Source organism: Podarcis erhardii (assembly GCF_964252035.2).
Source record: "Podarcis erhardii genome assembly, chromosome: 13".
NCBI lineage: Eukaryota > Metazoa > Chordata > Lepidosauria > Squamata > Lacertidae > Podarcis > Podarcis erhardii.
The window spans coordinates 7,364,937-7,437,025 of NC_138502.1; the positions used below are offsets into that span (position 1 = coordinate 7,364,937).

The 72,089-nt window shown below is 40.5% G+C and overlaps 6 protein-coding genes across 6 annotated transcripts; all 6 read left to right on the forward strand.

The window, feature by feature from the left end:
* Positions 1 to 5,730: 5,730 nt before the first annotated feature.
* LOC309328527 (uncharacterized protein) lies at positions 5,731 to 22,068 on the forward strand (the record flags this gene model as incomplete). The annotated part of the gene is made up of 5 exons (XM_081838523.1): positions 5,731 to 6,642; positions 10,593 to 11,539; positions 15,074 to 15,247; positions 15,377 to 15,767; positions 21,088 to 22,068. 5 exons carry the CDS (start codon positions 5,731 to 5,733, stop codon positions 22,066 to 22,068), a joined length of 3,405 nt encoding a protein of 1,134 aa, XP_081694649.1.
* Positions 22,069 to 26,409: 4,341 nt separating this feature from the next.
* Positions 26,410 to 27,469, forward strand: LOC309326620 (olfactory receptor 6X1-like; the record flags this gene model as incomplete). The annotated part of the gene is made up of 1 exon (XM_081835489.1): positions 26,410 to 27,469. One exon carries the CDS (start codon positions 26,410 to 26,412, stop codon positions 27,349 to 27,351), a length of 942 nt encoding a protein of 313 aa, XP_081691615.1. The 3' UTR covers positions 27,352 to 27,469.
* A 9,701-nt stretch (positions 27,470 to 37,170) lies between these two features.
* On the forward strand, positions 37,171 to 38,121 carry LOC309328528 (olfactory receptor 6X1-like; the record flags this gene model as incomplete). Its single annotated transcript, XM_081838524.1, has 1 exon — positions 37,171 to 38,121. One exon carries the CDS (start codon positions 37,171 to 37,173, stop codon positions 38,119 to 38,121), a length of 951 nt encoding a protein of 316 aa, XP_081694650.1.
* A 4,669-nt stretch (positions 38,122 to 42,790) lies between these two features.
* Positions 42,791 to 43,708, forward strand: LOC309326632 (olfactory receptor 6X1-like; the record flags this gene model as incomplete). The annotated part of the gene is made up of 1 exon (XM_081835502.1): positions 42,791 to 43,708. The coding sequence occupies one exon, from the start codon at positions 42,791 to 42,793 to the stop codon at positions 43,706 to 43,708; it is 918 nt and encodes a 305-aa protein (XP_081691628.1).
* A 6,892-nt stretch (positions 43,709 to 50,600) lies between these two features.
* Positions 50,601 to 51,530, forward strand: LOC309328529 (olfactory receptor 6X1-like; the record flags this gene model as incomplete). The annotated part of the gene is made up of 1 exon (XM_081838525.1): positions 50,601 to 51,530. The coding sequence occupies one exon, from the start codon at positions 50,601 to 50,603 to the stop codon at positions 51,528 to 51,530; it is 930 nt and encodes a 309-aa protein (XP_081694651.1).
* Positions 51,531 to 59,754: 8,224 nt separating this feature from the next.
* On the forward strand, positions 59,755 to 60,684 carry LOC309328530 (olfactory receptor 6X1-like; the record flags this gene model as incomplete). Its single annotated transcript, XM_081838526.1, has 1 exon — positions 59,755 to 60,684. The coding sequence occupies one exon, from the start codon at positions 59,755 to 59,757 to the stop codon at positions 60,682 to 60,684; it is 930 nt and encodes a 309-aa protein (XP_081694652.1).
* Between the last annotated feature and the right edge of the window lie 11,405 nt (positions 60,685 to 72,089).

Genomic DNA, 72,089 nt, shown 5'->3' on the forward strand with positions numbered 1-72,089 from the left:
GCCAGAAGGTATTTGAGCAGGGGGGAAAGTACACTAGAGGAAGTATCATTTGCATGGGGATGCCTACAAGAAGATTCAGTTCACTGTTTCATATGCAGTTGTGTAGAGAATGGAAGACCAGTGAAAAATAAGAACCCAGCAGCAGATACGGATGAGCAAATCTATCATTTTAAGTTTCTTATTTGCCCGATCCAAAGTCCAATTCTCTACATTTCAACATCAGTTGGCAGGTTTGGTTGTTTTGGTGAAATTTCATCAGCATTTTAGTGCAAATTTCTCCTAAAATGCAATTTTGCCTAATCTTCATATCTTTGCAACACAGTTTTCTGTGCTATCATGCATTGGTAATGTTATTTTAACCAATGTGTGCATTTCTGTACATATTATGCATGTATGTGTAGTTTAAAAGCTTTTGTACCCTGCTCTTTAGGCAAAATGTTACCCAAAGCAGCTTCCATACAATCAATTACTAGAGGAGAACTGCATTGCAAAATTCAAAGGCTAGTTGTTTTAATTCAACTATTGTTTCAGAAAGTGTGAATTAGGTAGTTCTACACTGTGTGATGATTTCCACTGTAGGGAGCTCAAAGCACACCATGGACACAATTTCTATCTGGAAAGCATGAAAAACAGCTAAGAGCAAAAGAACACTGTTTGTTTGTTTGTTTGTTTGTTTGTTTGTTTGTTTGTTTTAATTTTCTGTATGTGGTTGCACAAGTAACTTAATGGAAAATAAGAGCTTTGTTTTTTGAACATCAAATGATTTTAAAATATGCTTACTAGGCATTCCACACATATAGATACCTAGCCAAATCAACAAAGTGGAAGCATAGACAAGACGTCCTTTGTGTTGCTTGGAGTCTGGGGACCTCTAATGACTATGGGAGGAAGTTGTAGAACTCATAACACAACAATGCATGGATGGGGAATCTGGGGTCTTCCAGATGACTTTAGACTCAAACTCCCATCAGCCACAACCAATAGGTCAGGAACGATGGGGGTTATAGACCAGCACATCTGGAGGGTCACAGATTCCCCACCCATGCAACAATGATTGGTTCTTAATCCGAATCTTGACTTTTCCGCACACTCTACAAACTAATCTACATTGATCAGTTAAAAGGTTATCAATTTGTTATAAAAGTGTGACACCAGAGGGTGGTGTAGAGCAGTCGATGGAAAATTGCACATAACTATTTTTGAGCATTTTTACAGCTCTGTGTAGATGATGATGGGGAAAAAATATTAATATCCCACCCTCCCTGGCTAGAACTGGGCTCAGGGCAGCTAACATCAAAATATATAATACATTAAGACATAAAATTCAGCAATTGACTGAAATACAGCTTAAAATCGAATTAATATCAAAATAAGATTAGATGGCTGCCCACAAATTATATAGGGGTTGCGAACCTAAGTACTCACCAGGCTCAGCTATTTGTATGAGCTAGTGAGAAAAGTTAGAGAGGCCACTTATATGCAGGGCCTTGTAAAAGATCCAGCCAAGATCCAATTGGAGGTCTAAAAGGAATCTCCCTGCATCACCTTCTAATCAGCAACACTCTGGATTAGTAGATTTTATTTTTGTGCCAAATATGAATTGTGTTAAATCTCCCATTAGGGTGCCTAGTAGGCATCTTCTACCATGCATGACCTTGTTGGTTGTAGAGCAGGGAGTATGTATGTGTATATGTGCATACAGTGAAGATGTGCTCCATCCTTATAGTACACATGTGCTGTAGACCTTGACTGTGTTTATGCTTTGTAATTCTTTGATTTCTGCACCAACAGTTTAGCAAGTTTTTTGCTTTGATTTGCTTTCTCTGCCACTGAGTTTCCCCCAGAGGGTTTTTGACTGCCTGTGCATGTAGTCTTGCCCTGTGTGCCCCTTGCACAGTAATATACAGCTGTGTCTTCAGCTTTCAAATTGTTCAGCTGCAGATATGAAGTGCTGATGGAGATGTCCACACTGATGGTGACTCGACCTTCGAGAGACTCAGGATAGAATGTTTTGAAGTTATTCATCTGTGTAGTACCAACCCACTCCAGTCCTTTTTCAGGGGCCTGTCTGACCCAAGAAATTGAGTACCTGGTAAATCTATATCCAGATGCCCTACAGGTGAGTTTCATTGATTCTCCAGGCTTTTAATTTCATTAGCAGGTTGAAAAAAATGGATTTGAGACTGGACATCTGTGGATAAAAAAGAGAGAGATAATAATTCATTCATATACTCTGCTGTCTATGAGAATAATGTACTGACTGTTTCTTCCCATTCTGCCAGACTTGTCTTTTTATTTAATTTATTGTCTGAATTTAATAGAAGCTAGTAAACTGGTGCTCCTTTTTCCTTCAGTCTCTTTTGAGACTGACCAAACATGTGCAGTATACATTTCATAAATAAATAAATAAATAAATAAATAAATAAATAAATAAATGCAATATTTTTGCTGTAGCATTATCCAACCAAACAATCATTGTTTCTCCAGTATAAATAATAGTGTGGTAGATAAATACTTCCATGTATTTATCTAGCTTGACAACTGCCATGACCAAAAAGACCAGCAACATTTTGGTGTATATTTTGACCTAGGGCTCAAGCAGTAGGGAATTGAGGTTCCTCGTGTCCCATATAATATCTGTCATGTCTCTCTTCATTGTCTTCTTCGTTATGTATCACAACATTTTCAGAATCTTTGACTGACAAACCAAAAATATAATTTAGGACAGATCTTTCACTGGCCATCTCCCTTACCTGCTAATGTTGCTGCCCAGAAAAGAAGACACAGTGTAAAACTCATGGTTTCTGTTTTCAGATCTACCCTATCGCATTTATGCAAGCAGTTTGAGGAAGAGGTGACTATCTGTTCTGGAACAAACGAATACAAAAATTTAAAAATATGGCTAACCCTTTATGCTTATAAAGGTTTATAAACCCTTTATGCTTATTGCACATAACCAGTGCAATAATTTAGAATGCCAGATCATTCCTTCCTTCAAGTTTCTTGAGCACTACCACCCACTACCCACTAGTGGTCATGGAATATGAGAACTCATGATATATCAGCAACTAGCTGAGCTTCTGGTGGGTGACAAAGTCTTTCTCATCCCAGTGGGTATATTAAGGTGATGTTTAGATTTATGCTCAGTGCCAGTTCCAGGAATCAAAGCAGTTGAATGGACACGTGTGAGGTATAATATTTCAGCCTATATGCTATTCCAGGCTGGTCAATACCAAATATTGTCTGCTGACGTAGGATATCAAATCTTCACTATCTAATTCACTATCAACATTTGGAGATGCATTTTTAGACACTCTCTCTCTCTCTCTCTCTCTCTCTCTCTCACACACACACACACACACACACACACACCTCTTTGAATTGTGAGTTTTCTTCTTCCAAATCAACAATTCTGTTTGCTAAACTACATTGGCAAGTGTATAAGTTTAGCAATCCCAGTTAGAGGAATAATAAAAAAGTGTACAAGAAAGAAATCCCTCCTAATGAGGTCTCTGGAGGATATTATTATTTGCTGCTGCTTCAAAACAAATTCATTGCTGGGGGGGGGGCACTGAAAACATAAGACACACATAAAATAACTCAGTTCCAAGATGACCTTCCTCATAATACTGATAACTGGTATTTATCATGTCCTCATAAAATCTGCACTGATTATCTTGCTGTCACTTACAATTTGAATATATCTTCTTTAGTGCCTTGAGTTTAAAGTTTTAGACTCAGTTAAAGAAATGTTGGTGTGTCTTGTTTTTTGTTTGTGATCTAAGGCAAACATCTTGCAGTTGAAGGTCTATAGGCTGTATGAATAGAATTATCCTGGTTGATCTTGGCCATTTCTTCATATCATTTATTTCATGTTCAGTAAGTTCATTTTACCTACTATGCCTATGCTGTAGTTTACTTGGAATGTTACCAGGATCTGACACTGCGGAGAGTTTGTCGTGCTGCAAATAAACCCTGACAGCAGGGAAGGCACAGAGAAATAATATATGCTTAATTTGAACATAATTTGACTTAGTTACAGGTTTAGTCACATCAGGGCAAAAGAACTTTTAGAAAACAGAGCAATTAGGGAGTGTGATTTTATATTTATCTTTTTTCATTTTAAAGCAGATTTCTTACACCACTGTTTCTGAAGATCAGTTTGGAAGTTTGTGGGTAGTGTCTGGAGATGGAAGGTTCTATCAATTACAGTTTCATTTTATTTCATTTCTCCCTCTCACTTTTTAGAATCTTAAATTCAGTTCTCCGCATTATGCAGCAATACAATTTTGAAAACTCAGGAAATTCATCAGCATTTTAGTGCAATTTTTCTTAATAAATACCTTTTTTATACACTAATGTATGCCTTTTTTGCAAGTAATTTCCCCTAATAAAAAGCATTTTGTATGTTCTTCCCCACTAACATCTTCACATTTTATACACTTCCCCAATAAAATGCATTTTATTAATATTGTTTGGTTGGATAACTGCATTGCAAAATTTAGATAAGTGTGAATTTGGATTGTTCTGATTGAAGATTGGAGATTTAAGCAAATTAAGTTCTGCTTTCTCCTAAAGTTATGTTTATTCATCTGGATGGGCGTGGAGACCATACCATTTTCCCTTGCTTGCTATTGCTCCACCAGGGCTAGAAAAATATTAAGCAAACTTATTATTCTGATATGAGCTATAATAATCAAGCAGACATTGATGTGTCTATCTTGGTGGAAACCAGGAAGGTTAACTTGTGGTTGTACATTTGCGAGTGAAGGACCTTGCACAAATTTTGACATTCATTTAATTTCCCCAGACTGAACAAAATCAAAATCTAAATGTCTCTTTCTCTTTATACATCATTCAAATCCTGCCTCAAAAATGAATTCACTGGGTTGTCACAGGGAACCTTCATCCTACTTGCAATACTCACTTTAAAGGGTTGTTGTATGGATTAGTGAGAATGTATGGAATGTAATTCCATGGATTTGTACTAGGAGCAGCTGGTATGGTGTCCTCTTCCCCCTCCTCCTTGTATAACATGCCTTTTGATTTAACATAGGGTACTTGAGCCTGTTCTGAAATTAAACTAGAAATCTAAGCAGGCTGATGATATAGCTAGTTTGTTAAGTATAATCGTATAATTGACACCAAAAGGAGGAATGCATTTGTGCATTACTGCAGGCTTTAACGATTTTCCAAGGGGCTATATTAAGCTCTCCAAACTTCTAGATCAGTTGATAACTAACTATTGTTATTCTCTGCTAGCTAGCATGTGAGTGTTTAACCTTAGATCAGGTAACAAAGATAACAGGTTGCAAATCTCCGTTTTGAAAGGGAGTTCCCAGCGAGTGTGGAAGTAACATTGATAATGAAGCTCACTCCAGAAGCACATAACCTCAGGTTGTAATGAAGGCTGCAATGGGGGAGAGATAGAGCTTTGACCTCAGTCCTGTTTAAAGTTATTTTTAAAATAATGAACCTGAACATCACAGAACTGTTTAGATGTATAATTTACTGTTGTTGTTTTTTGCTCTGTTTTGAAGAAAGTTATGCAGGTAAAGCTTTGAATCAAACTTTTGGGCCTGGGCAATCTTTAATTCCAGAAGGAGTCAGTTTTTATGCATTCAGTCCCTTCAAGCTGCACACTGCAAAGGTTTGCTGTCTTGTTGATCTTTCCCCCCATGCTCTTAGCAGGTATAGAAAGGAGTCAGGCAGATGAGTCTTCTTCAAGAAATGCCTCAAACAAATCAAACTGTCCTCACTGAGTTTATTCTCCAAGGATTTCCAGGTTCCGCAGAGCTGCAGAAGTATCTATTTGTTCCTGTTCTGCTTATGTACATCCTCACTGTCACAGGAAACATCCTGATTGTTTTCATCATCATCTATGATCACCATCTCCACAACCCCATGTACTTCTTCCTAGGGAACTTCTCTTTCCTGGAGATCTTTTATGTCACCACGCTGTCGCCCAAGATGCTGGCCAATTTCTTGGCAGAGCGGAGGGCCATCTGCTTCTACTGTTGCATCATCCAAGCCTTTTTCCATTTCCTTCTTGGAGCTACTGAATTCTGCCTGCTTGCCTCAATGTCCTTTGACCGCTACATAGCCATCTGCAACCCACTGCATTACAGCATCATCATGAACAGCAAGCTTTGCCTGCAGTTAGCCTTGGGGTCTTGGCTGGGAGGTTTCTTCACTGTCATAGTGCAGACCATCTTGATCTGCCAACTCCCATTTTGTGGCCCCAACCTGATCAACCATTTCTATTGTGATGTGACCCCATTGCTGAGCTTGGCTTGCTCTGATACCCACCTGCTCGAGCAGATAGTGTTAGTGGGGTCGGCCCTTCTCCTGTTCAGCTCCTTCTTACTCACTGCCATCTCCTACATCTTCATCATCTCCACCATATTGCGCATCCCTTCTTCGTCGGGGCGACAGAAGGCTTTCTCAACCTGTGCCGCCCACCTGACGGTGGTGTCCATACAATATGGAACAGTGATGTTCATGTATGTGAAGCCCAAAGCAAACTCCTCTCTGGAGGTAAACAAAGTGGTATCTGTGCTGAATACAGTTATAACCCCGCTCCTCAACCCTTTCATCTACACCCTGAGGAACAAAGATGTCAAAGAAGCTTTGAGGAAGGCAGTGAATATTAAAAAAAAAACTCCACTGAACTGATACGGAGTGACTTGATTTGATTGCCATTTATTGCCAAAGAGGATTAAAAATATATAAAGTTGGGAAACTGCTTGCCTCTATCTGTGTCAAAAAATAAAAATAAAAATTCACAATCGTAAGCAACACTTTCAGAAGGTCTAGGCATCTTTTGGTCTCAGAGGATGGTGGTCACCTTTGAAGGTGACTCGGAATTTACAACTAATCCAAAATGCAGCAGCTAGACTGGTGACTGGGAGTGGCCACTGAGACCACATAACACCAGGCCTGAAAGACCTATATTGGCTCCCAGTACATTTCCAAGAACAATTCAAAATGTTGGTGCTGACCTTTGAAGCCCTAAGCGCTGCTAATGTTCCTTTTGAAGAGCTGGGTCCTTGCAGAGTCCAGCTGGGTCCAGCAGGTGCTTGCAGAGGTGGAGGCAGCCAGGTACATTTGCCCCAGGTCTTGGAGGACTAAGCTGGCTAGGAGTGGGGGACAAGGGACTAGCTGCTTTTTTTGTTTGAGTTTATAATATTATTATAACAAGATTCCCGTGTCAGGTCTCAGACAAGCCAATGGTCATAGATAATGATAGAAATATATATATATATATATTTTAAAAAATGTCCAACTAAGTTTGTTTTTGGTATGAGCTTTTGTGTGTATGAACACTTCTTCAGATAGATAATGATGTCTGTAGTCTACCACATCTGGAGGGAACTGGAAGGCCAAGCCTTTCTTGGAAACAGGCACTGCAGGTAAACTCAACACAAACTAATTATTTAAATACAGTAGACAGGGTGTCCTATTTACTCTTCAGTCTCAAGGCCCACATTGCCTTTCTACTCTCATTCATCTCTACAGAAAGTTCCCTCTTCAAGTAATTCCTCCACACCCAGGAACTAACTGTATACACAGGTACAATGTGTTGACTACTCTTTGCCTAAAAGATGGCCATTTATTCACATTTCTATACTTCTACTCTGACAAGGCACCTGAAGGCACTAAACTATTAGAATCATAGAATTGTAGAATTGGAAGAGACCCTGAGGATCATCTGGCCCAAACCCCTGCAATGCAGGAATATGCAGCTGTCCCATACAGGGATTGAACCTGCAACCTTGGTGTTATCAACACCACACTCTAACCAACTGACTGGTTACAACCACTTGTATTTTGCTTTGTTTTTAAGGAAAGCATTGAAGACATTCATTCCTAAAGGATGATTCCAACAATGGTGATTTGCCATGAGACTTAAACAGATCTTCCGTGTTCATAGGCATTATCATTCTCTGGGCAACAAGAGAGGGGTTTTTTAATGCTGGTGGGGGCAAAGCACAAGGGAGAGCCGTTGTGTTCCTGCCTTGCACGTATGATCAAGGCAGGAAGCATCTGGTTAGCAGTTTTTGGAAGCGGGATGCCCCCCTTTTCTGCTGCTCTGATCTAGAGATGCCTTTTGTGGTCTTCCAGCTTTTACTCATCTCACATCTAGTCCAGTACTCTGTTCTCACAGATGCCTATGGGAAGCCTGCAAGCTAGACAGGAGTGCAGCAGTACTCTGCCCACCTGTGTTTCCCAAGAACTGATATTCACAGGCCTACTGCCTCTGGCAGTGGAGGCAAAACTCAGCCACCATGGCTAGTAGCTGCTGATAGCCTTTTCCTCCAATAATTTGTGTAAGCCCCTTATGAAGCCATCCACTGTTTCCTGTGCAAGCAAGTTCCATATTTTAATAATGTGTTATGCATTCTCTGCATCTCTTTGGGGGACGCAGGTGGCGCTGTGGGTTAAAGCCTCAGCGCCTAGGACTTGCCGATCGAAAGGTCGGCGGTTCGAATCCCTGCGGCGGGGTGCGCTCCTGCTGCTCGGTCCCAGCGCCTGCCAACCTAGCAGTTCGAAAGCACCTCCGGGTGCAAGTAGATCCGTGTGCGGCTCTGGCTCGCCAGAGCAGCGATGTCACGCTGGCCACATGACCCGGAAGTGTCTTCGGACAGCGCTGGCCCCTGGCCTCTTGAGTGAGATGGGCGCACAACCCCGGGGTCTGTCAAGACTGGCCCGTACGGGCAGGGGTACCTTTACCTTTACCTTATGCATTCTCTGAGTATATGATGCTAGCAGTCCACCAGCAGCAGCTCCATAGCATTCAAACCCTCCGTCTTTGTCCAGGCACTTGCCAAGGAAAACACATCTTCAGTTCCCCAAAGTGCTTCTCTGCCTCTCTCAGGTGGTTTAATTTCCCTAGCGGGAATGGTTAGGACTGAAGTACTCTTTCCCATATATTTAAACTGCTCTTGTAAACCTGCACCAAAGAACTTCATTGTGCTCTACAGGAAGCAGAATGCAAAAAGATATTTGCCTGAAGTATTTGTTCTTTTTCTCCTCATTTCTGTGCTCATCTGCGCATATACAGGCATCAGAGCAAGAGGCAGACAGTGTTATAGTTTGATAGCATCTTTAGCTGCTATTGAGTAACATGCTCTATATTGCATATATTGTTTTTCTCATTATTATAAGTGCTTTGAAAATAGTGGATACTATAGAATATGTGACAATGTTTTCCAGGAAACAAACAGAAAATGTTTACTCTGAGGACCAGTCGGGATGTGTGAAATTATGAGTACCCTCTTTCTTTTTCAATGGTATGATAATGTGTGGTTTATTTTTCTACATCAATCAAGTGCCATTTGTTATTGAACCAACAAGGTGGTTGTGGCACAATGGGGTGGGTGGTGAACCAGTGACCCATATTTTCATTGATTGTACAAAGTTATTGGTCAATTGCAAAAGCTTTACTCAATTGATAGTCCTACCATGCCACTTGAGGAACTGAGTGGCAATGTTCGAAAATCTTACAGCAGAAAACAAAAGGAATTAAGTATATGCTTTAGTTCATCTCTGTCTATTGCTGTGACTTTTATGTGTGAATGTTTTGAGGTTCTAAACAGCACCGTGTCTTCAGAGCCACAATCTCACACCTTTTATTATTATTATTATTATTATTATTATTATTATTATTATTATTAAAGTATACACTTACTCCAGATCATTAAATGATTATTTTTTTTACAGAGCCATATAGGGTTTTCTGTCCAAATTGCAAAACTAAATCTGAAATGCAATTTGCAATCTGGATTTGACATTTTTTTATTTTCAGTCCAAATCTGACATTTTAAATTTTAATTTCTAAATCCCTAAAGTTCACTTTAAAGTGAAATCACATAGTTCAATTATCTACATGTGTGGAGGTGTAAAGAACGTATTGAGAATTAAGAGTTTTGTTCTCCTTAGAAGGAAGGCTAAAGTGGTATAGAGAGACAGGGCTTATGATCATAGATTTATAGAATTGTAGTATTGGAAGGAACCTGAAGGGTTATTAGTGCAACACTCAGCAATGCAGGAATCCTGACTCTTTTCCAGAGAATGTAATTATTTCTTTGTGCTGTATATATGGATAGTTACAGAGGACAATTTTTCTTTGGAGACTAATAGCATGGGTGGATATTGCCATTGCATCTGCTTATGAGCATTTCTATTGGCCTTTAAGATCTGTGAATTGGGTATGTGCCAATAGATAGAATCTAGGGATAGGGAAGCAACCCAATTCAGTTCATGTTAAAATGCAAGCTTACTACACTTTCTGAAACAGTACATGACCCAAAACACAGCCGTCCTTCATTATCTGTGTTTCTCCCAATTTAGCAATGTCATTCTCCAGTCAAGTAAAACATACAATAATGCATATAGTGGGGAGAAGTGAGCATGAAAATTTATATCTTTAAAAAGCATGCAAAATTGGTTTTGAAATGTGAAGAGGCTAGATAAATGAGAAACAGAGAGAACCAGAAATTGACAGATTCACTCATCCCTAATAGAATCACCTTCTAGATAGAGCATCTCTCTGACCCGGTTTTGCAACTCTTTCCTATGTTTTAATGCAGGTGATGATGGAAAACCAAACAGTTGTGGTCGAATTTATTTTACTGGGCTTCCCCAGCATCCAAAAGGTGCGAATTCTAGTGTTTGTGGGTGTCTTGGTGATCTACACCTTGACTGTCACTGGGAATATTGTCATAGTGGCCACTGTAGTCCATGACACCACTCTACATAAGCCAATGTACTTCTTCCTTGGAAACCTTTCATTCTTAGGAATCATCTATGTGACCGCGACCATACCCAAACTGCTGGCCAACTTACTTTCAATCAAGAAATCAATCAGCCTAGCTGGTTGCAAAGCTCAAGCATTCTCCCATTTTTTCCTGGGGGCCACCGAATTCTTCCTTCTCACCGCCATGGCGTATGATCGCTACATGGCTATTTGCCACCCTCTCCACTACCATGCCATCATGAGCAGTAAGGTTTGTGTTCAGCTGGCTTGTGGCTCTTGGCTTGGTGGCTTGATGACGGTCTTGGTGCAGACGATTCTAGTGTTCCGCCTGCCTTTCTGTGGCCCCAATATCATCAATCACTTCTACTGCGACGTTGGACCATTGCTGAAGCTGGCTTGCACCGACACTCGCCCCATAGAGTGGATCGTCTTCATCGTGGCCACCATTGTGGTCTTCTGCAATTCCCTGATGACGGTGGTTTCGTACATCTTCATCATCTCCACCGTGATGAGAATCCCGTCAGCCTCTGGGAGGCAGAAAGCTTTCTCCACTTGCATTGCTCACTTGATGGTTGTCATCATGCTGTATGGGGCAATCATCTTTATCTACGTCAGGCCAAGCGGACATGCCTCTTTGGGTTGGAACAAGCTGGTATCCCTCCTAAACACCCTAGTCACTCCACTGCTGAACCCTTTCATATATACACTCAGGAACAAGGAAGTGAAAGATGCCCTGAAAAAGGGATTCACCAGGAATAAAGTATTTGAGGACAACAAATGGTAAATGAAAGGAGGATTATGCACAATGTGGATGGTATTGGGTCTAGTGGAACTTTTCACTGGGAAATGTACAGAACTAAGAAATTGCATCTGATCAACCCAGATACTTGTGCTATTTTCCCCAGGTATGGAGGTGTCAGTTTATAATGGACAAGAAATGGATAATGAACAGTAGGCACCTGAGGTTTAGGGAATATACTATTACTGGGGGGGGGGGACACATGTGCTATGCCTGAGAAATGGGACATTAGATCTTAGCACCTTCATATACACACCCACTGTGACTATGAACTCAGGTGGCATTGGGCAACTCACTCATAGCTCAGCATGGTCCCTTTTCATGAAATGGGGACTTACTTTATAGAGATGTTTTGAAACTGGGTGAGAAATTAAAGATGTTGGGAGCTGACAAAATGTGGGCAGAATAAATTTGTGGCAGAAGCATAAGGAATAGTTTGAATTTTCATGTACAGTTGGATTTATTTATTTTTTTAAAAAAGAAATCATCAAATTGTGTTGGATTGTCAAATTATTGTTGCATTCTTTGGAAGATGAATGGAAAGAATGGCCTACAAAGATCACATAAAGCATTTTTTACTTCTTTATTGATAGATTATGTCACACACAAAGCATATACGACTGTGGGCAAATTCAACTTTGGCTTTCTTATTGTGAATGATTATTTACTTTTGTGCTATGGTTGTTTTCATGCATTTTTTACAACTTTTTTTTTTTAAAGTGAAATAAATAAAATAGAACATATTAGGTTGAATTCTTTCCCATAAAATGACATGAATAAGAGAAGATCTGTGTGACAGGAGATGCCTGGAAGTTGTCACCTCCTAAATCTTATCTAGAAGGAGAGGTATAAATGTTTCCAGAGAGGGATTGCTCTTTATCAAGGGAAAGACAACTGGAATGATCACCAAAACCAGATGTAACAGTAAGGACTAGAACTTTAAGGAATTGTGCTTGAGCTAGATTCTCTCTCCTAACTCCCCTTTCCTGTTTCCTTATGTGTCGTGTCTTTTTAGTTTGTGAACCTAATGGAGGAACCATCTTAGAACTTACTCTGTAACCTGCTCTGAAAACATTTTTTTAAAACTAAAGGGTAGGGTGTAAATGCTATAAATGAATAAAATAAAAAATGCAAATCTTTTATAGAATGTTGCAGTTTTCCCCTGCACTAAGGGTGTGTTTGTGTGAATGTGACAGTTGTAACATAGCCATAGGATGGCCCTGGCAAAGCTTCAGTGTTGGATAGGATGACTTGTGTAGTCTAATGTGGTCAGGGGATATTTGGGCAGGTTTGCCACAAGTCAATTCCAAAGTATTAAATGATGCTTCTCTAATTCATGATGTGTATATTGCAGCAAGAAAACTAGAAAACTAGAAAATGTGTGCATTTGTGTATTTCCTGATTAGTAATAAAGATCTACAAGATCAGATCAGAATTCACCAGGTGATTCCTAAAAGCTAATAGCAATGAGGATGTCAGACAATTATATCAGAGGTGTTTGATGGTGCCTGCCTTAACTTATGAAATACTTCACACTATGGGAACATCTGAATGTGTTTTTAGTCCTCATCCTGTAAACAGAGCATATAGGCAAAGATCAGCAAAAATTGGAAGCTAATGAGATTGCAAAGAAAGTCCTCTAATCCTCTAAAGTATTTTAGCTGCTTTGGGGTTTTTTTTCTTTTATGAAATAAATAAGGTAAAAAAATAAATCATCAAAAGAGTTAATTGTGTCTGGAGTACTTTGGATGAGTTTGTTTTCTTCTTCAAAAGAGTTGATCCTTCACAGATAACATGCCCTTGTTGATTAATTTCTGCATTAATTTTCTGCTTTGTGGAAGAGAGAAAGTCTTCACTATATTTCCATCTTGGAGACATGCTATTGAAAAAGCTCTGAGAGCTAGAAACCTTCCACAAATTGGGCCCTTGATGATTATGAAAGCTCTTAAGGTTTTTAAATCTCTTGGGTTTGAGAAAAATCTGAAATTGCCCAAAGATGCACTGGATAGTTCCAAAACCACAGAGAATGGATGTTTGTGTCTGAATGGACAATCTGAAGAGAGAGAAGTGACTTAGACAAGAAAGCCACTCTTAAACTCAATATTTGGTAATTACTGACTAACTGGAGATAACTTATCCATACTTCAATAAAAAATAAAAAATCAAGATCCTTAGTTACTTTTAGAGTGGAGATTATTTCCAATGAAAGCTCTTCTCCCCTCAAAGTTACCTGGATGTTTTGCTTCAGATTTAATTGGTAGAGCCAACTACATCTAAGGCAACCTGGTATTACTTAATTATTTTATTTCTTAAAATTTATTTACCATTTGATTGTAAAACCAAAACCAAAAAATACCTCATATCTATTGTTTATGCCTCTGCTGTTCCAGCCTATTAGTATGTCTTTATTTATCAATGCATTGATAACCTGACTTTTAACCATAATTTCTGAGGGGCTTCACAACCCTTTTTAAAAAAGCAGAAAAAAGCGATACAATATATAAATTAAATTCAAGTTAAATTAAGGAAGCATTTGAAAATCCAGTTTTGAGCAGCATGTAAAATACAATTAATAGGACACCTAGTTCCCATTAAATATTGGGGTGTGTGAGAGAAGTGTCTCTTGCACTCACACGAGAGGGTCCAAAACAAATGCGAAAGAAAAGGGGCTTTCACTCCATTTAGAAATAGCAGCATTTAAAATATCTAACAAAGTGGAAGGTGTTCATCTCTCTGCTTTCCTGTTTTCTCCATCCTTTTTCCATTTGTGAATCTATGGGACTCTAAGAAGCTTCTCTCAATCTTTTGTTAGCACCACTCATTTACTAGCAGTCATCACGACTTACTAGGATTGAAGCTGATCACATCAATCAACAAGCCAAGGAGAGCCACGTCAGCTTAGTAGGATGTCAGTCTTCCTGAACATCAGCAAGGTGAGTTGTTTTCTAAATAGTATTCACTAAAAACTACCTGCTAACCAAAAGGTTGGTGGTTTGAACCCACCCAGGAATGGCTGTGAACAGGATTCCTGTATTATAGGGGCTTGGACTAGATGACCACCAGAGTCCTTTCCGTTTTCTGTTTCTATGATTCTATGAAAAGGCTAAAAAGCCTTAGAAGACTAACAAAAAAAAATTGTGCATGAGCATTTCTGGGAGCAACTACCTTTATCAGCTGTGTTCATCAAAGGAAGGTCTTAAAATATATTGGGTCTTAAACTATATTTGCTAGAATAACATGTGGTTCTGATGATGCAGCAAGAGCACAGCTTCAGTTTGTTGTTGTTTAAAAAGTATGTTCCATTGCAGAGGGCAAAGAATGGATCCAGAGACTAACAACCATTCGTCAGTGAAGGAATTTGTTTTCCTGTCTTTCCCAGCCCACCGTGAGGTTCAGATCTTCTCCTTTGCGGTCCTGCTTTTCACATACCTGCTCACCCTCATGGGAAACGTGGTCATCCTCTCCATTATATGGACTGACCTGAGACTCCATACTCCTATGTACTTCTTCCTCAGTAATTTGTCTTTTCTGGATATCCTATTCACTACCGTGATTGCCCCCAAAATGCTGTCCAGCCTCCTGGCTGAAAAGAAAACCATTTTGTTCACAGGCTGCATCACTCAGACATATTTTTATTTCTTCCTGGGAACGGTGGAGTTTATCCTCTTAGCAGTCATGTCCTTTGATCGGTACGTGGCCATATGCAATCCATTAAGGTACACCATCATTATGAATGGACATGTGTGCTTCCTTCTGGTTCTGGGCTGTTGGGTAGGGGCTTTCCTCTCAGTTCTTTGCCCTACAGTTATTGTCTCCAGACTTCCATACTGCCGCCCCAACATCAACCACTTCTTTTGCGACATTGCACCTCTGCTGGAAGTAGCCTGCGTGGACACTCACTTCATTGAGCTCCTTAACTTCCTTCTGTCTTCCTTGGTGGTCCTCAGCTCATTGGTGCTCACTGTGGTCTCTTACAGCTATATCATCTCTACCATCCTGAAAATCCCATCTGTCCAAGGGAGGCAAAAGGCCTTCTCCACCTGCGCCTCTCACATCACTGTGGTCACCATCGCTTACGGGAGTTCCATCTTCATGTATGTCCGTCCAAATCAAAGCTACTCTCTGGCATTTGATAAGGTTGCTGCCATCCTCACCACAGTGGTGACTCCTCTTTTGAACCCTTTCATATACAGCCTCAGGAATGAAAAGGTCAAAGAAGTTTTGAGGGAAGCCCTAAGCAGGACATTTTGCTCTAAGGAGGTGGTTTCTTGATTCAGGCTTGTGTGCCATTTCTTCCCACTTAAGGAAGTTAAGGACTGGGAATACTCTTTTGGACTTTAGAGGTCAACACCTTTGGAGCAGCAGTTTAAACACATTTACCTGGGAATATGTACAACTGATCTCAATTGAACTTATTTCACTGGACATGCATAGGACTGTACAGTTTGGGAGTTACAGTATACCATGAGATTTAAGATCAGACAGAACTATAGCTGAATACATACCACACATTTAAAGCACATGACTTCCATTCAATTGTTACACCTCACAGAGCTATAATTCCAAGAACCCTTAACAAACTACAGTTCTCAGGATTTAGAGGGGAGATGCCATGTGCTTTAAATATGCTGTATATGCAGCATCCAGCATTTAGTAAGCTATCTGTTTGACTCACAATCAATATAATGCAAGGTTTTGCATTGTCAGCTCCACATCTCTAGAACACCCCTTTGTTACAGACACATGAAAATTCTCCAGAAGCCCTCAAATTCTTGTTTGGCCTAGCGTTTAACAATTCGGATTAAGCAGGTTAGGGTTAAGAGCTGGTTTCCATCAAATATAGTATGTTATAGAGCTGATTTGCCAGTACAGCTATTCCTAGGAAAAATAGCCAGGATGAGAGAGAGAGAGAGAGAGAGAGAGAGAGAGAGAGAGAGAGAGAGAGAGAGATTTGGTCTCTTCATGTATGTGAGACCCAGTGTTCATCCCTTGTCCTGCGTAAGCTGGATAGTGGCAGTCTTAAACATTGCCCTCATGCCAATGCTGAACATGGAAGTGAAAGAGGCTCCCAGGAGTGTGATATTGAAGAAGACAGAGTTCCTTAAAGAAGTTCTTGAAAAAAATGTGTTTAAAATTGCAAGTGTGATGCTTCCTACCTATTGCTACTAGTAGCACAAGAACGGGGGGGCCTTCTCTGTAGTGGTCCCCCATCTATGGAATACTCTCCCCAGGGAAGTTCACCTGGAACCTTCATTATACACCTTTAGGTGCCAGGCAAATATGTTCCTTTTTTCATCAGCCTTTGGTTGATCTGACTGACAGACGATGCCCTTTTAAAATGTGTTTGTTTGGTTTTTTTGTCGAGGGGTTCTTGGGTTGTTGTTTTCATATTGATTATATATATGGCGGTTTTTATGTTGATTTTGCTCTGTGAACCACCCTGAGACCTTCTGAGTATAGGGCAGTATATAAGTTCAATTAAAAAATAGTACTACTACGAACACCAGCTCCCTTGGCCTGAAAACAAGATGAGCACCCCATCCCATAGTCGCCTTTGACTGAACTTAACTGTCCAGGGGTCCTTTACCTTTTAACTTACTTTGTGCTACTACTAACTTCTCCAGTGAAAGAGAAGGTGAGATGTGGGTTACCTTTTTAGAGGAGGATTCTGAGAAATATTTTTTGGATGATGTATTTGGGGCACATATAATATTAAAGCTGCAATCCCAACCCCATTTACCTGGGAGCAAGCCTCACTACATTCCATGTGAATAACATCTGAGTAGGCATGGTTAGAGCTGCAGTGAATTTTCAAAATGGCAGTGTGTTGTTGTTGTTAATTGTTTATTAAGGTCAGTTTTTTACATCATGCACAAATGCCAAGCAGTTTCCTTTCATTTGTGGAATTATTTGCCCCTTTGTGTACATGTCATTTAGTGAATACCATTTAATTCCTTCAAACTTGTGGCTTTGCTATTGGAATTGTCAGTTACTACTGCAAGCCACTGTGGCTGCTCTTTGTGTACTCTAAGACCCTCTGTATTCAGTATATTAGAGGCTTAAAATACAGCGAGGTCTCTTTCAAGCTGCATTTTCATGTACACATCCAAGATGGAGTGAAGATATCTTCACCCAACATGCATTGCCTGTTTGGTTTCCCTATCTTTGCCACACACACACACACACACACACACACACACACACACTCCCATACTGGAAATCCTATTCACGAAACTGCCTTCTGCACATAGATGCTCACTTATGCATGCACAACAGCTGTTTCAGATGAACAGACCTGACTTAAGTACAATGTGAACAAGAAGTAAGTGATAATGTGTACAAAACTAGGATTGCAAAAATAGGAAATTGATTGATTGATTTTTGCAAATGGGGAAGTTAAATCCCTTATTGAATTCCTCCTATTTAAACAAATGAAATGTTTAGTTTTGCCCAAGTGTGGCCTTATGTTGTCCATATACACTTCTGAGAACAATGGTTTCCTTGGATCATTCTGTGTTTCCAGATCTTAGACAAGAAAAACCACACACACACACACACACACACACACACACCTGATGCAGTCTTGTTCTGATGTTTATATAGCCCACCAATGTAAGTTGTGCACTAGGGTGAATTTCATATGATCGAATATTTAACAGGCCTACAGTCTTGCCGAAAAGAGGGAGGGAAAGGATCAGCTGCAAAAGGCAGTATTCATGATTTGTCTAATGGCCCTTATTAAACCATCAAACACTTGATAGGGATGTTGGAAGATGCATTATAATGAGTCAGACCACAGGTCTATTGAGATCAGTATTGTCTACACTGGCTGCAGCTCTCCAGGGTTTCAGACTGGGGTTATCAGTAGCAGTCAGTGTGGTGGGGCAGAGCCACATTTCTTTTAATTCCCCTAACAGACGCTTTGTGTAAATTGGGTCCTCCCTTAAAGAGGGCACGTGTTGCAGTGAGACCTGGCAACCAAACCCTGTGTTGTGGGTGGGTACGATTGGATAGCCACAGCACCCGATTGGTAGGTCCCTTGATGCAGGGTTTGATGAGGCCAATGGGATGCAGCCAAAAACGGATCAAGGGACCTATATATATATACCTATGCACATGACCCAGAGCTTCCTCTTTCGGTGCGTGCATCAGAACACCCGCCCACCTCTCCCTATTTTCTAGGGCTGTGCACGTAATCATCTGTCGTCTGTCATTGTGACAGGGGCACGGCAGGAATTTCCCCACTTGGCTGATTGGCTGGTGCCATTTGGGTTTTGCCAGCCGTGTAGCAAATCGTCACAACTTGTAAGGTTGCGGATAGGCTCTGGTTCAGCTGATAGGGATGGGGGAATGCTCTTGCCATCCCTATGTGAAGGGTATTTCATTTAAGGAATCCAGGGACTCAGTGGTTTGGTCAACCCTGTGAGGGGGTTGTGCCCATGCCGGACTCCAGGCGGACATCTGGGTGGTGGACATAGCCTGTTCCCGGCTTTCTGCCTATCCGGGTTTTCACCCTAGACTCACCTATGCTGGTGCCCTGGGTCAGCGCTATCTGCAACGGTGCAGAGAGCTAGTCGAACCAGAGCCTATGCAACCACTCACTTGCTGTAATCAATAAAGTGTGGCCTAAATTCTGCCAAAAACCAAACCAAAATTTGAGTCTTGTCTGAATTTATTTAAGGGGGAGGTTTAAAGGTCTGAACACGCAACATCTTGTCTGATGAAAATATGTTGAGATCTCAAAGGCTTCTCACAGCTTGGTGACATTTTGCTTGTGTCTACTAAAGATAATGACCAGCTGTGGACTCTATTCTCCTCCACACACTCTTATGAACCAACATGACCAACTTCACATTTTAGGCATTCTGAATATTATGTCAAACTGTAGATGGTTGTTTATTAAGCCAGCTGAGAGTCCAAATATGGATATTTGCCCATCTGAAGAATACAGAAACGCACACATGCACACACAATCCAGCTTCACCAGGCTTTTGCCTGACATATTTTATCTAGAGAAAACTCTACATAACTCTAGTTTGATCTAGATTCATAAATAGTGAGAATACTCATGAGACAACCCTTCCCTCTTGGACATCATTCTCATGAGAAATCATGCATATCCAACAAAACCATGTGTTATATTATGTTGAGAGACTTGACAAAATAGCCTCTCATGAGAAATGCTTGGCACGTGGACAAATTGGTTGCTTGGAAGATCAAAGAATATAAATGACCTGCTCAAAAGCCGTCCTTTCTAATGAAGATTCTCTATTCCTGTGGAACTGTAGTAAGGATAAGCATTGCGTTATCATAGCAATTTAATCAAGTTGAAGCATTCATGTAGAACACAACTTTGTCATGTGATGGTGAAAATAGGTGCAAGATGGGGTCTAAAAAAGCCAAGAGGCATTGCAGTGGATGTTATTCTTACAGAGTTTCAGCCTGTTGAATGTGTTGAAGACTTTCCTTTATTTTGTATCTCTCAATTGTTTTCATCTCCAGAATCATGAGACATTCTTTCCCACAACTGGAGTAGACATGTAATAAATCTTTTAAAAATAAGTAGAGTAGTGACATTTCTAATATATTGCATATACTGTCCTGGTTATTCATAAAGTGTTATGCACTACTAAAGACTTCCTTTTTTTAAAAAAAAAAATATTCAAAATTATAACAAAACATATTTTCCAAAAACATATCCTTATTTCCCCCCCCCCCATTTTTCCTCCTCCATAAAACCCATAACCCCCACCCCACCCCCCGACTTCCCTCAGTTCCAGTCTTTGGTTTCTCCAATAATGCTATTTTCTGCATGTTACAGAGTTGTATAGATCCTCCAACTGTTTAGCTTATTATTATCAGTAAAAAAAATTGTGAATGTTTATTCAAAACCTGCCAAGGAGTCCAGTTCACTTTGTTGCATCTTCAAATACTTTGTGAAAGGTTCCCATTCATCCTTAAAGTCACAGTTATCCTTATTTTGTAGTTTATGTGTCAGTTTTGCCAGTTCTGCACAATCCATCAATTTTTCTTGCCATGCTTCTTTAATCGGAGTTTCTTCAGTTTTCCATCCTTGTGCTACCAGAACTCTCGCGGCTGTTGTCGCATACATGAAGATGTTTTTCAACTTTTGTTTTTAACATTTGTTAAAAAACCCGAGGCATTTTTGTTGGGGATTGTAGGGAAAGACCTGCCAAGACTTCCAACACCATGAAAAAGGAGCTACCATGAGCTATCGTTGAATAACCAGGAAAAATGATAGAGGATTTCTTAGCTGATGGCGTAAAAGTGATGACAGAACATTAAAACAAAATTCCATAAGGATCTATCTTAATTGATGGTAAGTTTATTTTCCTTCAGTGTTTCTGCCTATTATATTCAGGATGAATTGCTATTTTCTCCATAGTTTACTATTTTTGACTCTTCACGTGGCTTTCCATTTGTCTTCTTTTGCAGCCTAGGCCAGTTTAATTCTGTCAATCTGGAAAAAATCATTATGTGTGTGTGTGAAGTTTTGGACATACTTTGAACCACCTCAGAGGATTATTGGAGTTGTTCTGCTGTGATGACCATATCAAATACCTCAACGGTAGATGAATTTATTCTGCTGGGAATTCCTTTCTTCCATGAGCTACACAGTATCTTCTTTGTAGTAGGTTTATGTATGTACATTATAACTATCCTAGGAAATGGGTTCATCCCCATCATTGTAGTCATTGAACAAAAGCTTCAGACACCGATGTACAAATTCCTGAGCAATCTTGCTTTTCTGGAGATCTGCTACTCCACAACAGTTGTCCCTAAGTTACTACAAACACTAATAAAAGCACAAACCACAATTTGTTTCTATTGCTGCATGACTCAGAACCTGTTCCATTTTATTTTTGGTGGTACAGAGCTTTTAATCCTCACGGTGATGTCCTTTGACCGCTATTTGGCCATATGCAAGCCTCTTCAGTACCCCATGATTATGACCAAGAATGTTTGTATTCAGATGTCCTTGGCTACCTGGTATGGATCATTCATCATTATGTTTCTTCAGTGTGCTATTATGTGGACGTTGCCTTACTGCAAGTCCAATATCATTGACCACTTCTACTGTGATTTTGGCCCATTGTTAAAACTAGCCTGTTCTGACACCAGCGTCAGTCAGTTACTGGGATTTATCAGTTCCATTGTGTTTGTCATCATGACCTTGATCTTCAACACAGTGTCCTACATCTTCATCATTTCCTCTATCCTTCGGATACCTTCAGTCAGGGGTCGCAAGAAGGCATTCTCCACCTGCACATCTCACCTGATTGTTGTTTCTATACTGTATGGAGCCTTGATCTTCATTTATGTCAGGTCTAATGTCCTTGCCCAGTCTCGCCTGAGCAGAGTAGTAGCAGTTTTGAACACTGTCCTCATTCCAATGCTAAATCCTTTCATATATACAATAAGGAATGCAGACGTGAAAGCTGCTGTCAGGAGTGCTATCCATAAAAAGAGTGCGGTCCTCAAAAAATGATAGGAGTATAGCATCTAGATCAAGGGAAGTAATAGTGCCACTGTATTCTGCTCTGGTCAGACCTCACCTGGAGTACTGTGTCCAGTTCTGGGCACCACAGTTCAAGAAGGACACTGACAAACTGGAACGTGTCCAGAGGAGGGCAACCAAAATGGTCAAAGGCCTGGAAACGATGCCTTATGAGGAACGGCTAAGGGAGCTGGGCATGTTTAGCCTGGAGAAGAGGAGGTTAAGGGGTGATATGATAGCCATGTTCAAATATATAAAAGGATGTCACATAGAGGAGGGAGAAAGGTTGTTTTCTGCTGCTCCAGAGAAGCGGACACGGAGCAATGGTTCCAAACTACAAGAAAGAAGATTCCACCTAAACATTAGGAAGAACTTCCTGACAGTAAGAGCTGTTCGACAGTGGAATTTGCTGCCAAGGAGTGTGGTGGAGTCTCCTTCTTTGGAGGTCTTTAAGCAGAGGCTTGACAACCATATGTCAGGAGTGCTCTGATGGTGTTTCCTGCTTGGCAGGGGGTTGGACTCGATGGCCCTTGTGGTCTCTTCCAACTCTATGATTCTATGATTCTATGATTTTTAAAATGTGCTTCAAAAAACTGGCTGGTAAAAGTTGTCTTGTGAGAATCCTGAAGATTGAGACGTTTGTATTTACTGTAACATGGATGATGAGTGCAATGCAAGGGGCAAAGAACATCTTAGCTTAGTGTTAAAGGCACAATGTAGGGTATGTTCAAAAATATATTGCACAATAATGGTAATATTATATTAGAAATTGCTTCAGTATAGATCTTCCACTAATGCCAGCCATATTAGAGTTATTACTATGATTGCCAATGGTTGTGCTATTATGTCGTTGTTATTATTGGGTTGTATCCAAGGCTAGTTCTACTAAGAGGAGACCCATTGAGGTTAATGAACATGACTAACTTAGATTCATTAACTTCAGTGGGTGTACTCTAAGCAGAACTAGCATTCTGTTTGGCTGTACTCCGGGGTCCATTGCTGCTGCTTGAGACTCAGGTAGCCTCAATGGCTCAGAGTGCCTTCCATCAGCTCCGGCTGGTGGCCCAGCCTAACTTCTGTTGTCTGCTCTGGAAGCCTCTAGGTTACATTACTGCTATACATTATATGTACAAGTGCCTCTGAAGACAACTGACTGAGGTAGGCGGAGACCTCCAGGTATCCCACCTGGGGGGACGCAAAGCCAAGCCTATGCTGTTGGGGCCGCTCCAGATCTAGGGGCTGCATGCGTCCACGCAAAGGGCGCCCCCCATTTTAAGTGGGGAGCGGTCATTACTGCTATACATTATATGTACAAGTGCCTCTGAAGACAGCTCAGAAACTTCAGCTGGTGCAGAATTTAGCAGCCAGGTTGCTTTCCAGGGCAAGAAGAAGGCTGCCCTAAACAAACAAACAAACAAACAAACAAACACTTAAAACTTCAGTCAACATATCCTTAGAATTTCAGTCCCACACCAATATTTTGATGTTTGGTTCATGTTACCAAGTGAAGTCTTCAAGTAGTTTTAACACTGAGAGTTACTCATCTTCTATTGTTTCATGCTCTAAAGTGATGACATTTATTTTAAATCTGTTTTTATATTTTTGCATGATCTGGAAAACCTTTTGGACTTAAACAAGTGCAGTGCAAATGTATGTAAACTGATTAAAGAATATGTGTGTTTGTGCGACCCAAATTCTTCAGTTGTTGTTTGTTGTTGGATAGAATTATGGGACAACATAATTTGTTGAAAGATCCTTATTAAATCACGGAAGTGACACTTTTATTTAGTCATGACCTATGGATTGTTTTTATAAAAAGAAACAACAGCTCTGAAAACTAAACATTATTGCTACTAATTAACTCAGGGGCTGGGGGATGGAAATAGCATTGGTGGAAAAGCTCCCTTTCTCTCTGGTCCCACCATGCCCCTAAAATGCCCCCTTTCATGCCCATATTTCAAAAAGTGAAAATCCGGACACAAATTCACTGCAGCGATTTCTGACCGAACACTGCTTCCATAAGTCTTCTATTTTATCCAGGTGGAATTTTCCATCAGTAATTATTTTTCTATTCTTTGTTCTTTCTTCATCTAAATCATCTCACTCAACAAACAGGTGCTTTCCAGATGTTTTGCACTACAACTTTCAACAGTCCCAGTCAGCATGGCTGATGATCAGGGATAATGGGAGACATAGCCAAGGGGACCAGATCTGGGAAAGCTGTTCTAAAGTATTAGTTGGCCTTTATTAAGGAAGTCTTGAAATTCCCCAAATGGGTATTCGGCAGATGAGTAAGCCACCTTCCCATTTGCTTTTCTCATGTGAGTTTGCAAAATTCAATCTGCAGAAAACTTTCTACCTGTTAATGAAACTTGTTAATAGCCATTGGAGAACCCTGCATTATTGGAAGTTTGCCATGTCCCTTGAGAAACATGAAGACTCCTGTGTTCCAAGACATACTTAATAAAATGTATTTTAAGTCCCATGTTCAGAGATTTGGACAAGTGCTTCTTGTTAGAAAGTGGACAAATGGAACAATCAATTGCTTGGAAGACAAAAGTGAGCAAATAACCCCCAACCAAAGCTGTCCTTGATAGAAGAGAATGTATTTTCTGGATAAGTTGTCAAGAAGGACAGCTCGTTACCAACTGACTGAACAAACGGTAACATTCAAACATTTTAGGAAAAACCTGCATTTGAATCATTTATCCCCATCCAAAACGTCTCTAAAAACAGAAAATAGAAGATGTACAGCAAAAACACTTAGGGGTGAGTGGAATCGCAATTATTTAAGTGTGGCTAATTTTACAAAATGTCAGTGTGGAAGCCCATTTGAAATTTGCTGAAGGTTGCCTTTTAGTGTTTTGGTTATCAATTCTTTTTCCATTTATTTATTCGTTAATGGCTGGTTGCATTGTATTTTTCCTTCTTTTGCAGGACATTTCTTCTCCTAATTCAAAAACATGAGGAATTTCCCATTATTAAAATAATCCACCTAACAGTAAGTAGTGATATTTTCAGTGTATGCAAATCATGTGAATATTTCACTAACACGAAAAGTGTCAGAGAACTTCAAAACTTTTGGTGTAAATTCAATGTCATGGCCTTAACCCCAAATATCTCCTTAATTGTTGAAAATGTCTTTTTAACTTCCCTTGTGTCTACAAGTGTTTTTAGCAAGTAACCTAGACTCAGGTTACTCTCCACCACCCAGCATTATCAATAGCCAGGGATGACAGAAGTTATCACTTTATTTGGTCTACAGACCATAAACATCAAATATGGTTGTAAAAGGGACATTCCCAACCACTGTTTTAAGGCGTTGTAAATTATATAACTGGATATTTATTATTTGTATATTTACTAAATTTATATCCTGTACTTCCAAAGCAAACCATAAGGTATCCATAAGCAACAAATTTGCTTAAAATGCTCTTAATTATTTGGTTAACAGTCTTTTTCTTTCTTTCTTTCTTTCTTTCTTTCTTTCTTTCTTTCTTTCTTTCTTTCTTTCCTTCTTTCTTTCTCTCTCTTCTATGTTTCCCTAGTCAAAAAGTCTGCTGTCTAAATATGAAAACAATAACATCTCAAGCTGCAGCATCTTTGAAAGTCCAATAAATCTACAATTTTGCTTGATATATACTGCTGGTACTTCCAAGGAAGCTTTCCTTCATGAGTTCATTTGTTCATTCTTTCCCTTCTTTCTAATGCTCCTTTCGAGATTTAATTAAAATGAATCACATTGAATCGATTTTAGAAGTTCTACTGCTATTTTGATCATCCTCCGTTTAAATGACTTTTAACTGGTGGTTCATAGTTAGGTTATTTTTTTTTTTTTATAATAATAAAGAACTTCCACTACAGATATGCCATTACCACCCACCCACCACCCAGCATCCCTAGGCAGTCTAATTCTATATAAGCTTGTTGCTTGCATCCATCTATCACTGTGTTAGCTGCACCAAAGTGAGCTCCATGGAGCACAAGTTTAGGCAGTGTGTATGGACTGCCCAGATGACAAGACCCCCTTCTCAGCCTCACTGATGTGGTCCAAAGGAAAGCAGAGTGATACGTTTGGCACCAGATGCCTGCACAAGTTGCCAGAAGATGATGTACAAGGTGCCACCCAACCATTTTAGGGACTCCACTCTGGGTTTGTGTGGTGTTTTCTCCTTAGTATTTTCTGCTCCTGAAGATATCCTGCAAGGCAATGGGGGTTTAGGATCAGAGTTGTCCTTCTCCTAGATGGGAACTCAGGGTCCTTCTTATACATGGACATTTGGGATGTCCTCCAAGACACATCTGAGGATTATTTGATGGTAATTTCCAGTGATGAATACATCAACAGTGACTGAATTTATCCTTCTGGGGTTTCCTTTACTACCTGATCTTCACAGAATCTTCTTCATTGTGGGTTTATTCATGTATATCGTAGCCATCATTGGGAATGGCTGCATCCCCATCATTGTGGCCTTCATACCAAGGCTTCAGACACCAATGTACATCTTCTTGAGCAACCTTGCCTTTCTGGAGATGTGCTATACCACTACAGTTGTACCTAAGTTGCTGCAGGCCCTTTTAGAAACACGGACCACTATTTGCTTCTATTGTTGTATGGCCCAGAACTTCTTCCACTTCACGCTGGGAACTACGGAGCTTTTTATCATCACAGCCATGTCATTTGACCGCTATTTAGCCATATGCAAGCCACTTCGGTACCCGATGATTATGACCAACAATGTTTGTATTCAAATGTCCCTGGCCACCTGGTATGGGGGATTTCTTATTATGATTTTTCAGCTACCCATCTTGTGGACGTTGCCGTTCTGCAGTTCTAATGTCATTGACCACTTCTACTGTGATTTTGGCCCCATGCTAAGCATAGCTTGTGCCGATACCACCCCCAGTCAGTTGCTGGAACTGTTGAGCTCCATCCTATTTATTCTCTCAACCTTCTCTTTAAACATTCTGTCTTATGTCTTTATTATCTCAACCATACTTCGCATACCCTCTGCTTTAGGGCGCAAGAAGGCATTCTCCACCTGTGTGTCTCATCTGATTGTGGTGTCTATTTTGTACGGTGCTCTCATCTTTGTGTATGTGAGGCCCAGCGTCCTGCACCCATCCCCGGGAACTAGGGTTGTAGCAGTCTTGAACACTATCCTCACCCCAATGTTGAATCCTTTCATATATACCATAAGGAACACAGAAGTGAAAGAGGCTGTCAGGAGTGCAGTCCATAAAAAGAGGTGGACCCTGAAAGAAGGCATTTAAAATGCATTCCAAAGGGAAAAATTGGTGAAGTTCAGATTACTGATGGAATTATGCATATGGATTACTCCTCATTCCTATTTCTCTCATTAATCTCAATGAGAAGTGAGGTTCAAATCAAATACCTTTTTTGGCATCACAGTAGAAAACATTTAAAATCACTGGGATAATTAAAAGGACAAGGGTGAAGCTGTTGAAGATCATAAGAAATATTTTTTTTTTTTAAATGTCCAGTAGCACCTTAGAGAAGAAGAAGAAGAGAAGAAGAGTTTGGATTTGATATCCCACCTTTCACTCCCCTTCAGGAGTCTCAAAGCGGCTAACATTCTCCTTTCCCTTTCTCCCCCACAACAAACACTCTGTGAGGTGAGTGGGGCTGAGAGACTTCAAAGAAGTGTGACTGGCCCAAGGTCACCCAGCAGCTGCATGTGGAGGAGCAGAGACGCGAACTCGGTTCCCCAGATTACGAGACTACCGCTCTTAACCACTACACCACACTGGCTCTTAAGTTTGTTCTTGGTATAAGCTTTCGTGTGCATGCAAACTTCTTCAGGTATCTATATTGGCTGCCTCAGACCAACATGACTACCTACCTGAATCGAAGATCATAAGGTGACACTGTGATCGTGTGCACTTATACATTCTGCTTCACCCTGTCTGTTCCCTGAAAGGATGGTTCGTTAGGAACCCTTTCAGGTATAATTATGGCTAAAAAGGAAGCTACTAAAGCAGTGGTATCTTTGTCCCAATCTGCCAGGAAAAACCTCGTTTGGCTTCTTCTTGGAGTTATAGGCCGGAGTGCCAACATTTTGCTCAGGATCAGTTGGCGAGGTCTACTGTGTAGAGAGCAATCTAAGAGAATATGTTCTGCTGAATCAGGTACTTCTTGGTTGCAGGCACACCAATGGGCTTGATATGGAGTATGTGATAATCTGCCTTTGGTCACTGCAGAAGGGAAAGCAAGTGAGGTTTTTCCTCCTAGATCTGCTAAAAATACAAACAAATCCTGAAAAGTATATGCGTTGTTGCAAATATTTTTATATGAATGACATTATGTATACTGTATATTACACACGCACACACTATAAAAACAGCACAAAAATTATATACAACAATGTCTATAGCTATATGAAAAAATTAGGCATCAATATGTTTATTCAGTTATGAATAATAAATATAGCACAGCATATTATTTGTATTATGTGTGTAACGTATTGATTTTTATGTATAACTTGCCATATAATTAGTCTTAAGGGGTGGGTGAGTATTTAAAAATGACAATGCAGAAGTATTTTGGGTGCAAGTGGACACTTGATATTAAGAAATGGTCCAAGACAAGCAAAGCTTGATAGAGTCGGAGCCACCGAATGCCATGAGTAAATTCACTTTGAATAGATTTGCCTCCACTCTTATGCAAATTGAGAAAGAAACAGACTAGTGGCTTATACACACCTCCTTTTGCTTTGCCACCTCTCCCCTGGGGAAACCCTATTTTTTTAGTACTAAATTGGAATAAACAACAATAGGGTTTTCTGCAGATTGCAGATAGCACTAAAGAACAGATTTTTCCAGGGAAGAGCAATTGCAACAAAGGCAAAACTGTTCAGACCCATGCCTAGAAAGAGGCAAACTGCTTGGACAAGGCACACAACAAAAAGAAGAGTAGATAAGCCCTAACATTAGAACTATTGTGGGAGAGGGAGGGAATAGGGACACTAGAAACAGAACCCTACGGAAAGGAGGAAGGTGCCTTACACTAAGTCAGGCCATCTAGCTCACAACTGTCTCCACTGACAGTAGCTCTCCAGGGTCGTCCTCCCAGCCCCAACTGGGTTAACCTAGAGTTTTGTGGGGAATCATTCCAAAAAGTGGTGATGTGTAGGAGATACCCCAGGGTAAAGGAGTAATAATAGGCTGTCAATGGGCATCACAGCTGAGAACTTCCTTGATTGAAAGGCAGGTTCAGTTGAGTGGAGGGGGGGGCACCAGATGTATAGAGGGAAGAGAGATAACCTTTATAAAAAATATTAATCATGCAAGAGAGCAAGAATTCACAGAATAGAATCACAGGTACTCTGATGCTGAAGAAAGGAGCATGAAACTTTAACCAAGTGAATTAAAGCTGGAGCTTGGACAACTTCCGGTCGGCGCCAGCGTTTAATGGCTGCTCTTGCCTCGAGCTCCGAGGCAGGACTGCTCCGCAAGTTCGGGTCTGACCCGCTACGGCGAGCGGGGGACCCCTAAAATCACAGGCGCAGGAGCCTGTGAACAAGGAGACTCGACGGGCACCTTTTGCGCCCCCCGGTACTGCGAAAGAGCCTTTTTAAAGGCTCCGGAGCGGCATCGGGTGTGAGCGCGGTGCTGAGAGTCGCTACCCAGCCCGTGGAGTGAAGCCGCGTCGCCATGAACGGAGAGCGCCGATTCCTTCCTGAAACTGAAAATTGACCGCAACACACGTGAGTAAGAATTGAGGGACTGAACGGGACATTAAATTCTGAAATTTGGCTGAAAATGGGAAAGGCATAAACTAAGGAAGTCTGCCTCCTCGAACTGCATGATAAACAAAGCAACGAAAGAGTAAGCTGCATTTGAAAGAAAAAATATCTTTTTTTTAAGCTGTCAAACCTGACATCGGACTTAGACCTCCCCCCAACAGGCAGGAGAAGGGGGGAAGAAAATTGGACATTGTTAACCTGCATTAAAATAATTGGATGGAAAAAAGGGTCTTTCACTGCCAAATCCCCCAGGTCGGGCTGCCTGAGCAAGGCACCGGGAAAGTGAACTGTCAGTTTAGACTGGATACAAAGTGGGGGTTTGTCTGAAACAAAGTTACTGGACTTCAATGGAATTATTTTGCTGAACTTTTGGTTACATTGAAAAAAGTGAGGATTTACAGTGTGGACTCTTGAACTTTTTGTTCATTGCTCTATGTTTCCTTGCTTCTTTGTCTCTCTTTTCCATTTGGATACAATTGAATGCTCCCTCTAGAGGGTTTAAAGAGAAACTGTTACATTGAAAAAGAAACAGTGAGATTTTCCACTTGTAAACTTTTCCTGTGAGAACAACCTTGAGGATATGAGTGGCCCAACAGATGAGATAGCAACCAGATCTAAAGCAAAGCTTGCACAAAAGAAAAGGGGCTCAATATCAGGTACAATACCAGCTGCACAGGAAAAGGCAACAACAGCATCTATGGATTCTATGACACAGGCACTGCTTAAAATAAACCAATCTTTGGAAGCACTGACAAAGCAGTCCACAGAAAATTCCAAAAAATTGACAGAACTGACAGCAAGATTGGACTTGAACACGGCAAGTGTGACATCTAATACAGACTCTATTAATAAATTAATCCAGGAAAGTGCTGAAACACGAAAGATTGCTGAAAGTGCAAAAAATACTGCAGAGGAGACAAGGGAAAAGTTTGTGCCGATTGTAAAAAAAGTGAAGGAACATGATGCAACTTTGGCCTTACTGGAACTACAGAGGAAGGAGAAAAACCTGAAATTAAGACTAGTTCCTGAAAGTGAGGGGGACAGCCTTGTGGAATTCCTTACAGAGAACTTTGCGGAATTTTGGCAAGAAGAATGGGGGGAAGAAGAGGAGTTTGAAATAACAACAGCTTTTCGGCTGGGCAGGAGGCAGGGCAAGAAACCAAGGGACTGTCTAATTACACTGAGATCTAAGGAAGAAAGAGATAGAATATTGAACCTGCATTATCAAAAGGCACTGGTGATTCAGAACCGTCAAATACAGATTTTTAAGGACATCCCTAAATATATCTTGGAGGTGAGAACCTTCTATAAAGATTTGGTCGACCTGCTGAAGAAAAATACCATACCTTTCAGGTGGGAGTTCCCACAAGGACTATCCTTTAATTTCAAAGGAAGGAAGATTAAAATAAGAACAATTCAAGAAAAAGAACAGTTTCTGGAGAGATACTTAGAAGACCTGCAGAAAGGAACAGTAGGGGAGAAAGAACCAACTGACATTGCAAATTTATCATTTGGACTCTTGCCACTACCATCGGAGGAAGAACAAAAGCTTGGAGCAGTTGGAGGAACAGGAACCTAATAACAAAATGTCTCTACAACTTCTTAGTTGGAATTGTAACGGTTTGAACCTTCCCCGAAAAAGACGCCAAGTTTTTCATATTTTGAAGAGAGAACAATTAGATTTAATATGTTTGCAAGAAACTCATATTGCCAGGATACACAGGAAATTGTTGATAAATAAGAGACTTGGACAGGAATTTATTTCATCAGACAAAGTTAAGAAAAGAGGTGTGGTGATCTATGCAAAAGAAAAATTGGCTCCAAAGATGATATTCAAAGATGAACAAGGAAGATACCTGGCAACTGAAATACAAATTCAAGGAGAGAAAATTTTGATAGTTGGAGTTTACGCGCCAAATGAAGGGAAGGCTGAATTTTTTAAGAAGTTGCATGAGACCCTAATGGACTATCTAGACTATAAAATCGTAATGATGGGAGATATGAATGGAGTCGTCTCCACAAACATGGACAAAGCACAGAGACAAGTGATTTCTAAGGAAGGGAGACTACCAAAGACTTTTTTTGAAATGACTGAAACTATGGACTTGATTGATATTTGGAGAACAAGGAAGCCTCTTGAGAGAGAGGGAACTTTTTTCTCTGAAGCAAAAATGACATGGACAAGAATTGACCAAATTTGGGTTACTAGTAGCCTGGCGCCAAGAACAAAAAAAGTAGAAATCTGCCCCAAAACTTGCTCCGACCATAATGCTGTAAAGATGGAGATGAAATTAACAACAACTGGATCCTTTAGATGGAGAATGAATGACACCCTACTCAGAGATGAAGAGATTTATAAGAAGGCCCAAAAAACATTGAAAGATTACTTTGAGATAAATTTGAGAACAGAAGTGGAGAAAAGAACAATCTGGGACGCTAGCAAAGCCGTGATGCGAGGTTTCCTAATTCAACAGAATTCTATAAAGAAGAAAAAACAAAATGAGAGGAAAGAAAAAAACTTAGAAAAAATGAAAGAAGGAGAAAAGAAATTGAGATCTAAACCAAAGTCTCATGAGATTCTGAGAGAAATAAAGTATTATCAGATGCAATACATGGAACTGATGAATCAAGAAATAGAATGGAAGATAAAGCAAATGAGACAAAAGACATTTGAATCAGCAGACAAATGTGGGAAACTTCGGTCATGGCAATTGAAAAAGAGGCAGAAATTGAACACAGTGACAAGCCTAGAAATGGATGGGAAGATTATCCACAAACCTAATGAGATAAGTAATTGTTTTCAAAGCTTTTTTAAGAAATTGTATGCACAAGGGCCAGTTAACGAACAAGAAATAGAAGAATTTATTAAAAAATATGGACTACCAAAAATTTCAGAACAAAGTAAAATGATCCTGAATGAGAAAATAACAGAACAAGAAATAGAGGGTGCCATTCAGAATATGCAATTGGGAAAATCACCAGGACCAGATGGTTTGACTGCTAGATATTACAAAGTGCTGAAGGAATGGTTAATACAACCACTGAAGGAAGTCTGTAATGAAATTTTGGAGGGGAAAAAGGCACCTGAATCGTGGAAAGAGGCTTTCATCTCACTTATACCGAAAACAGAAACTGAAAAGAACCAGGTCAAAAACTACCGCCCTATATCTTTACTTAATGTGGATTATAAGATTTTTGCAGACATTTTGGCAAAAAGATTGAAGAGAGTATTGTTAGGGGAGATTCATAAGGACCAAGCTGGCTTTCTCCCAGGGAGACATATGTCAGACAATGTGAGGAATATTATAGACATTTTGGAGTTGTTAGAAGTTGACATCAACAGGAAGGTTGTTTTGATTTTTGTGGATGCGAAGAAAGCCTTTGACAATATTTGTTGGAGCTTTATGAAGAAGAATCTCCAAGGGATGGGGGTAGGCCAAGGCTTTGAAAACGGTATAGGTGCAATATATTCTAAACAAAAAGCAAAGTTAATTGTAAACAATGTGGTAACGGAAGAAATATCTATAGAAAAAGGTACACGACAGGGATGCCCAATATCCCCCTTGCTTTTTATATCAGTCCTGGAGGTTTTGTTAAATATGATTAGAAGGGACCAGTTGGTTAAAGGAATTCAGGTCGGAGTTAAACATTACAAGCTAAGGGCATTTGCAGATGACCTAGTATTAACTTTGCAACAGCCAGACACTAGTACTAAAAGAGTATTAGAACTAATTGAGACATTTGGTCAAGTAGCAGGATTCAAATTGAACAAACAGAAAACGAAAGTGCTGGAAAAAAACTTAACAATGGAAGAAAGAGAGAGGTTTCAGAGTGAAACAGGTCTGGAAATAACGAAAAAAGTGAAATATCTGGGGGTGAACTTAACATCTAAGAATGTCAACTTATTTAAGGACAATTATGAAAAGTGTTGGACAGAAGTAAAGAAAGATCTGGAAATATGGTCTAGGTTGAGACTTTCCTTGTTAGGCCGAATTGCTGTTATTAAGATGAATGTATTGCCTAGAATGTTATTCTTATTTCAGACGTTACAGATTTTGGACAAGATGGACTGTTTCAAGAAGTGGCAGAAAGACATATCTAAATTTGTCTGGCAGGGCAAAAAGCCCAGAATAAAATTTAAGATTTTAACTGACGCAAAAGATAGAGGGGGTTTTGCCCTGCCGGACTTAAGACTTTATTATGAATCAGCAGCTTTTTGCTGGTTGAAACACTGGTTACTTCTTGAAGACACAGACATTTTGGATTTGGAAGGGTATGACAATAACTTTGGTTGGCATGCATATTTATGGTATGACAAGGCAAAGGTGTATAAAAGTTTTAAAAACCATATTGTCAGGAAAGCATTATACAATGTTTGGACTCGATACAAAGATTTGTTGGAAAGTAAAACTCCCAGGTGGTTGTCACCAATGGAAGCTAAGGCGGTGAAAAAACTTAATATGGACTCTAAATGGCCAAAATATTGTGAAATTCTAGAACAAGATGGTGAAAAGGTTAAACTTCAGAGTTATGAGAAATTAAAGTCCAAAGTTCGAGACTGGTTGCATTACCATCAGATAAATGAGACATTTAAGCAGGACAGGAAAATAGGATTTCAGAAGGAGAGGTCAAAATTAGAAACAGAATTGTTAGAACCCAATACAAAAAAATTGTCAAGAATGTATAACTTGCTGTTGAAATGGAATACACAGGATGAAATGATGAAATCAGCTATGATTAAATGGGCACAAGACATCGGTCATGACATTATGTTCGCTGACTGGGAACAGTTATGGACCACCGGTGTTAAATTTACGGCATGTAATGCCTTAAAAGAAAACATAATGAAAATGATCTATAGGTGGTACATGACCCCAGTCAAGCTTGCAAAAATTTATCATTTGCCCAATAACAAATGTTGGAAATGCAATGAGACTGAAGGTACTTTTTATCACCTTTGATGGACCTGCCCGAGGGTTAAAGCCTTTTGGGAAATGATCTATAATGAAATTAAGAAAGTCCTTAAGTGGACCTTTCCTAAGAAACCTGAGGCTTTTCTCCTGGGCATGGTTGGCCAATTGGTGCCAAAGAAGGATAGGACCTTTTTTATGTACGCTACCACAGCAGCAAGAATTCTTCTGGCAAAGTATTGGAAGATGCAAGAACTACCTACTCTGGAAGAATGGCAGACAAAGGTCATGGACTTTATGGGACTGACTGGAAGAAATTCAAAATATATCTTAAAAATTGTTGTAAAATTGAGGAATGTTAAGATGTCAAGGGGTAAGAAGTAGAGAATTACAGCTGTAACTAACAAGCTTATGGAAACGTAATGAAAGGGAACTAATAGACAAACTGACTAAAGGGTTGCTAAAGAATTTCAAAATAAGGATGCAGCGAAAGGGAGGTATGGGGAAGTCGGAGGAAAGAAGGTCTATGAAAATAAGATTATGAAATTATACATGTTTAAATGTTTTGTATGTTTTTGTCTTGTGTTTTGTTTGTTTTTATTATGTGTTTGAAAAATGAATAAAAATTATTATTAAAAAAAATTAAAGCTGGAGCTTGGAATAAATAATAATAATAATAATAATAATAATAATAATAATAATAAATTATTTATACCCTGCCCATCTGGCTGGGTTTCCCCAGCCACTCTGGGCGGCTTCCAACAAAATATTAAAATGCAATAATTTATTAAACATTAAAAGCTTCCCTAAACAGGGCTGCCTTCAGATATCTTTTAAAAGAGAGGAAAAAGCAACAGATGCACACACAAAACACACACACACGACAGAGCATATGTGTGTCAGAAGAACATAAAAGAGAAATTTGTAGAAACCCAAGGAAAAAAAATATAAGAAAACAGAGCAGATAAAAAAAATGGCTCCTTCCATTTGCAGAAGGGCTCTGCTGAATAATAATACAAAACATCTGAAGGACATCCATTTGGGGATCACTGTCCTAGAGGAAGGGTTGTTTACCTTTAAAGAAGTCATTCTCACTGGAATTAATGTATAACTATACCAAGATTTCTATGGGGAAAAGGGAATGGAGGTGAATGGAAAGGGCAGAAATATCACACTATAGCGATATTAATGCCTATGGCCTTAAGCAATCAATAGGTTCTTGGGGGTGCAATATCCCATGAGAAATTCTTGGAAAGTGAACAAATAGGGCATTTGGAATATTGAATACAATAACGATCCCTCCAGAAGTCATGTTTATCAAGAGGACTCTGCATCCAGCTAAGAGACAGAGCAGAATAGACACCAGATTTATTTTGTAGTTGAATGAGACTGAACAAGCTTTTGACCTCTGGGGTATTGTGGATTAAGGCAAAGCATCTTCACTGTGTTGTCATTTTCACTACAGAATTTTAGCAAAAGGTAAGACTATGTCCTTTTCAAGCAGGATGCTGGCTGCCAAGCATGCTGTCTGTATTTTTTTAATGTCGTCCCTTTCTGTTCAGCTTTCTAGCAGGTGCTTTCCTTTCACATTGCTTTCTCCTTATTTATTTGCCTCTCCTATTTCTTGCTCCCTTTTCCATTTTTTCCATTTCCCCCCTTTCTTCCCCTTTTCGATCTTCTCCCCTCTTTCTACCTCCTCTCTCTTCCCCCCATTTTGTTGTGATCTTCTCATTTCCTTCCTTCCATTCTGATCAACAGCCTCAAATTCTTGTGGGTTTTGCCTCCAACCAAGCTGATATAGGCAGATTACAAGGTATATGTGAGAGAGGAAGAGAGAGAGAGTAGGATATGCAGAATAATAATATGCAAATTTTCTCTTAAGACCCACATAGTTCAATGAGGTTTACTCTAAACCAAAATTACAGTAGAAGGAAGGAAGGGGAGGAGGGCGGGGAGATAGATAAAGGGGTGAATTGAATAAGCAATCTTAAAGATGCAACAATACAGTAATGGGTTGGGGGTGACATTCAGGCTTTGCATTTCCACTGGCACTGTTTCCATCAACTACCTCCCTAATATTACTTTTAAAGCAGTCATGAACAAATCTGATTGATTTAAATACTTCATTGTGGGCTGGGGCGTATTTTGGCCATTCCTAAATTTGATTATATGTTAACTGAAAAGCTCCAGTTGATACAACAACATTTATCTTTCACTGTAGAAAAGCGAGAACATCCTGATGAATAGAAGTTCATTCCAAAATATCTGAATAGGTATTTGTTTGATTTTTCCTACACCCCCAGTTTCCATGCCAGTTGTTCTGAAGAAAGCTTCTTTGTGGATTTTAAAAATATTGGATATCTTCAGAGCCATACTAGTGGATTATTTGGGCTGTGTGCATTTGTGTGTTTGCTAACATGGAGGTGATGAATGCATCGATAGTGACTGAATTTATTCTGCTGGGCATCCCTTTTCTGCATGAATTACATGGAGTGTTTTTTGTAATTGGTTTATTCATGTACATCATAGCCATTGTAGGCAATGGGTTCATCCTCATCATTGTAACCATTGAGCCAAGACTTCAAACCCCAATGTACATTTTCCTGTGCAATCTTGCATTTCTGGAAATCTGCTACACAACAACCATTGTACCAAAAATGCTGCAAACACTTTTGCAGAAAAAGACTGCTATTAGTTTTGCTTGCTGTATGGCCCAGGGATTTTTCCACTTCATCCTGGGCAGCACAGAGCTTTTCATCCTCACAGCTATGGCTTTTGACCGCTATTTGGCCATATGCAGGCCACTTCAGTACCCAATGATTATGACAAAGCATGTTTGCATTCAGATGTCTTTTGCCACCTGGTATGTAGCATTCATAATTATGTTTCCTCAGTCCGTCGTTGTGTGGAGGCTGCCTTTCTGTGGGTCCAACATTGTTGACCATTTCTACTGTGATATCGGTCCCATCTTAAGCCTTGCCTGTACAGATACCCACTTGATTGAATCTCTGGGACTGTTGAGCTCCATCCTGATTGTCATCATGACCTTGATCCTCACTGTAGTGTCTTACATCTTCATCATCTCCACCATCCTCCGCATACCTTCAGCCACAGGGCGTAAAAAGGCGTTCTCCACTTGCACGTCTCACCTGATTGTAGTGTCCATGCTGTATGGAGCCCTTGTCTTCATGTACGTGAGACCCAACGTTCATTCCTCATCTCGTCTAACAAGGGTAGTGGCGGTACTGAACACTACCCTCACTCCAATGCTGAACCCTTTCATATACACAATCAGGAACACAGAGGTCAAAGAGGCAGTCCGGAGCGCAATCCACAAGAGAAGAGGATTTCTCAAGTGCGACTTTTAAAAATATATATTCCAAACTATGTACATTTATGGTGTGGTGGTTGCAGATTTATGCTTGCTTTTTAATTTTGTGTCTATATAAAGCCTATTATTAACAAATCAACAAAATACAAGGTTGGTGGGCAACTTTCCTGATGTGAGATTTCAAACACTGAGACACATTTATGCAGAGCCATCATTTCAGGTTTCAGGTTTTGGGTGGATTGGGGCAAAGCTTTTTCTATGTCCACTTACAAAATTCTCAGCAAGGCACTCTGAGCATATATTCAAGATTTGATTGTAACCCCCCCCCCCAAAAAAACCTCACCTACCGTTTAATATCTGCTGTAGTTACTCTTTTGCAGCTTATAATAAGATTGGAGAGTTACAGTAGCAATACTCATTAGGTAGTCCCTCTTCTTTAAAGCAAAGTTCTGTTTTTGACTCATTTATCTTGTGCAAAAATAAGACAATTTAATAGTACAATGCTACATATGTCAACTCAAAACTAAGAACCATTGTTTCCAATTTAACTTATTCTGATGCAAGTGTGTCTTAGGCGGAGTGAAGCAGACCAAGACCCTTGAGCCAAACTGGGTAGCCTCCAAATTAGCCCAAGCTGAATTGAGCTATTCTACCAATCTTAAAAATGGGTTCTGAATGGAGTCTTCTGATAGAATAGATAGTCATGTTCTCCAGTGGCCTCCTTATCCCTCCCAGTTATGCTCCTACCATATGTTTTTCCCAAGTGAAAGTCACCAGCTGCCCTCAGTGACATCTGTCATTATTTTCAGCAGTGTGATTTTAGATAACAGAAGGAAGAATATCCTGACCAATGGAAGGAGCATTCACACCTAATTTGAGACCCCTCTGAGACAAAATGGAGGACTTACAGTGGTGTATCTCAGGCTGAGCTGAGGAACTTCAGTCCGTGTAGCCATGGCTGAGCTCAAACTCAACCAGAGACCAACCTCTGCTTATCCCAGTGAATTTTAGGGTATAGTCCTATGGCACAATCTACCAAGATGAGCAGCTTAGGATGCAGTGGCTCTCTGGCTCAGAAAGCTTATTCCCAGATCAGCTGCACTCAACCAGCATTCAGCTCCCAACCTTAGCTCAGCCCGAGATAAGCCATCATAACCTGTTCCTCCTGGCTCAGCCACACCTTTACCTGTCTGCAACCTGATGGGGTGGGAAAGTGTTTGTAGTCTGAGGAAGAAGGACACCTTCTGGAACCAGAAGGTTCCCTAGTGCTGCTTTGAAGGACGACCAACTAACTTCCTCCCAACTAATGAACATTTGCATGTCTCACTAGGTTGATTTAAAAAAGAAACAACAAAAATCAACCACACACTGCAAGCTTATTTCCCATGGAGGTGATTTCTGTAGAGCTTCCTCATACCCTGTCAGACCACTTTCCCGTTGAGCTCAGTATTGCTTATTACCAGCAGCTATCCAGGGTTTCAAGCAAGGGTAGCCTTAACATAGCCTTATCAGCCATATCATAAATGCTGATTTATGTATGCTTGTATCTGATTCTACTATGAAGTAGCTAATCATGCTTTGTCAATGGTTGCTGAAAAAGACTGCATATGGAAATTGGAATGAACATTCCCTCTGGCACTTGTGGACACCGTAACACCCAGAGACATCTTCCTTGTAACTCACTGATACCTCTTGCTCCTCCTGATATTTCCATTGCTGTTGATGCCTTTTTGTTTGTTGAGTGGGCATCCAATTATTATTATTATTATTATTATTTGGTGGGGGAGTTCCTGATTTATTGTATGTTTAGGTATGGATGTGGGGACTTCATAGGTGTGCTTTTTTTTCTGTTGTGGGGGGAACGATATTCCTGGAATCACTATTTTCTATTCTGTGAAAGGGATATTTTGTAGCACCCAAGACAGTTTCTTAGTTTTCCCAGTATGTCCCTGGGTCCCAAAAAGTTTGGGAATCCCTGCATATATTCATGTGCTACAAATCTCAAATAGGGAGGGATGTCAGGGCAAGTCTAGGGCTGAACACGCTTAAGATTCTTCCTTCAATCAGAAGCATGGCATTGCCAAGGAATATTAAGCCAAAAAAACCCATCACAAATAATAAAACAACAACTTGCTTCTGCCCAAAGAATGGAGGATTGGCCATACTCCTTTCTGCCTCATTAGGTGAACCATTGTTGATTAGTAATTCATTATATTCCCTATTGTGGCTGAAGCCAAACAGGCATTCATTTTGAAATTTTTTGGCAGTCTTCACAACATTGGTTGTGGGCCTTTTTGCTAGCCATGAGGGTGTTTTAAAGACCAACTGAGTTAGTTCTAGGTATGAGCTTTCGTGTGCATGCACACTTCTTCAGATACACTGAAACAGAAGTCACCGGACCTTTCTATATAGTGAGAAGGTGGGGAGGGGTATTACTCAGAAGGGTGGTGGGAATGGGTGATTGGCAGATAGCTGCGATGAGCCTGTTGACGACTCTTAACGACTGCAATAGGTCTAACAGGAAAAAGCAAGGGGTGAGAAGGTGAAAAATGGCTTTGTCATGTATAATGAGATAAGAATCCAATGTCTTTGTTCAAACCAGGTCTCTCCATAGTTTTAAGTTTGGTGATAAGTTGCAATTCAGCAACTTATCACCAAACTTAAAACTATGGAGAGACCTGGTTTGAACAAAGACATTGGATTCTTATCTCATTATACATGACAAAGCCATTTTTCACCTTCTCACCCCTTGCTTTTTCCTGTTAGACCTATTGCAGTCGTTAAGAGTCGTCAACAGGCTCATCGCAGCTATCTGCCAATCACCCATTCCCACCACCCTTCTGAGTAATACCCCTCCCCACCTTCTCACTATATAGAAAGGTCCGGTGACTTCTGTTTCAGTGTATCTGAAGAAGTGTGCATGCACACGAAAGCTCATACCTAGAACTAACTCAGTTGGTCTTTAAGGTGCTACTGGAAGGAATTTTTTTATTTTGTTTTGACCATGGCAGACCAACACGGCTACCTATCTGTAACATGAGGGTGTTTGTCATTCATAAAATTGAATGGAGCCATTTCCTTTTTATATACTGCATGTCTGCTCCTGATTACAGTGTGCAACCCTGGAAAACCTACACATTGACCTGGGTCGGAACTTACACTCACTTGGTGTTTTAATTATTATTTTAAAAAACCCAACCCAGTGAAGCAGTAGCTAATTGTGCTTTATCTTGTAACATTATAATCCCCTGGGTTAAGTAAAACATAGATTCAGCTTTAATTAGCTGAAATAATAACTATATTGCTTGATCAGTTACTTAAAACATTGCGAATCACTTGATGGGTTCTTCTTCTGAGGTCTTACACAAGTTTTCTTTGCCTTGGACATCTGAAAGATTCTTAAAGAAGAAGAAATGCTAAGTACAAAAAGGGATGTGAGTATTCTCTCCTGCTTTGTGGGTGATCCACATTAATTGTTGTCATTATATTAACTGAAGTGCAGAACATGTGGCAGATTTAGGATGTTCTTCCTTTTAAACTTTATGTCTGACAGCTTGAGGGGGCTGAATATTCAGATAAATTTGGATTAAGTTTTAATGGTTTTAGATATTTAGCATTTCTTTAATTGCATGTTTTCTTGATTGCTACCCTGGGCTAATGCTAATATTAACACTAATACTACTTGTAATAAGCCATGCAACCATACTGGTGCATCTAAAACCTTTTTCCAGGATCCAACCCAATAAAACTTCAGATATTTTCTAGTTCGGGAAATGTCATTTACCTTCACAAGATGACATGAAAAACTATCAGCTAGGATAGTTCATACAGTAGATTGCAAATGACTCCACCTAGCAAAAGGTTTCAGGCAAGTCATCTCCAAATATTGTCATATTTATTGGATTTCAATTTTCCCAAAATGTTTCATTCAATGTTTCCCAAAAGATACAACTCCCACACCCTCCCACCTCAATATACATAACTTCTCCATATTCCCAACAAGGTTTTCAGCTCAAAGAATCCAAAATGCAGGTTATCTTTCACTCTACTCTCCATGGGCATTTTTAAATGGCAGGTAGGGTAGAATTCAACACACTATTACAAATGTTCAGTCTGTGCAAGCATATAAGTTTGCCAGATAAAATGACCCCTTCTCCTCTTGTGTGCTGTTCTGGGGGGTGTCCGAACTGTTCCCGGAGTCAGTTTCAGACTGAGGCATAGTGGGGAGGACTCATGAGGAGAGGGGAGGGGAAAACAACCTATTGTGCTGGGCTCCCACTCACAGAATTCATTGGATGAATCCCACCATTAATGTTTTGATGTCACACTGCACATTTACTTCTTTTGAATATGACTGCCATAGATTGATTCATCCATTGAAAGCTCAAAAACTGTACCCTGGAATAAACTTGGATTACTATTTAGTTGGCTTTTTCTTAATTATTTACATGTGTTTTTATCTTGTATCTTATTCTGTCAACCTTCTGAGATCTTGTGATGAAGGTGCTATATAAATTTAATAAATATGGATTGCTCCTGCTAAAATCTACTGAGCTTAATCATGTCAATGAATCCTGTGTCCATCTTCTTGCTTTCCCTCTGCATTCTTGTAGGAGTACTTTTGTTAGTTTTAAACTAATTGCCTAATCCTTTTGCTCGTTCATTTGTTCATTCACATGTTTTTCTTCCTAAGACATGAGTCAAATATGGCAAATGACACATCAGTGCATGAGTTCGTTCTTCTGGGCTTCCCAACTCTTCGGCGGTGGCACCTGTCACTGTTTGTACTCATCCTTGTCATATACATTCTCACCTTGGCAGGGAACGGCCTCATCATCATCATTGTGAGAGTCAGCAAGCAGCTCCAGACCCCAATGTATTTCTTCCTGAGCAATCTTTCTTTCCTTGAGATCTGGTACACAACCACTGTCATCCCTAAAATGCTGGAGACCTTCTTGATAGCCAGGACCACTATCTGCCTCCATTGTTGCGTGGTACAGTCCTTCTTCCACTTCTTCCTTGGCATCACTGAATTTCTCATCCTCTCCATCATGTCCTTTGATAGATATATTGCCATATGCAAACCTTTACATTACACCACAATTATGACCAAAAACCTCTGCCTACTGTTGACCCTGGGTTCCTGGTCACTGGGATTTGTAGTTATCTTCAGTCAGGCAGCTTTGATACTGAAATTGCCATTTTGTGCTGGCAACACCATTGACCATTACTACTGCGACGTTGGCCCCATTTTGAAATTGGCCTGTGCAGACACCAGCCTCATTGAATTCCTTGGTTTGTTGGGGACAGCCAGCATAATCCCAAGTTCCTTTCTCTTCACTGTGGTCTCCTACATCTACATCATCTCAACCATTTTGAGGATTCCTTCCAGCAAGGGACGACAGAAAGCCTTCTCCACTTGCGCTTCCCATCTCACGGTGGTCACCATATTTTATGGAGCTGTTCTCTTCATGTACTTGAAGCCCACGGCACACTCCTCTGTCCACAGCAACAAAGTGGTCTCTGTTCTCAACACGGTATTAACCCCATTGCTGAACCCTTTCATATATACCATACGGAATAAAGAGGTGAAATCTGCCTTGTGGAAAGCTGTAACAAAGTGAAGTGCCGCAGGGAGTAGCTGGTGGCAGTATTGTGATATATTTTCCAGCTGTGGTACTGTACAGTGGTGCCTCGCAAGACGAAATTAATTCGTTCCGCGAGTTGCTTCGTCTTGCGATTTTTTCGTCTTGCGGAGCGCGGATTCCCCGGGTATTAACGGCTTTAAGAAAAAGGAAGCAAACCTGCAAGACGTTTTCATCTTGCGAAGCACCTCGAAAAACGGAAAACCCTTTCGTCTAGCGAGTTTTTCGTCTTGCAAGGCATTCGTCTTGCGGGGCACCACTGTATTTCCAGAATGATTTTAGTAGTAACATGTTTTACTTCTGTTTGCATGGTGTTTTCAGTGGGGATTGGACAGCTTTGCCTGCCCCCTTGTTATGGTCACAAGCACAAGATAAGATTGTGTCTGCCTTCCTTGAAATGGGACTGACTTTGAAATGACTGTTCTACTCAACCATCCTTTTCAAGAGAAGAGATGAGGGAAAAATTGAACTCTAGGACTTTCTATATGGACTGTTTGCTTGAGATGACTGGTCTGAATCATGTGAATCATCTAGTAACCACACAATATACTTATGAGGGGTGGGGTGGCTGGTTATTGGGGAAATATGTGTATATTCTTGGTAAGAGAGTAGTCTCAGTACAGTGATACCTTGGTTCTCAAACGCCTTGGTTTCCAAACAACTTGGAACCCCAACACTGCAAACCTGGAAGTAAGTGTTCCAGTTTGCGAACTTTTTTTGGAAGCTGAACATGCTCCATTTTGAGTGCCACACTTCTGTTTTGAGTGTTACGCTGAGGTCTGTCTGTTTTTGCTATTTATTTTGCGTTTTTGTTTTTGCAGCTTTTTTGTTTTGTTTTTGTGACTGTGTAGAACCCAGTTCAGCTACAGATTGATTGATTGACTGACTGACTGATTGATTGATTGATTGTGTGACTGCAGGACATTGTTTATTGTGTTATCGGAAAAATCTGAGGGCTCCCTTGGACAAAAACAAAGACACCAACCAGGATTACTTGGAGCAAAACAGCAGCCTGTAGGCTTGGCCTTTATTGAACAGTTGCAACAGGGTGCTCCCCTCACTTGCAGGAGAGAGGAAGGACAAAGAAAAATGGTGTGCAAGACCTTATAAAGAATTTTGAAATTGCCACCCTGTAGATCAAGACCACCCCCAGAAACATCATACAGACATCACAGAAGGGGTGTAACCTAAGACCACCCCTCAGATACATACATCACAGAAAGGAGGGGTTGAGGGAGGAGTTGTGGTGGTAACCTGAGTGTCCTGTCACCTGGCTGGCTCCCCCTTTCCCCCTCCCCATGAGTACTTTCCAGGTGACAGAGGGGAGTTTGCAGTTTCCTGCCCCCAGAGGGAAGAGCTGATTATTGTCCTTTGTTCCAGTCCATGCTGAATCCACTCCCATATGCAAGTTCTTTGTGATCTTGATGGTCTTCTGTCTGGGACCATCAGGGTTGGCATAGCAACTGGGCAGGGCTCCTGTGGATGTGCTGGTATGGTCAAGGGATTATGGCTGTCCTGTATCAAACCTTCCCCATTTTGTAGTCCTTCCTTCATGGAGTAAAATAAAAGTGGAACAGTGCAAATCCGATGTATGGTTGATTTTCTATGAATTTATAGCAGAAGCGTAGCGTATGTAGTGTGTGAGTGTGAGTGTGTGTGTGTGTGTGTGTGTGAAGTTTGTAAAAACTGAATGATGGGGGGGTGTTTCCTGCTACAATTGCTTTCATTTTATTGATCAATGGTCTCGCTAGATAGCAAAATTCATGTTAAATTGCTTTTTAGGAGTTGTTTTTTAAAGTCTGGAATGGATTAAGTTTGAGAACCAAGGTACCACTGTATTGCCGCTTCAGTCATGGAATGCTCTCCCTAGGAACACTGGCTCCACACTTGCATTAGTGCAGATTACATGACGTCTGTTGAAATTCCCTTCCCAAAAGAACTATCAAAGATGGAGAAGACTTGTCCCCTTTTCACCCTGCTGCCCACGCCACCCCACCCTTTGTTCATTCATGTTCACAGACTTGTACCTGGACACCAGGAATTGCAACTGAATGAAAATTTGTTCTAAAAACAGAAAAACTGTGTGTGTTTCCATATTAAGCTGGTTTGCTAAATCACATGCATGATGACTTACTATTTGCAGCTTTATCCCTTTTGTTTATGCACGAGAGGGTGATGCAAGCAGGATTTGTATATAGAGTAATGGAAATATTTTACTTATTTCATAAAATTTTCATGCTGTTTGATATTGTACTTTTTATAAGTGGGTGTTTGTTGTAAGGGCAGAGTTCACTTAAATAAATACCCCGGTCTCATAATCAAACCTCTCAACTTGGGGAGACCTAAAATAAATAGCAATAACTTTGCAATCTGCACTGAATTAAATTTTAGGGAGCTATCCTATGCAGAAAAAGTTGGTGAAAAGCAAACTGGTGTAAAGTTGGTGAAAAGCAAACTGGTGTATAAATTAAGCTGGTGTATAAATTAAGCATCAAATCCCAACCCTGTTCAGCCTCAGGGGTGCTGCTGCTGCTCCACCAGACAAAGGTAGAACAAGCCTTTAAAATAAGGTTCAATGCCAGGTTGCCAGGTCACATGATCAAGCTAAACAGGTTGGGATCCAGCCTAAGCCACCCACCACCCCTTTGGTCCTGTCTCTGCTACACCCCCAGAAATCCCTTTTGCAGAATTTATAAGTAGTCAGGATGACAAGTTGTACCTGTGTATCTTCAACTGAACCTTCACCTGAACCTGGGTTGGGTACTTAAGACCAGCTCAAGCCAGCTGAGTCAAGAAGCAGCCAGCTAAGATGGAGATCTGCTGCAACCAAACCAGTTCTTACTATAGGACCCCCGCCCCCAATGTCTTGTAAACAATTATGCACTAAGATGGAAATGTTTGCAATTCCTCTCCCTCTCTTTCTCCTCCTGGCAGCAATGAAGCAATACTTAATTGCAATTATATTGTGCCATTAAATCTCCTGGGCAAGTAAAATGGGTATTAGGCTCTAATTGCTTGAATTAATTGTATTGGTCTATCATTGGAAATGGATGGTTGGGTTCTTCTTCAGAGGTCTCACACAAGATTATTTTCGTTTGGATAGGTCATGCAATATAGTCATTAATATGGAATTCTCTTCTTAAAAATGGAATTCTGTGACATTTGTCTTCCCTGCAAATGATGATAAATATTGTTTTGAAACAAAAGAAATCATTAGGGTATGGCCACAGCTATGAGTAAATTCCCACGGGCATTACAACTTCCCACAAAGATTGTATGGTGACCTGAAACTTGTGAATGCACAGTAAAGCATCATGTCCATAGAGTTTTGGTCTGGAGCATTTATTTCTGAGTGTCTATCAATCAATTGTCACACATTATGTTGGCCATGTTATATTGCCCAAAGGTCACTTGCCAGAAAACATTTCTCCCATAGATTTCCCCCAAAGATGTCCTAGGGACATCTACATGTCCACACAATGAAAGATGTCAGGATCCCCAAGGATGTGCTCCACAGGGAGCTGGCTTCAGGCACCAGGCCCATTGGCAGACCAACTCTGTGTTACAAAGATCTCTGCATAAGTGACATGAAGGCTGACAACATCAACCCTGCCATGTGTGATCTTTTGCAGACAACCACAGTGCCTGGAGTCAGACAATCAGTGTCAGGAGTCCAGGATCCCAACTTGATAACACAGTAAGCGTAGGTAATTAAAAGGAGGATTTATTGCAAAAACAAACAGATAGCTCTGGGCAGCTCTAACAAAGCCGCCAGCATTATCACTCAAGATGACCCTTCTGAAGACTCTTTCCGGTTCCTACAGAATATGTTGAACTGTCACCCCTTACGTCTCTTGTTTTGCTTCCTGTCTAGCAGCCTTCCCATTCGCCGACTCTTTTGACTTCTTTGATCAGCTCCATCCTCTTCCTGTTCCACTAGGAGGTGGCTCATTCCTGACAGTCAGGTTGGGCATCCATAGCAGTGACCAGAGGAAGAATGACTGCTGGGAGAAGTGCAGAGAGAAGAAAACCTGCAGCAGCACAACCGGACACTTTCATCTGTCCCAGCTGCAATAAAACATGTCTCTCCCATATCACTCTCTACAGCCACAGCAGGCACTGTAACCTTCCAGCAACTTGGCCTCACCCCTAAAGGCTCACTCCTCCATTGTCTCTTGAAACAGACAGATGCCAGCTACAAACTATTATGGAAATAATCTTACAGGTGTTAAGTTAGTCGCTCATGGAATTACCCTGAAGTTTCATCTCATCTTTTTTAAAAAAGAAAACTTACTCAACATTAATTAGTTTTCTTAATTGGCTTGAGAAGATGTGGGAAGTCTCCTTCTCTTGTGAGACAAAGAAGATACAAAATGTGGGAGGGGAAAGAATATGCTCACACAGTCTTAAGGAACAGAATTGAGATCTTGGCCGTTCCTTGTGGATATTGCTTCCTGACTACATGTGAAGGTGTACGAGGGTCTTGGGGGAATGTGTCTTTATAGACTGTGGATATATGAATGTCTTTGACATGATTCTCAGTAAAGCAGCACCTGGGTTGTGCCTTTTCGGAATGCACTTTTGTCAGAAGGGACGCGGGTGGTGCTGTGGTCTAAACCACTGAGCCTCTTGGGCTTGCCAATCTGAATGTTGGTGGTTCCAATCCCTGCAACGGAGTGAGTTCCCATTGCTCTGTCCCAGGTCCTGTCAACCTAGCAGTTCAAAACCACACTAGTGCAAATAGATAAATAGGTTCCGCTGTGGTGGGAAGGTAAACGGCATTTCTGTGCACTCTGGCTTCCATCATTGGCTTCCGTCAAGGTATTCCATTGCGCGAGTAGCAGTTTAGTTATGCTGGCCTCATGACCTGGAATACTGGCTCCCTCAGCCTGAAAGGAAGATGGGCACCACAACCCCATAGTCACCTTTGACTGGACTTAACTATCTTGGGGTCCTTTACCTTTACTCTTTTTTTTTACCTTTGTCTGTATGCTTCTGAGGTGTTTTGTGAATGAATAGTCCTGCATTTAATAATTTCATTCACATGTCATGGGGACAATTCTCTCAGCTCACCTTCACTTTAAGTGAATTATCTGCATGCAGCTGACTGATGGATCAATTTTAAAGGTGGTTCATTATGTCCCCCACATACATAGCCCTCAAGGCTGTGGTGATCCCCTCTAAGCTCTCTGTTACAGAGATGGTTTAAGGTAGGTAAGAGAGAGAAAGGGGGTGTATGCTAATAGGAAACTGCCTTGTACCTCCAAGCTCTTCACTGACTAGCACTGGCTCTCCAGGATTTTAGACAGGGGACAGCTCTACTGAAAAGTGCTTGGGATTGGACTTTATACTTACTGCATGTAAAGAGATGCTCCACTACTGAGGTACAGTGGTACCTTGGGTTACATACGCTTCAGGTTACATACGCTTCAGGTTACAGACTCCGCTAACCCAGAAAAAGTACCTCGGGTTAAGAACTTTGCTTCAGGATGAGAACTTTGCTTCCTGCGCGGCGGCAGCAGGAGACACCATAAGCTAAAGTGGTCTTCAGGTTAAGAACAGATTCAGGTTAAGAACAGACCTTCGGAATGAATTAAGTACTTAACCTGAGGTACCACATCCTGGTGAAATGTGATAGGTCATTCAGGAATTTCCAGTTCATGCAAAATAGTCCTTTCATTTGCAATGATTAGGAGACAGTTCCTTTTTCAAGGGAAGTCTCTTATGAAATTTGATTTTCTTTTCTATTGTCTACTGTTATTGTTCACAGTAGGGCTTGAAGGATTTTTCAATGTCGGCACTGAGGGTAGGGATGGATTCCTCCTCTCTCATTTTTTCCCCCCAATCTGAAATTCAGTTCTTAACACTTCTGCAGAAATTTGTGGGTTAAAACTGCCAAGAAAAATTGTCACTTTTCACCCCAGTTTCACCTATTCATTGCATTCTTGCATGCAGTTCTCACTAACATGCTCATATTTTAAAAGTAGTCCCCAATATAACACACTTTTTTCCTAATGTTGGATGGTATGAGCTTTTAAAGATGTTTCTATTACTGCTCTCTCTCCACCCCCAATGAGAAATTTAATTCCTGGAATTTAGAGTTCCTTAGGAAGAGGGATTGTGAGTTCAACCACTCTAAGCGCTATAGCTTTGTGAGGGGCATCGGGGAGTTCCTTAGGAAGAGGGATTGTGAGTTCAACTACTCTAAGCGCTATAGCTTTGTGAGGGGCATCGGGGTCTTCTAACAACTCCCAGAACTCTTAAAAAACCCAGAAACCTACAATTCAAAGGATTGGTTTTGCTTCTTTAACTGTGTAGTGCAAATGAGATCTGGGTTTCTTTAATGAATTACCTCATTGAGGACCAGGGAGACCCCTACCCCTGCCCACTCAGTCTCCCCAAAACATTACTTCTGTCTTGTCAGAATTTAACCTCAATCTGTCAAATGCCATCCTCCAATAAGAATAAGAAAAATATTTATTTGCATTTTTCCACTTTCCCTTTTTCTTTATTTCGTTTTTATTTATTGATTAAATGATGATACTGAAGCATAATTTTGAAGTTAAAAAAAAGATGAGTGGTCACTTTAATTTCTTCAGTTGAATTCCTTTTGTTAATTATATATTGCAGGACAAAGTATTTACTATTACTTGAAAAATCTGGAAGTTTTACAAATCCAGTCGATATGCTTCTGTTCAGACAATACTGTGAATTTTGCAGAATTTTCTTTCTGGGGAGAATATAAAATACATCCCCCTTAACCAGGGTCGTTTGCCCTTTTTATATGAACTATTCCCATGAATAGTTAAATATAATACTGTTCCCATATATTATTGCTATGCTTTCAGGAAAGAAGGAAGGAGCGGTGGAGATGGCTAATGCAACATTTGTCACTGAGTTTATTCTTCTAGGATTTCCAGAAATTCAAGAAATGAACATGGCATTTTACACCATTCTCCTACTGATGTATCTTCTCTCCTTAACGGGACACAGCTTAATCATTTTAGTTGTTTTCATGGAGTCCATGCTCCATACTCCAATGTACTTCTTCCTCGTCAGCTTCTCCACAGCTGAGATCTGCTCCACCACAGCTGAGATCCCGAAGATGCTGGTCAATGCCTTCTTGGGCAAAAGCAACATTTCCTTTGCATGTTGCATGTTACAAGGTTTTGTTGTCTTCACAATGGGGTCTGTTGAATTCATCACTCTTACCCTCATGTCTTTTGACCGCTATGTAGCCATTTGCAAACCTTTGCTCTATAAAACCATTATGACCAACAACCTCTGCCTCTTCCTGACTTTGTTGGCTTGGGTTAGTGGATTTGTTATCATTTTCCCTCAATCAGCTGTAGTGTGGACTTTCCCATATTGTGGACAAAATGTCATTGATCATTATTTCTGTGATGTTGGGCCTGTTTTGAAATTGGCCTGTGCTGATACAACTTTGATGGAGCTGATAGGTCTCATTTATGGTGCTATATTCATGTGGGGTTCCTTGGGTATCTCATTAATTTCTTATACATACATCATAGTCACCATCATCCAGATGTCTTCTGCCACAGGACGATCCAAGGCATTCTTCACATGTGCCTCTCATCTAACTGTTGTTATCATCTTCTACATGGCAGATATGTTTATGTACCTGAGACCTACAACCCAAGGTGACACCCGAGTCAACAAAGTGGTATCTCTTGTGCGCACAAGTCTCATTCCCATGTTGAACCCTTTCATCTACACAATCCGGAACAAAGACTTCAAAGCAGCCCTAAGGAAATCTGTGAGAAGGAAAATGGTGTTATAGCAATTCCCAGAATACTTGTGTGGAGATGGACCTCATGCCATGAATGTCTGAGTTCTGCTCCACTGCCCAGTAGGGGAATTAAGATAAAGAAGTGGAACCCAGTTAGTCTTGCCACTGCCTTAGGGTTATCACAAATATAACACTATATCCTGCTTCCAGGATAAGCTGACCCTTTTTCATGTACCAAATTATGATGTTTGCATACATTTTGCTATTATTTCAGGACAAAGGGAGATGCTACGATCATCACCAAGTTTATTCTTCTGGGATTTAATGAATTTCATGGACTGAGTAGGGTGCAGGGTGCAGAGTTAAACTATTACATGACTTTTCCAGCAACTTTTTGTATTAAAGTGAAGGATCAAACTCACAAATTTGAATCTCCTAACAATCTTGAAACAATCTTTGTGCTGGCCATGACAAACGAAAGAAGGAAGTCTGCTGACTTACTACTACTACTACTATTAATAATAATAATAATTTGTAGCCTGTCCATCTGACTGGGTTGCCCCAGCCATTCTGGGTAGCTTCCAGCATATATAAAATCATAGTGAATAATTTATAGCAAGAATGAATGAATGAATGAATGAATGAATAAATATCAATATATCATGTTCTGATCTTGCCCTGTATTGAAAGAATATCTACTTTTTCTTCTTCATCATCTCCTCTTCCAGGCATATTCCCAAGACATCTGGGCTCTGTGTCAAAATATAATTTTTATATATAAATTATTAGATGTTCAGCTACAAGTCTTTGGGCTTAACGCCAGGGGAACTGGGGCAATATGCCAACATCAATATTATTCCCTATTTCATACACAGTAGAACAATACTGAATTTTTTTTCTTGTGTGTGGACCGTCTTTCTTTTTTAGCTTACTTGGCTGACTGCAACAAATCCTAACATGTGTAATTAGTGAACTGTAATTTCATCAATATGAAGAGAGAGTTATCACAAACCTATCTCATTCAGGAAGTCATTTGTTACTGTTGTTGTTTTGTCTCTTTTCTCTTATTTTATTATTTTTGATGGGTTCTTTTTTTACAAAAATGATATTTTATGTTTATGAATGTAAGAGAGATATTCAAAAATACATTTTATATTCAAATATAGAAAAGATGACTGTTGGATTTTTGCCAAATTGTTTAAGTCAAACAATGAAGAAATATTGGAAGAATATTGATAAAAGGGTTAAAATAATTAAAAATAAATTAAAATATGAAAATAGTCTTAATGTTAAAATGCTGCTAAAATGTGTACAAGTGAATCAATTAGTGTTGTTGAATTGTTTAATCTTGTTCTTTGAAAAATGTGCCTTGATAGTAATTAGCCGCTTAATTGGCATGGGATATCTCTGAAGTCTCCCAAGGCTTTTCCTTATTTTGGAAGCCTTAGGGTGTCAGCATGTTCCAAGGAAGAAAATAATTAAAAAAGCTTACAAAATCAAATGCACCAAAATCAAATGCAGCCAATGCTGTTTCTGGAACACGTGGAATACTACTAAGAAGGTATGTGAGAGTACTTCCTATATTGCAATGAAAAGGTGGTAACAGTTGTAGAATCGTAGACCCATATAGAACCATAGAATCTTAGATTTGGAAAGGACTAGTCCAATGCTCTGCAATGCAGGAACCTCAGCTAAAGTATCCCTGACAGATGGCCATCCAACCTCTGCTTAAAAAACTCCAGTGAAGGGGAGCTCAACACCTGCTGATGCAGTCTGTTCCACTGTGGAACAGCTCTCACCATCAGAAAATTCTTCCTGATTATTTTCTGTTCAGTTTTCATGTTAAAGTCTGCAACATGTAGGGCAATACACCTAAAGCCATTACCATGATGAGTGATATAGGATAGATAGATAGATAGATAGATAGATGATAGATAGATAGATAGATAGATAGATAGATGATAGATAGATGATAGATAGATGATAGATAGATGATAGATAGATGATAGATGATAGATAGATAGATAGATAGATAGATAGATAGATAGATAGATGATAGATAGATGATAGATAGATGATAGATGATAGATAGATAGATAGATAGATAGATAGATAGATAGATAGATAGATAGGTGATAGATAGGTGATAGATAGGTGATAGATAGATGATAGATAGATAGATAGATAGATAGATAGATAGATAGATGATAGATAGATAGATAGATGATAGATAGATAGATAGATAGATGATAGATAGATAGATAGATAGATAGATAGATAGATAGATAGATAGAGATAGATAGATAGATAGATAGATAGATAGATAGATAGATAGATAGATATAGATAGATGGATAGATGATAGATAGATATAGATGATAGATAGATGATAGATAGATGATAGATAGATAGAGATGACAGATAGATGGTAGAAGATAGATAGATGATAGATAGATAGATGATAGATAGATGATAGATAGATAGATAGATAGATAGATAGATGATAGATAGATAGATAGATAGATAGATAGATAGATAGATAGATAGAGATAGATAGATGATAGATGATAAATAGATAGATGAATGATAGAGTGGTACCTCTGGTTGCAAACGCCTCTGGTAGCACACGCTCCGGGTTAAGAGCTCCACGAACCTGGAACGAGCTGCTCCTGGTTGCAAACTTTGCCCTGGGTTGCGAGCGGAAATTGCAGCAGCAGGTGCCATTAGCGAAAGTGCGCTTCATGTTATGAGTGGTTTCCGGTTATGAATGGACCTCCGAAATGGATTTTGTTCACAGCCAGAGGTACCACTGTAGATAAAAATATAATTTAAACTGCTTCCCCCCTAATACATTTACAGCAATTGACAGTGCTTTTTTCTGGGGGTACGCATACCCCTAAACATTTTGTGACTCTAAGTTTGGCCTCATTGAGCAGCAGTATTTCAATATGAGTAGGAAAATGAGAGTACCCCTAAACATATTTTTTTTGAAAAAAAGCACTGGCAATTGATCATTCCAAAGCAATGTATGCCAACTCCCCTTACATCCCTCCCTACAATAAGCTCCTACTTACTCTTCCCACTCCATACAATTACTAAGCTTGCTTTTCACCTTCTCAACCCCATTTTTGAAGCCACTTCTGTCTGCTATTCCACAGTCCCACTTTGCACTCCTGTTTTTACCTTCACACCCAGGTCAATGTCTCCACCTCCTCCTCCTCCTTGTATTTTCCAACAACCCTTGCATGAAACCACCCAATGGTATCCTCCTGCATCTTCGTCCTCCTAACTACTATTTACCTTTCACACAATGTTGAAGCCACCATTCCCTCTTTTTCTGTAGACCTTTTCTTGCCCCTTCTTTCATATTCACCCCATTCTCATGCCTTCTACTCCCCACTTTAAAAAATGCTTTGCACCCCCATTTCCACCTTCACCCACTTTCCCTAACTCCTCTTTCTCCCTTTGCATACAAGACTACCCCACATTTCTATACCTCATTGTCTCTCCTATTTTGCAGTCCACTTTGTGCATGCAACACATGATGGTATATGCTATTGTATCTTTAAGGTGAGTATAACCTTAAGAACAAGCCTGTCTGTTCATTTGTTCTGGGTGCTGTACACATATGGGTGAAATATCTGTTCTTATTACATTTAATCTTGAAATGCGGCTACTTATTGCTGCTGTCAGCCAGTGTGGTGTAGTGGTTAAGAGCGGTGGACTCATAATCTGGTGAACTGGGTTCACTTCCCTGCTCCGCCACATGCAGCTGCTGGGTGACCTTGGGCTAGTCACACTTCTCTGAAGTCTCTCAGCCTCACTCACCTCACAGACAAAACAAAAAATTCCTTCCAGTAGCACCTTAAAGACCAACTAAGTTAGTTCTAGGTTTCGTGTGCATGCACACTTCTACAGATACCTGACAGATACCCACACCTCACAGAGTGTTTGTTGTGGGGAAGGAAAGGAAAAGAGATTGTTAGCTGCTTTGAGACTCCGCTTTGAGACCCCTCTTCTTCTTCTTCTTCTTCTTCTTCTTCTTCTTCTTCTTCTTCTTCTTCTTCTTCTGTCCCTGTTATGAATACTACTGCTGAAATTTATTACCTGCCATTCACCCAAGGTCCCAGGCTGGGTTACAACAATTAAACACAATATGAATATTAAAACAGAATATTAAAAACATTTAAAATAAATTAAAATTACAGAAATATGATGGGTCCTAAAAATATGAATCTCAAGAATCATAAATCAGGGTAAATAGGTGCATCTTCAGCATTAGCAGAAATCTGTATGATGAAGATGCCAGGCAGTCCTTCTAGGTCACCATCTCCTGAGAATCCAAGGGTGGTTGACTGACCAAGAAGCTAACCTCCACCACTCTTAGCACCCAACACAGTCGGCATGGAAGGAGGCAGTCTCTGAGATATTTGTGAAGACCACACATAGCACCAAGAGTGAAATATGTTGTGCGGAGTTATTTTGGATTCTTTGGGGATTATGCATCCTTTGATTCTCTCACACAAGGCATCTGAAGATTGGAAGAGGGAAATTTTGTCTATCTGATACATGGCAGTTTGAGTAAAGCAGGGGTTGAGCAATACTGAGCAGAAAATTGCCATTTTAAACAGCAGAGGTTAGGATAGAAAAGGAATGGAGGAATACTGAGGAGATGATTTAACAGGGGTAACTAGCAGGGGTGAGTATAACAACACAAAAAAATAACATAACAAAGCCTTGACAAACCCTCCTTCTTGCTGTATGCGAAGCTTGCTTTAAACTGTCACTTATCTTGCCCCTGTGTCACCCACTTCTTGCTTTACTCAGACTTTTGCCATTGTATAAAATGCACACTTTTTTTGCCTTTCAGCCCCCCCCCCACCCTTTATCACTGTTCTCAAACTTCTCCCCCTTCCATTCTCCAGCTCCCTCATGAGAAAGAGACAAGGATGTGGAGCACTCAAACATTACATAGTACTTTTCTCAAACCTCTGCCATACTTTAAAACCACAATTTTCCTCTCTGTTGTCTCCATTCCTGCATTACACAAACTTCTGCCATTGTTTTAAACAAGCTGAACAATATAACACAACACGATGGCCAATAACAATGGCACTAAACACTATTTATAGACTAATACAAATGTTAAGAAATTACAACTAAAGTCTCTTTTTTAAAAAAATAAATATATATATTTTTATTGAATTCTTTTTAAAACAAAACCATAGAAAGTAAATAAACCAAAAACATACAAACGGTCAAAAAGAAAAAAAGAGAGAGAGGAAGAAAAAAAATACAAAACAGCACATACAGCAAGAAAAGACAAACGCAAAACAAACCAACATCAGTTCATGACATAACAATGATTGACTTCCCTCCATCTCGGTTTTGGGCTATATAACCACAATATCTTTCTGCAGTGTAATTTTACAACATCAACACATCGCAGGCTTTAAGTTAGACCTACTGTGATTTTAATATTTCCTAAATTTGCTTCTATGTATGTTATGAATTTGTTCCAATCGTTAATAAATTTTACACTTTTTTGATGCCTGATTTTTTGTGTCAATTTGGCTAATTCTATATACTCGCATAATTTAATTTGCCATTCTCTAACAGTTGGGATATTAGGTGTTTTCCAATTTTGCCCTAGCAATATCCTGGCAGCTACAGTTGTGTATTGGAACATTGTTTGGTCTTCCTTCTTGATCTCCTCTCCGACCATTCCCAGGAGGAAGGCTTCGGGTTTTTGGGGGAAGGTATATTTCAATATTTTTTTTTAATTCATCATAAATAATTCCCCCAAACCTTTTAACTTCTTCACAAGTCCACCACATATGGTGGAAGTTACCCTCTTTGGTTTTGCATTTCCAGCATGTCTTGTCTCTGGTCTTATACATTTTTTCCAATTTCACAGGGGTGATGTACCATCGGTACATCATTTTTTCCATATTTTCTCGGAGTCCAACACATGCTGTGAATTTCATGTCCTTGTTCCAAAGTTTCACCCACCTGTCATATTCTAGATTGTATCCAAGATCTATAGCCCATTTGACCATAACTTCCTTTATCTCTTTGTCCTTCGTATCCCAATCTAATAATTGGTTATACATTTTAGATAAGAGTTTGGAGTTACCTTCCAATATTTCCACCTGGTATCTGGACTTTTTCTCATTCATCCCAGTTTTTTTATGTTCGTTCCATAAGGCATTAATTTGGTGAAATTGTAGCCATCCTGCCAATTTATCCTTTAAGTCTTCTTTAATGTTCTGATTTTCCATCCTTTATCTGATCTTACCAGGAGGTCTTCATAAGTCCATCTTTCACTTTCCATGTTTAGTTTTTTGATTGTTAAAATGTTAATTGGTGATAGCCACCAGGGGGTATCTTTTTCTATAAGTCTTTTATTCCTGTCCCATACCTCAAGCAACGCTCCTCTGATGATATGGTTAGAGAAGCCTTTGTGTACCCTCTCTTTATTGTGCCACAGATATGCATGCCAACCGAATCTGGTGTTAAATCCCTCTAAATGTAACAAATCTGTGTTTTTTAAGACGATCCATTCTTTGATCCAACATAGGCACGAGGCCTCATAATATAGTTTCAAGTTCGGGACAGCGAACCCTCCTCTATCTCTTCAATCTGTAAGTAATTTGAATTTAATTCTTGCTCTTTTACCCTGCCAAATAAATCTGGAAAGGGTTTTCTGCCAATCTTTAAACATTGTCGTACCTCTAATCACCGGGATGTTCTGGAATAAAAACAGCAGTCTTGGGAGAATACTCATCTTAATTGCAGCCATTCTTCCTGACCAGGAAAGTTTTATCCTACTCCAGGTATCTAAATCTTTTTTTATCTCTCTCCAGGCCTTAGTATAATTATCTTCTACTAGGTTTATGTTTTTCGTGGAGATCCAAATACCCAAATATTTCACCTTTTTCACCACCTTGATTCCCGTTTTCAACTCTAGCTGGCTTCTTGCTTCTTCGGCCAGGTTCTTTGTCAGCATCTTGGTTTTAAATTTATTTAACTTAAAGCCGGATAACTTTCCAAATTCTTCTAATAGTTCTAGGACTTTACCAATACCTTTTACTGGATCTTCTAGCGATTTTACTAAGTCATCGGCGTAGGCCTTTAATTTATACTCTCTTGTTCCAATTCTGATTCCTCTTATTTCTGGTGTTTTCCTTATTTTATTTGTAATTACTTCTAGCACCATAATAAATAAAAGAGGGGACAAAGGGACCCCTGTCTTGTACCCTTCAAAATCACAAACGAATTAGTTAGATTATTGTTAATAATTAGTTTAGCCCTTTGGCTTGAGTAGATCTCTTTTATGCCTTCCATGAACGGGCCCTCTATCCCCACCCTCTCCATACATTTTAATAAAAACCGCCAGGATACATTGTCAAAAGCCTTTTCGGCATCAATGAAAATTAATGCCGCGGGGGTGTCATTCTTGAATTCCAAATATTCAATAATATTTATTATGTGCCTTACGTTATCTTTTAATTGCCTGTTAGGGAGGAATCCGGATTGATCTTTATGGATAGATTTTATTAAGTATTTCTTAAGTCTATTCACCATTATTTCTGCGAAGATTTTATAGTCATTATTAAGAAGTGATATCGGTCTATAATTTCTTTGTCGGAATCTACTTTAGGTAGATTCCAATTTGTCGGAATCTACTTTAGGTATTAATGTAATGTGTGCCTCTTTCCAGGAATCAGGTATCCTCCCTCCTCATAAAATATTGTTCATTACATCACATAGTATCGGGACCAGATACTCCTCTAAAACTTTGTAGTACTTTGATAACAAACCATCTGGACCTGGTGCTTTCCCCGGTTTCATCTTCTTAATTGCCTCCTAAATCTTCTTCACCAGTCGCGATAGAATAATTCAAAAGTTCAATATATATATAATCTGTCACCAAATATCGCCGGAACAGAGTTGTAATTTCTGAACATTTGTATTAGTCTATAGTGTTTAGTGCCATTGTTATTGGTCATTGTGTTGTGTTATTTTCTTCAGCTTGTCTATATTGCAACACAGGGGTCTGCTTACGGATTATTATTTTAAACAAGCACATTTCGCCTCACAACATCCATGTTTTCTTGCTCCCAAGTCATAGCACAGAGGACATGCTGTGATGAGGCACTAAAAATACTCCAATGGTGGTTGTGATATATATTCATATTTATATTCATATTTCTCATCTTCCACTGGGAGAAAAAACCATTTTGTTTGCATTATTTCAGGAAGGAAGAAACAACATGGTCAATGTCACATTTGTCACTGAGTTTATTCTCCGGGGATTTCCTGAACTTCATGGACTAAAGATGCCATTCTTTACCATACTTCTAGTGATGTATCTTCTCACACTAACAGGAAATAGCTTAATAATTGTGATTGTTTGCATGGAACCCATGCTGCATACTCCAATGTACTTCTTTCTCGTCAACTTCTCCATGGCCGAGATCTGCACCACAACAACAGTAGTACCGAAGATGTTGGTCAATGCCTTCTCAGGCAAAGCCACAATCTGCTTTGCCTGCTGCATGGCACAAGGATTCGTGGTTTTTGCAGCTAGCGCTGTTGAATTCATCACTCTTACAGTCATGTCTTTTGATCGTTACATTGCCATTCGCAAACCTTTGCTCTATAAAACCATCATGACCAACAGACTCTCCCTGAACTTGACCCGGATGAGTTGGGTTGTAGGGTTTGTGATCATCTTTTCTCAGTCTGTAGTAGTGTGGACTTTCCCGTTCTGTGGAAACAATGTCGTAGACCACTTCTTTTGTGATGTTGGACCAGTTCTGAAACTGGCCTGTGCCGACACCAGTTTAATGGAGCTGATAGGTCTCATATATGGTGCAGCCATCATGTGGGGTTCCTTTGGCCTTTCACTGATCTCTTATACATGCATTATAGCCACTATTATTCAAATCCCTTCAGCCACTGGACGATCAAAAGCATTTGTCACTTGTGCCTCCCATCTTATAGTCATCACCATGTTCTACCTGGTGCTCATGGTCATGTACTTAAGGCCTTCAACCCATGGTAACACACAAGTCAACAAAGCAGTATCTATTGTGCACACTAGTTTCATTCCCTTGTTAAACCCTTTCATTTACACAATCCGAAACAAAGATTTCAAAGCAGCCCTGAGGAAAAATGCGAAAAGGAGGGTTCTTTTTTAGCTCTTCCAGCATTGTGTTTTGAATTCAATGATGAATAAAAAATAGACCATAACGTGTGGACGTCCTCCTATGCCTTGAAAATACCAAGGGTTATTTAGTTACTTATCTCCTTGACATCTGGAGGGAGAGCGTTCCACAGAGTGGGTGCCACTGCTGAGAAGGCCCTCTACCTGGTTTCCAGTAGCTTCACTTCTCACAGTGAGGGAACCAGCAGAAGGCCCCCGGTGCATAGCATATGCTATACTAAGATGGGTTTTTGCTCTGTTCCAACTATAAGTCTCTTAAGTTCTTGAAAAATAGTTTGGTTGAGAGCAGGGGTGGATTTAGGGCTGTCCAAGAGGTGCACACTGGAATCAAGGGGGCACCATCCCAGAACCAGGGAAGAGAGGCATTAGGCTATGGAAAGCAGGTGAGAGGCTCTGACAAGGTCCTAGAGCCCTCAAGCCTCCTTCCCAAACCTTAGTTAGCACTTTTCCAGCTTTGGGAAAGAGGTGGGAGTTAGTGGAAGGACTGTGCGTGGGGCGCCAAATTTTGTCCTCACACCAGGACACCATAGTACCCAACTCCACCACTATTGAGAGACTCAGGTCTCCAGGGCAGAATATGTTTTCTGTTACTAATGATAGAGAGAGGAGCTTGTGGGATTATGGAGCAATATTTTTTTATATTGTGGATGCCATTCCCTTGCCATGTCTTGTAAAATAAAGCCACTTCTGAGCTAGAGAGGAGGTGGGGTTGCGGGCTTCACGCCCCTCCCCACACTCGTGGGGGCTGGCTTCAGCCCCCGCGATAGCAGGGAATCCTCGGATGTGTCATACCCCGAGCCAGCCAATCAGCTGGTGTGTGGGGGGGGGGGAAGCGTGGCCTCGCCTACTTAGGTCTGGTGCGGCCGAGGGTCTCCCTCTTTCTGGTAAAAGAATTAAAGTTTTCTATCCCCTTCTCCCCCATTCTATTCCCCCTTTCTCTCTCTCCCCACTTCTCTTCCCTCCCCCAATCTTATACTGTATACACCATTAAAGTCTCACTTTGAATATAATTGTTCTGTAAACAGGCTTTAGGACCAGAAAACAGAGATGATGTACATACTTTTTTAACTCAAGAAAATCTTTAATAAAAACATTTTTTTTTAAAAGTGCCAGGGTAACAGAAGTACATATTGAGTACCTTGGGGTTCATATGACAAAAATTGTATAATAAAGGTGCAAGACAACTATTTGTAGGGAGGGAGTTCCACAGTTTAAGGGATCCCACAGAGACTTGTCTCTGTTGGGCCTGTATCACTGCATGCTTCTTATTAATTTGTTCCGATTAATGCTTGATGTCTTCTTCTGTTTGGAATTTGGTGCATACTTTGAAGAATTTGCATAATCAACAACAATTATCATGGAATTTCCAAGTTTACTGCACCTCCCATGAGAAAAACTACAACTCGTTAGTACTGTATATTTACATTTTCCACTGGCAACTTCTGGCTCAGCTTGAGTTTCAGCAAAATGGGATTGCAGAGGATAGTTTTAATAAGAGACATTCTAATGCGATAGACAAATGAACTCCAGGAGAAGGCATTTATTATCATTATCTCCGAGTTCTTTTCATTGAGACAGTTCTTCTGCGCTCCTCCATAGCAATTAACAACAAACCTTTTTCATGGAGGAATCCTTTCATCCATCGCCACTCAAGTTTCAAATATTGTTGGGGGATATTTCTTAAGGTACGTGATGGCAGAGAGCTACCTTTGGAGGACAGGTCTACTGATGACCACTAGTCATAACGGTTGTGTACTACCTGCAGTGTCAGAGGCAATATGCCACTGAGTAACAGCTGCTGCTACTGAGCTCGTGTATTTCTTGTGGGCATCCCAAGGCCATCTGGGATGGCCATCATGAGAGCTGGATGCTGGACTAGAAGGGCTTTGGCCTAATCAGTAGCCAGGTTCTTATGAAATTTCTAAGAAGAAAATAAAGTTGGAGATGGCCTTGCTTGAAATGATGGTGCAAATATTACATATACATAAAGCTGTGCATCACATTTAAAAATTATAGGTAGCCATATGACCTTTGGGTTCTACTACATTTGTATCCTACCTTTTCTTCAAGGTTTTTGGGGGCTTCTGATGGGCTCTCTACCACCAATTCCTTATTTCTTCTTTTTTTTCAAAAAAAAATTTATTGATTTTCACAAATTCAAAACACACAAACAAACAAACATCCTGTTTAAGTCTTGGTAACATTATTAAGTGACTTCCTCAAATCCCCTTGGTTGAAATTCATTATATCTCATTTTAACAGTTTTCCAAAATTGATTTTCTCAAAAATTAGCATGGTCACTTAACAGCTTTCATTTTTTCTAGTATGACTTTAAACATCTTAAATCTTATCCTTACATATTTAAACCCTAAGCCTATCTATTTATTTGCAAGCTTTTCCAATTAAGTTATCTTAACATACCGTATTTTTCGCTTCATAGGACGCACTTTTTCCCTCTTAAAAAGTAAAGGGAAATGTCTGTGCATCTTATGGAGCGAATCTATGGTCCCTGGAGCCAAATCCCTGTTGCCCCACGCTCCTGGGGTGCTCTTTGGGGGTGGGGGGTAGGAGCCAAACTGGTCTGCCTACAGCCTTTGCTTTCCATTATACATTACCCATTGCATCATTTCATAGGAAATATCAAGCAATATACTTAGCTATCCCCAGTTATGATGATTAAGATGCACAAAAGATTTAAACTGATTGGATCATGTTATAATAATTTGCAAAACAAGAAAGATATAAGAAATCTGTAAATATTTAAAACAGAAAGGAGAAGGATTTCTTCCATCTCTGACCGGCTTACATATTATTACATATTCATATTCATCCAAAGGAACATTGTAATTTTATATAGCCATGCACTATCACTATGGGGATGGGAGTGGCACTGTGAACTAAACCACTGAACCTCTTGGGCTTGTCGATCACAAGGTCATCAGTTCGAATCCATGTGATGGGGTGAGCTCCCGTTGCTTTGTCCCAGCTCCTGCCAGCTTAGCAATTTGAAAGCACACCATCACAAGTAGATAAATGAGTACCTCTGTGTCAGGAAGGCAAATGGTGTTTCTGTGCACTCTGGCACTCATCACAGTGTCCTGTTGCTCCAGAAGCAGTTTAGTCATGCTGGCCACATGACCCGGAAAGCTATCTGTGGACAAACGCCAGCTCCCTCATCCTGAAAGTGGAGATGAGAGCCTCACACATAGTCGAATTTGACTGGACTTAACTATCCAGAGGTCCTTCACCTTTACAATGGGTTGAATTGTCCTCATTTTGCTCCTGATTTCCATCTGCCTCAAACTCATGAAACTTTCTGTATTCCTGCAAACATTTTAAAACAGAAGAAGCCATGAGATGTGGAAATCACACTGTGATGAAATAATTCTTCTTAGTAGGTTTTCTTGGCATCCAGAAAGTGAAGATTCTTGTGTTCCTGACCATGGTGGTGACCTATTCATTAATATTAGTTGGGAACTTCATGATCATATTCCTAGTGTGGAAAGATTACCGTCTTCACACACCCATGTACTGGCTCCTTTGTAACCTCTCCTTCTCAGGAGTCTGCTTCACCTCTGCCATTGTCCCAAAAATGCTGATGAACATGATCACAGATACTAAAGTAATCGCCTTCATGGGCTTCATGATCCAAATGTACTTCTATTTCTTCTTGGGAACTTGTAATTACATTCTAGTGGCTGTGATGGCCTTCGATCAATACGTGGCCATCTGTGATCCATTGCGTTATTCCATCATCATGAGTGGCTGGTTCACATTCCAGCTTGCTGTTGGGACTTGGCTGGAACTTTTCTGTCTGTTCTTTCATCAACCATTGTCTTCTTCCAGCTCCCATTCTGTGGTCCAAAAGTCATTGACCACTGCTTCTGTGATATCCCAGTGTTGAGGTTAGCCTATAGGGACACAACTGCACTTGAGTGGCTGAGCTATGTGCCAACTGCCATGGTAGTGTTGAGTCCACTGCAGTTAACTTCGGTGTCCTACCTGTGCATCATCACCACCATAGTGCGCATCCCATCCACCACTGGAAGGCAGAAGGCTTTTTCCACCTGTACGGCTCACATCACATTGGTGTCTGTCTTCTATGGATGCTCCATTTTCATGTACTTGCTGCCAGAGAAAACCCACTGTCAGGGAACTGCCATTGGAGCCAGAGGGAGGGAGAGGGCTCCAGAAGGATTCCGGAGAGCGTCCCGGGATGGGGAGAAGCAGCCCATCTTCTGGGGAAGGAAATCAGCGTAGCACCAGTGGAGAAGGGGGGCAGATGGGGGAATCGGCGAGGCGATCCCATGACTCCTCGCCGGGGACCAGTGGGGACAGCACGGGTCCTCCGCTGCCCACACCCTCCTTGTGCAGAAGGCTTCCATGCAGGGAGAGTAGGCGGAGACTAGGCGTCAAAGAGCTTCTTTGCTGGAAGAAGTTCAAGAAACGCCCACTGACCGATTCTGCCAGCGATTGAGACAGCCATGGACGAGTGGCTGTCCGGACGGAAAAAGGTTCACTCAGGCAACTCAGCCAGGTGTGGCGCCAGTTTACGCACGAACAACCCCTAGAACCATTACACCCATACATCAGGTCTTTACAAAACTGTGGCTATTCTTCATACTGTGGTGACTCCTTTGTTTAATCCATTCATATATACACTCTGGAATGAGAAGGTGAAGGAGGTAATGAAAGACACTGCAAAGCATTTATGTTTACTTGGAAAAGAAAAGTAGAGATGGGGCAAGAGTTGGTCTGCCTTTCACTGCACATCAACCTGTCGCTCCCCCAAATTGTTTGAGGATTAGAATGAAACTCTTAGTTGGGTTATGCATTTCACCAGATGCACAAAAAGCACAGACAGAAATACTTCCTCCCCACAAATGTTTATTGAAAACTGTGTATTTTACATTGGAAGTGCACAAAATGCGTACAAAATGCATGCAATGGAACAGGATCCAACAGGATGCAACAGAACACAATGGAAGAGAACAGAGCGGCAATTGTGTGCCGGTGAGACTGAAATGGGGTGGAAATTAGCTGCTCAGCCCAGCTCTAAAGGGAAGTAGTAAATATATGCCTACAATCATTTTTGTTGTACAGATCGGCAGGCACTGGCACCATGGAGTTTGTTTCCTCCTGTGGCCTGCTTGTTCCAAATTCTCTTGTTCCAAATATGCTTGGTAGAATGGTTTGGCATGATGGCTTCCTAGTCCATTATCAGCCCAACCAGTCTTGAATGCCTGTGGATAAAATTCCTGGGTACATGGAGGCAACCAATGTACAGGGACATTGTGCATAGAAAGTTCAAGGGAGGGATGGTTGGCATATCAGCTCCTATCTTCCCAGGGAGGTTAACTGCTTCAATGGACAATTATACAGCAATTGCTATATAGTATACATTAAGCTACTCCAAGAGGCTAAAAGCTGTAGAGCAGGGGAATAAAGACAATGCTCAGGCAACATTATAATATGTGGATTTTTATTTTTATTTTTGTAAAAGAATCAGAATAGTTAGGATAGTAAATGTGGCTAAGGAAGTAATAATTTTAAAAGACCCAGGGGACAACAATTTATGTGGTGGATAGATGGTCTAAAACTAACAGCAGGGCTTATGTGAGTGCAGACAGCAAACAGAGAACGCTGCAGAGGTGAAGAGGTGAAGAGGTGTATATCCAAGGATGGAGGTGAGGTGCAGAGGAGGAAGAAGAAGATCCATTCATTTCAACAGGTCTGCTGTGAGTAGAGCTAGCATTGGTGACGACCTTCCCGGTTGATGAGGACCTTCTGGCAAACTTTTATTTCATGAGGCAGACAATGTTTTGTTTAGATTTAGTTTAAACTCTGTGTTTTCCTTGTTCAGGGGTGGGTAAGGGCAGCTGATTATTTTCCAGAGCCTCAAGAAAGGCTACATTCCCAAAATCACAAAAAATGTTGACTCGTTTTGAAAATGATTTATGATTTTTAAGTGCTGACCCCATATTCTGTCACCACCACTCAGTTCTTTTATATTGTTATATTGAATTGCAATGGTATGCACTGTGGTAAAAGGTAAAGGTACCCCTGCCTGTTCGGGCCAGTCTTGCCAGACTCTAGGGTTGTGCGCTCATCTCACTCTATAGGCCGGGAGCCAGCGCTGTCCGCAGACACTTCCGGGTCACGTGGCCAGTGTGACAAGCTGCATCTGGCGAGCCAGCGCAGCACACGGAACCCCGTTTACCTTCCCTCTGGTAAGCGGTCCCTATTTATCTACTTGCACCCGGGGGTGCTTTCGAACTGCTAGGTTGGCAGGCGCTGGGACCAAACGACAGGAGTGCACCCCGCCGCGGGGATTCGAACCGCCGACCATGCGATCGGCAAGTCCTAGGCGCTGAGGCTTTTACCCACAGCACCACCCGCGTCCCATGCACTGTGGTACGTTATTGTAAAACAGCCTGAGTGGTGTTGGTTGGTTTTGGTTTTCGTTTTGCTTCTTTTTATATATTTGGATGGCAGGAAACATATGTATCAGCTAAATAGTTAGACTAACAAACTTCCTCTTTCTGACTCCCATAGGAATAAGTAAAACTACTTTCTCTTAAATTTTTGCTCATTGAAACAAGGAATGGAAACCAATCAAAAAGATGCACTCTAGAGGATATTGTACAATGACAAGCCTGACCTACATTAGTGTGGCTGATCTGGCACAATAGTAGACACAAGCATCTGAAATGGTCAGGGCGCTCATCGTTAGCTTTGCTGTTGAACCACTGGTGGAAGGTGTCACACGTCCTTTAAATTCATTGGCAATGTCTGCAGTATATCCAGTTCGGAAGCCTGCTATGATGACGAGGCCTTTCCCAGGGGGTTGACGGAACCAATACATGTGGTGATCATCAATATTGTATCCAGATACTACACAGTCCAGCGTTACGGAGCCCCCAGGGGATGCCATTACTGACCCGGGTTGTGTCAAAGTGACAGATCCAGAAGATTCTACAAATGAAGCACAACATAGGAGATGGTGAAATAAAACACTGAACATTGACATACAGGTATGAGATAATGGGAATACGGTAATGCCAATTAGAGAACTAAGTTTTAACAAAGGTTTTCCCACTGCTACTCACCAGCCAAGAAGAGCCACAGGACAGAGCAAATGCAACTGAAAAACTTCATCACACCAGAGCAATCCTTGCCTTGGGTTCAGCAGCCTTGTGTCATCTATTTGCCCTGGGTATACTAGGCATCATCATCAATGTGTTTTTATATATTCCAGAGGAAACAAAGCTAGTTTGCATTTCAAAAATGCTCCTTCATTTATTCTCTGACATCATCTCTATACAGCTACACATATTCTTCCAATAACAGCAGCTGGTAACCAGTTTCTTTTCTAGGGTGTTAACCATAGATAAATAAGATACTGTAAATAGTGCTGTGACAGAATGGTAAGGGCAAGCTATCAAAATAAGAACCTGTTGCATTAGGCCCATGGCACATGTAGTCCAGTATTTTGTTATCACAGTGACCAACCAGTTGTCTATGGCAGTGTTTCCCAACCTTGGGCCTCCAGCTGTTTTTGAACTACAACTCCCATCATCCCTGACTAGCAAGACCAGTGGCAAGGGATGATGGGAATTGTAGTCCAAAAACAGCTGGAGGCCCAAGGTTGGGAAACACTGGTCTATGGGAATCCTGCAAGCAGGACTGAGCACAATAGCACTCTCCCCTGATGATGGACATGATAACAGATACTAAAGTGATTTCTGTCATTGGCTGCATCATTCAAATATACTTCTATTTCTTCTTGGGAACTTGTGGTTACATTCTAGAGACTGCAATGGCCTTCAATCGGTATGTAGCCATCTATAACCTATTGAGTTAATCCATCATCATGAGTGCTTGGTTGACATTGCAGCTTGCAGTTAGAACTTGGCTTGGAGCCCTTCCATCTGTTCTTCCATCAATAATGAGCCTTTCTCAACTCCCATTCTGTGGTCCAAATGTAATTGACCACTACTTCTGTGATATCATCCTAGTGCGAATCTAGCCTGTAAAGACACCACTTTCCTTGAGCTTCATGTCAACTGCAGTTACAGTACTGGTACAGTACAGTCCTGATAACTTTGGTTTGCACCTGTACATCATCACAACCATATTGCACATTCCATCAGCCACTGGCGTGTGTGTGTGTGTAGAGAGAGGGGGGCAATGCTGTGTACCTTTGGGAAAGCAGGGCAGCTCTGCAAAATCCCTTAGCCATGGAAAAACCCTTCCTTGTGGACTGTTTTTATGGCTCCTTAAAGTGCAATCCTATGGCAAGATTCATTGGATGCAGCAGATCTCCCACTCAGATGGCTGGTTCTTTGTTCATCTTGGCTCAGACAGCATTAACTCCCCAACCCTAGTTCAGCTGAAGATACACAAGAATACCTTGTTGAAGATACACCAGCTTTCCAGGGGCATGGTAGTATCAGAATTATTATTATTTTTTGGTGGTGGGGAGTTAGGCTGAACCTTAAGCCAGTTCAACTCAGCCATACGACTTGGCAACTTGGCATAGACCACTATTTTAAATGCTTGTTTTTCTTTTGACGGCCTTAAGAGGAAAGCGGCAATAACCCCACTGTGAACAGGGTTTGGATCTGGTGTACCTTTATGCCAGCTTCTTGTGCATAGGGTTGCTGCCTTAGTCAGTTACAAAGGAAGATCATTTTGCTCTGTTTCCTGGTCACATCTGAATGGCCATTGTGAGAACAGAACCCTTGACTAGGTGGGTTTTGGGTTTGAGCCAGTAGGACTCTTCTTATATTCTGAGTTTAGTTTGGAGGCTTCACAGTCAGATGAACTGAAACACAGTTATGTCTTAGCTTGGGAAACTTTGCAGGGAAATGTTTCCACTCCTCGCTGTCGTCTGAAACTGTATTTTCTTAGGACTATACTGCCCACAGTTGTCATTCTCTCTCTTTTTTTTTTTTAAATAATATTTATTCAAAGTTTAAGAAATACAAAGAAAAAACAAAAAAGAAGAGTACAAAATACAGGAAAAATATAACAACAACAAAAAAGAAAATATACTCAATAATTAAAAAACCAGATTAAACCTTTGCATCACTTTCTTCCTTTACTTATTTCCTTGACCTCCTCGCACCTCCCATTTTTGTATTCTAGTTCAAATCGTTATTTCTGCAAATTCTTCCAACCTTATTTTCATTAAATAATTTAATTTATTTCGAAAACCACTTTTACTTTATCCAATCTTAGCTCTCATCCAAACCTATATATCAATATTTATTCTTAAGACATTTCTCTAAGGTCGAAAAAAAAAATTCCCTTCCACGAATTTCCCAACTCTCATACAAACCAAAACAAAAAAGCAAGTTATATTATATACCCTTTGAGTTCCTAATTTCCATCCCACCCATACCCCCTCCCCGGTTTCAGTCCCCAACATAAGTCCATCAATTTCAAGAAGCCCTCAGCCCGGAGATCTTACATCAGAGGCTCTCAGGTCTCTCTCATGTACCCTCTGCCAGTCTTTTTGATAGTCCTTAGTACTGAAAACCAAATCTCGGGGAAGCTCCAACCCAACAGCATCCACATTCCTTCCAGCCAAACCTCTGTGCTTAAAAGTAAGGCCTATGGAGTATTCCAAATCTTGTTTCATTCTCCTTTCTCCTTTCTCCTTGTGTCATTCTCATTTCTCTTAGCAATAGAAAAAGAAAACCACTTTCTTCTTGTTGTTCAAAGGTGATTTTCCTGCAACCTCATCTTAAACTTTTTGCCTTCCATGGAACCACAGTGCCACCAACAGCCATGTGACAAAACAGTGCCTCTCCCATCAACAGCAACAACAATAAAAAAAACAGAGTCTGCAACTAATTTGTGAAACCCAACAGTAACAGCTGGAGCGCTGGTAGGTGAAAATATGGCTCAACAAGTTATATAGAAACTTTCTGTGGTTTTCACAACGGAAACTACAAAATAAGACAGCTGCCTCTAATTAGTACTGCTTTGCTGCCCCCAGAGAATTGTCATCCAGTATTAGATTAGATTTTGCCTCAAGTGGACCTCCTCCAATGTGATTCAGCTAGAGGCAACTGTCTGGCTATTTTGAGAACAAAATGCTGGACTAGGTGGGTTGTTGTTCTGATCTAATAGGACTCTTCTAGTATTCTTTGTTTAGTCTGGAAGCTTCACAGCTCAGAATAATTGAAACCCAGTGGAGAAATGGTTTTAGCATGGGGAACTTTGCAAAGGAGACACTTAAATGTATCCACTCCTCAGTACCCCATGAAACCATACTGGGAATGGCAGCTGAGAACATATAACACCAATCCTGAAAGACATACATTGGCTCCCAGTATGTTTCCGAGCAGAATTCAAAGTGTTGGTGCTGACCTTTAAAGCTGTAAACAGCCTCAGCCCAGTACACCTGAAGAAGCGTCTCCACCCCCATCGTTCTGCCCAGACACTGAGGTCCAGCACCGAGGGCCTTCTAGCAGTTCCCTCCCTGCGAGAAGTGAGGTTACAAGGAAACAGGCAGAGGGCCTTATTGGTAGTGACGCCCGCCCTGTGGAACGCCCTCCCATCAGATGTCAAGGAAATAAACAAATATCTGACTTTTAGAAGACACCTGAAGGCAGATCTTTTTAGGGATGTTTTAATGTTTGATGTTTTATTGTGCTTTTAATATTCTGTTGGGAGCCGCCCAGAGTGGCTGGGGAAACCCAGCCAGATGGGTGGGGGATAAAATAATAATAATAATAATAATAGTAATAATAATAACAATAATAATAATAATAATAATAATAATAATAATACTTTTGTAGGAGTAGGCATCCTAAAATCAGCACCCCCCTTACCCTTCCTCTTAGCAATAAAAAAGGAAACCACTTTCTACTCATTGTTTGGCCGAAAGCCACTTTTCTGCAAACCTCACCTTAACTTTTTTTTGCCTTCCATGGAGCCACAGCGCCACCCACAGTGCTGCAAGCAAACAGCAGCCTCTCCCCCACCAACAATAAAAAACAGAGTCTGCAATTCATTTACAAAACCCCAAAGTAGCAGCTGTGATGGTGGTGAAGGAAAGTATGGCTCAACAAGTTATATGAAACACACAAGAACTAGAAAACAATACGGCTACCTCTAATTTCTATGCCTTTGCTTCCCCCAAGAGGCTGGTCTAATTTTAAGATTACATATTTGCCCATGTGGCTTCCAGTGAAATCCTTTTTCTTATTCTAATTATTGACTGGTGAATCTGAGAGCAATTGATTGCCCCCATGTATGATCTCTGCTGCTCTCAAGTGGTTGGCCACCAATGTGATCCTCCTGGGTTCATTTTCTCAATTGAGGTCACATCCATACCATACATTTTGGGCTTGTCCACACTTCTGC